The sequence below is a fragment of the Papio anubis genome, unplaced genomic scaffold, assembly GCF_008728515.1.
Source record: "Papio anubis isolate 15944 unplaced genomic scaffold, Panubis1.0 scaffold20, whole genome shotgun sequence".
Lineage (NCBI taxonomy): Eukaryota > Metazoa > Chordata > Mammalia > Primates > Cercopithecidae > Papio > Papio anubis.
The window spans coordinates 1-55,711 of record NW_022162022.1 but is presented as its reverse complement, the minus strand read 5'-3'; the positions used below and the strand labels follow the sequence as shown (position 1 = coordinate 55,711).

At 38.2% G+C, this 55,711-nt stretch overlaps 1 protein-coding gene across 1 annotated transcript; it reads right to left on the bottom strand.

Annotated features, from left to right (window-relative positions):
* Positions 1-10,754: 10,754 nt before the first annotated feature.
* Positions 10,755-55,504, bottom strand: LOC116272791 (selenocysteine insertion sequence-binding protein 2-like; the record flags this gene model as incomplete). Its single annotated transcript, XM_031661604.1, has 15 exons — positions 10,755-15,048; positions 18,490-18,709; positions 21,947-22,101; positions 22,987-23,207; positions 31,290-31,452; positions 33,797-33,929; positions 34,706-34,875; positions 38,765-38,906; positions 39,053-39,220; positions 39,783-39,863; positions 41,632-41,766; positions 49,837-49,952; positions 50,609-50,633; positions 50,913-51,142; positions 55,369-55,504. Coding segments are annotated over 15 exons (2,778 nt in total), but the record flags the coding sequence as incomplete, so codon positions are not given.
* Positions 55,505-55,711: the final 207 nt, after the last annotated feature.

Here is a 55,711-nt window from a genome sequence, read left to right as displayed (position 1 = left end):
CATCCAGTCCACCATTGATGGGCATTTAGGTTGATTCCATGACTTTGCTATTGAACACACAAACTTTGAACTCTTGATCTGAGTTTTGTTCTGACTTTACCACTTACTATGACTTTGGACAACTAACTTAACCTCATTCAATTGCGTTAGTTTGTGAAACAGGCATATGAAATCTGCTTTATAGAGTTGCTGTGACAATCAAAAGAGAAAGCATACGTGAACATTCCTAGCATGGTAGTAAGCTTTCAAACAAAGGTATCTATTTATTTGTTTTTCAGATAAAGATATCTTTTATTTGTTTTAAAATTTTTGATTATTCCTAATATTGTTCCAAATGGATTTGAGGCTACTTACACAAATACAGAGAGTACGATGATGTAATAAATGAATACTTTCAAGTTTTGTTCTGTATACTTCTGAGTTCTTTTCATTATTTACAACAAGAATGTGTTATTCATCCATTAACTTATGAAATAAATGAATGTAAGAAGCAACTGATGGGAAAAAACAAGAAGGAACTTAAGATGAAAGCAGTGGTGATAGTATATAAAGTGTTTCACAGAAGGGCAAGTAAACTTTCTAAAAGTTTAGACTGTCAATTTAATTCTGAGCTCCCAAGCAAACATGTCAAACAGGGGAACATGATCAATTTCATAATTCATGCTGTTCACTGATGAAACCAAACCTGTTTCTCAGGGTCATAAGCTATTTCTTTGGAAATCTCTCTTGAAAGTTTTTGTGAAAATAAACACTGCAAGAGAAATTAATTTAAGCAGTTAATTGAGGAGAACCCCAGAGAGAAAGTCTTGGGTAAAATACCTGTGCTCAATGCCTTTAGGTGAAGGTGGAGGGTGGAGATTTAGGACGTAGTAGCTCTATTCGTCTGCTCAGACTACCATGACAAAGTGACACAGACTGGGTGACTTTAACCACAGAAATTCATTTTCTCACTGTTCTGGAGGCTGGAGTCCAATATCAAGGTGCCAGGGTTGGTTCCTGGTGAGGCCTCTCTTCCTGGCTTGCAGATGCGCCTTCTGGCTGTGTCCTCATATGACCTTTCTTCTGAGCATGCTTAGAGAGAGAGAATTCTGGTGCCTCCCTCTCTTATAAGGACACTGGTCCTGTCATATTAGGGCCCCATCCTTATGACCTCATTTAATCTTAATTATCTCCTTGGGCCTATTTCCAAATGCAGTTACATTGGAGGTGGGACTTAAACATATGAACGGAGGCAGGGGACACAATTCAGTCCGTAACAGGAGCCAAAGTGGGTATAGGGGAGTGTCACTAGAACATAGGGAAGGAGAGAAGTCCACACCTGCCATGAGGACCTTATTTCCTCAGGACACAGCCTAATTCTACCTGGTAAAGAATGTGGAGAGCTAAGAGGCTCTTTGTCACAGGGTGAAACTTAGGCAGAGTCTGACAAGGGGCCAACATGTGGCATCACTGCATGTCAACGTGAGGACCCTTCTGACCAAATCCCTGGTTCGGAAGCAAATGACCTCTGTGACCTCGGGCCAGTCACTTAAATGCTCACGGCCTCAGTTTCCTTATCTGTAAAATGGGACTGATAATACCTACCTAGTTTACCTGAGAAGGTAGAAAATTGAGCTACAGTGAGGAGTAGCAGTAGTGAGAAGTAATTCCCAATCTCTCCTGGCCCACCCACCCCAATTGTACATAAATGTTGTATATAAATATCATGTACAACAAATAAAATGAAATGGTGGATGTCAAAAGTGCTGGGTAGACTAGAAGCTGCCATGTAAATTAGATGTAAAGAATATCTTCAACAGTGCCACCCATGACAGCAGTAGAAGCTACACGCTCAGCATCTTGTCAGTTCCACACCCTCCTTGTCTGTGGGTGTGAGAGGCGTTGCTTGGCCAAGGTCAGTGCTCATCACAGCTGTGGCAATGGGAGGCCCCCTGAGAGGACTGCCCTGTGATCTCTGGGTTGAAGAGAGACTTTCTTCCCCTCCATGCAATAACAAGCCCAACGACTTCTACCTCTGCTCATAGTCTCTTCCTCTCTACCCTCCAATCTCCCTCATAAACTGAGACGTTGGGAAGGCAAGAGCAGATGGAGGTGGAACCTCACATCTTCTTGAACCAGATCAGATCCGAAGCCAGGCACATTCCCTTCTGTCTATCATGGCTGTGAATGAATGATCAGATGTGTAGTGAGACTTTGAGGTCTGTCCAGCCACGGGGATAGAAGCTCCTCAAGGACCAGAGTTGCCGTCTCTGCTCTGGCCCGGGGTGTAGCATAGAGGCTCGGGCACAACAGGGCTCAGCATACATCTGAGGATGTGTGAGCAAGTGAGTGAATGTCACCTACGAAGTGCCCCAGGTCCTTGACGTCTTGGTTTTAGTGACTCTTCTCTGGAGAGCCAGGTGATAAAAGGAGAATGAGAAGGGAATTGCCATTTCTGCCTATGCCTTGGGAGAAGTTCTCTGAGCCTTGATTTTCTCTTCTGTGAAAAGGGGGTAACACAGTTCGCAGAGGGAGTTTGAGCATTCAGTGAGAGGATGCGTGTGAAACATCAACTACAGGGCCTGCTACATGGCCGTTCTCATGTCATCGCAAGGCTTGCCCTCTCCATGTGCCACCTTGGTGCCTTGTACATGTTTCTACAGTGGCATTTCTTCTATACAATTCTGAAAATCACCCTTTATTGAATGTCTATCACATGCCGGACACTGTTTTAAGTGCTGTGCATTCTTTCACTTGATCCTCACAACTCTATATTATGATGCCTATTTTACAGACAAGGAAGCTGATGCTCACGGCAAGTTGAATAACTCATTCAAGATGAGATTGCACCCCAAGAATGTTTTGCCTGCAGGTAAGAGTCTATGTATGCTCTTACCCTCTTTGTGAACGACTTCCCAACCATTCTGCCGTAATATATATAAAATATAAAATATTTAGTATAACATAAATATAAAAATAAATAAAGTAAATTTGTTTGTTTAGATCTCCTTCTCCAATCTTCAGTTGTAAGCATTTTAAGAGCCGACACCTCTTTTCTCCAGTACCCAGGAGACTATCTGGCACATCATAGGCATACAGTTAAGTAGCCACCATTTATTGGACACGCTATGTGCTAAACATGTCACAGACACTGTCTCACTTATGTATTAGAAATGGTTATGTCCATTTGTCAGATGAGAAAACTAAACCCAGAGAGGTTTTGTCACATGTACATGATCAGTGTTAAGTCTGTCCTAGATCTGCCTGACTGCAGAGTGCCTGTGCACTTAACTGTAAGATCCACTGCCCACCTTCCACCCAAATAAGCATTATTGATCCCTTTGGAATGTAACTCCACATGGGCTGAAGTGGAAAATACATGCACACATACAGATGTATTTCCATACACATATCTATTGTTGGGATGTGCCTAGATGGGCTCTGGAAGGCTGCAGCTCTAGCTGCCTTTGGGGAACGAAGTGGAGAAGCAGGAAAGGGACTTGCTTTTCACTGTACATCTTTTGGTATCTTTGGAATTATGAACCATGTGTAGATACTGTCTATTCAAGAACAATAAAAAATTTTCAAAAGACTGCTCTGTGTTTGTTGGAAAAGATACTGGATCCAAGAGACTCGGGTTCTGATCTTGCCTCTGCCACCGGATACATTTGAAGAATAATCAGATTTATTTTCAGTTTTTTTATCCATAAAATGGGTATAAGAATCACTTCTCTTACCTCCCTCACAGGGCCACCTGAGATCATTTACACAAAAGCATTTTTCAAGGTGTGAACAGCCTTGCACATGGAATACATTATTGTACTATAGTTGGATCATTATGGTCAACTCCTTGCTCCACCCACTCTGGCAGCCTGAGGACCTCGTAAAGAGCCGCATGGCTTTGAGCAAGATAATGGGCGTTTCCAGGTTAGAAAAGAGGTTTGGAGGCTTTTCAGACATCTACAGACAGAGGGCCGTGGAGCACCAGTGTTACATCTTTTGACAAAGTGTTTGTATTTCCTCTTCCATCACCATCACACACCTACAAAGAGCAGTCTCTCTCTTCTTGAGATTTAAGAACATTCTGGTCAGAAGATGGCCAGAGTGGGGGCAGCTCCTTTCCAACAATCGGAGATAAACATGGTGAGGATGGGAGACACGTGATGGTGGTTGGTGGTGCTGCCAATTGCTGATTTTTGCTTGGGAGAAGGAAGATTCTAGGTGCAGAGAAAGCGCAGCATCTGCAGTATCATGGGGTGGCAAAGTTTAGCAATATCTGCCTCAAGAGTTCTATGACCTCAACTCAGCAAGCACAGCTATTTTAGCCAGAAACAAAGCTTCTCTTAGAGAATGTGTTTTGCAAAAGTAGAACTGGGCCTTGGAAGGAGCCCGAGGGGAATTCTAGTTTCTGAGTCTCAGGATGGAGGGACAAGAGCACAGCCTGGGGATTGGTGGATCTGGAATCCCAGCCCTAATATGCCTCCACAAAGCTAAGTGGCCTTGGCCAGATTCTTTCACTTCCCTGGGCCTCAGTTTCCCCATCTGTAAATGAGGGGCTTGGACTGAATCATCTTTACGATTCCCTCCATATTAAAGATCCTCTAACCTGGGAACTCTGTGTTGGGGAAACACGCTGCCTGCCCTGTGTCTCTATTTGACAGACTTGGGGAGTGTGCTGTGTTTTCTTACCCCCGTCGTTGTATCCGGGGGCCATAGCCGGGAGAGTGGCTGTTCTGAGGCATCAACACCCCAGCAGGGGAAAGTGCTCCTGACCTGCCTTTGCACCGGGAAACCTTGGTCCTTGATTCTCACACTGCTCTACTGGAGTTTGGGTAACAGAAAGACCGTGTGTGTGTGTGTGTGTGTGTGTGTGTGTGTATTTATATGTGTGAGTAGGAGGGGCCAGGTAATTGGAAATGTGTACTTATTTTCCTGAATTATACACTTTTCTCCTAGAAACAAGGGGGATTCAATAACAGTTTCAATGTATGAAGCTGAAACGCATTTGTAGCAGCATAGTTTCCTCTAACTGTGGGTTTTCCCTATCGTTTCAGCTCCAACGTGAGTTATGGTTAAGGGTTTCTAGGACTTAGGTTGGGAATATAATGAGCACTTTAATATGGCTACTCTGGAATAACGTTCTATGTTTCAAGCAATTTAGGAACTCTCACTGCACAGTCATGTGTGAGATGGGGCAGCCTGCGTGTCTGTCAACTCTGCCAGGGCACCTAACTCAACCCTGGCCCAGAATCAGCATCAACCAACACTGATTCGATTAAAATGTAATAGAGCGTCCACGGATTGTGGCTTAGTAAGTCTCCCTATGTCTTTGAACAGTAGCGGGACCTTAAGAAGGGAGCTGCTTCTTTGTAGCCAGGGGCTTTGTGTTTCATGCTCTCCAGAATTACAGGAGCTGCTCAGGCATTTCCAAGCCCCTGTCCAGTGATTCTCCTGAGGAACTTGGTTCCAGGGCAGCCATTCGCTGAGAGATGGCTGGAGTATCCTGCAAAGGCTTTCTTGTGTCTGCTTCAGGGATGCTACTCAGCAGGGCAGGCAGCTGGACTCCATGTCACTGTGTCTTAGAAAACTCAGTCCCTGCCACCTTTGCTTGATTCAGTTGTGTGATGGGGCCAGACCAGCGAATTCCTTTGGCCTCGTGTTCACACTTGAGTTGTGCTTTTCTTGGAGTGTTCACTGAGCAGCCCTTGCCAGAGGTGCCTCCTTGCCCTTTTGCTCCTCACACGCCTGCCCACATGATGGGAGGAAACAAGTGGGAGACATGGGAGGAGGTACTGGCACGTCATCAGAAGCTCCAGGTCAAACTCTCTTCATTCTCTTCCCCAGGCGGTTGAAAAAAACACTTTTTTAAAATAAGGCCTATTGTATCAGGAAGACCTGGATGTCTCTGGCTAAGCCAACTCTGGAACATTAGAGAATGTATAAACATGTGCCAGAAACAGAAGTCAAGAGCATTTGATAACTCACCATATGAACACAGGCCCACCTAATTGGGGCCCTGAACCTATACGAGAGTAATGCAGTCTACCAGGGTTGAGTTAGTGCAGGGCCTCTCAACCTCTGCACTGTCGACATTTCAGGCCAGATACTTCTTTCTTGTGGGGTGGGGTCGCTCTCTTGTGTACTGTAAGGTGCTTAGCAGTATCTCTGGTCTTGACCTGCTAGATGACAGTAGCCCCTTCTTCAGTTGTGACAATCAAAACTGTTTCCAGACATTGCCAAATGTCCCCTGGGGGCGAAATCGCCCCTGGTTGAGAATCTCCGAGTTACAGCAGTCCAGGCATTCCTTATGTGTCTCATCCTCCTGGACCTTCAGAGTTCATGCAACATAGATTTTGTTGCACATTACATGAAAAACTAGTTCCCCAGGATGTTCATAGTTCCTGCACAGAAAAAGTGCTCTGTGACTAAATTTGGAGAACTCTGTGTGTCATGGTCCAACATGTTGAGGAAATGCAGCCTGATATATAATAAATCTTTCCTTCATGGAGAGTCAAAATACATTAGGATATTGGAGGCTGTAGAATGTCTGACAGTAAGGAAACCTGTTCAACACTGCCTAACCCAGATTTAGCTTTTTCTTGGCCAAAAATGACTTCAGAGATTCCTCTCTTAAAAGCCAGGCACCCCAAACCATTTGAGCCAAGCTCTCTCAATCCCAAGTCCAAAATTTCCAAGGATAAAACCCATTGGCACAGCATAGATCAACTGTTTCAGGTTTTCCAGACTAATCAATGGTTTCAGGGTCATTTAATTGCCTGCTCCTGTTGCAATTAAGAGATTATATCGCTGGTGGGTGTGTGAGGCATAAGTGTTGTTCCCCGAAGAATGGATGTACCAACCAGACAAAACAGCAGATGCCTAGTTGACAGTACTTTAGTACTGATTTCCTTTCAAAGTTCTTTTTTCTTTCTTTATGCTTTTTTTCTAAATGCCTGAGCAGCTTCATCATCTTGATTCGTGTTCGAATTTCTTGGAAGCTGGTGGCAACTAACCTAAATTGCTGCAAAAGTTACAAGGACATGGAAACATTTTTTAAATTCTGGAATTAAAAGAGACAGTTTGTTTTGTCAATATTTCCACAGACTAGGCCACTGCAGGGGCCACTGCAGCTGGCCAGGGTGAAGTTGGCTGTGGATACAGGTCCAGAGTTTTCACTACGTTGTATTCCAGGTAGTTGCCCCTTTGCTACCGTTTATAGGTTTGCTACCATGAACTGGCAGGTGAAAAATAGTGTTTGAAGAGGTGAAGCAGCCCTGAGCAGACCAGGAGCACCATGATCAGCTTACTCAATTTCTATTCCGAGCAAGGAATGTCATTACTTTAAATACTGTGTTCTGGTTGCTAAGGAAACCAAATAAGTGGGTTGCTAACACAATCTTAGAACTTTCTATGAAGATTAAAGCACTTTGCTCTAGCTAAAGAGCAGATGGGAGAGTCATAGATGGAACCCATATTTCTCACTACGTGGGGGAGGGTTAGGCCAGGGAAAAGATGAAGAGTTTTTCATTCGTGGGAAGAAGATAAAATTTGTAGCTCTTGGCTATTTAACAAATAGTCATTATTTGCTAAATCGATCAAGATAGGGGTTTAAATCTGGTTTCCAGTTCCATTTCCACTACTAATTTTTTTGTTGTCAATGTATTGAAGTCAGTGCAAAGTCTGGGAAGTCAGTTATGGGATAGAAAATAGTTGCGTTTTAGTTGGCCCATTCCTTTTGGTTATTCTTATAAAATATTTTAACTGCATAAAAAGCTCTACACAATTAAAGAAAAGTCATGTTGATTAAAGCACAGCATGGGCTAAAAAAATGCAAAGTGGTCAGTCTTGCTTTGTTACTTTCATAGCCTCTCTACTTTATGCATACCTGCATACCACGCACCTGCGCCACTCTGCTTTCTCCGGCTTCCAGTTCAAATTTTAGCAGGGGTTGGAGCGGTAAGAACTAAGGTGATCGGCTTAATTGCCATGACCCATTCTGGGGACAGGACCCTTCCAGGCCACCTTGAGGGTGCTGGCAGTCTTTGGCTATGGTAGCCTTAGGAAAGTGCCCAGCTCACATCCAACTCATGACCATCCTTGACCAAAAAATGGCCTCCATTTCTCTAAAGAGCCAAGTTATGATTCACCCAGTACATCCCCCGATAGAAGAGGAAATCAAGAACCAGAGATTCCAGGGGCTTGCCCAATATTAGAGAATAGAGAAACAAGAATTCAGGCCTTCCCAAACCCCAGTACTGTCAAAGCATCCAGGCTTGCTTCTGGTGGTGCTCCTCCTATGCATCTGCATGTCTTCTACCCCTGGGCAGAGCTTGGTATGTTTTTTAAAGTGTAAAACCACAATAAATGTATCATCTCTAGAGATAAAAGAACTGGGGGTGGGAATCACATGAGTGTAAAATGTTGGACATCATCTCAATTTTAGAGATTGGCAAACCATTTCTGTAAAGGGCCAGAGAATAAGTTATCTCAGGCTTTGCAGGCCGTATAAATCTCTCACCTCTGCATTGTAGCACTGAAGCAACCATGGACAATATGTAAATAATGTGTGGCTGTGTTCTAACAAAACTTTATTGACAAAAAGAGGCTGCTGGGCAGAGTTGGCCCACAGGCTATAAGGCAATAGTTTGCTTATCACCTTATCTAGAAGATTACATCATTTAATTGGTACACTTTATTAGGAAAAGAGAAAATTAAGAAAATAGTTTTATCTTTCTTGGTCATCATGGTGTTTTGAGTATTTGTAAAATAGGAACACAGTAATTTCTTACCTTTCTAATTACAGATGTTACAGGATTTGTTAGAAGTTCGCCATTTTCCTTACAATGTTGGCTTTAAGAAGGGGGAAGCAAGGAAAAGGAACAATGAGAGGGATGATGACTTCTAATATTTCTGTGATTGAGAAGCCAATATTTTAGAAGTTTTCTTTTTATCCAGAGCTAACAAACATTAACTGCTTTAATTTCAATTCATTACTCCATTCTCAAGCTGAGGGTTTACAAGGGAATGAAATTCTCTAACTCAGTTAAACAGAGAGAAGGCTGAGAAGTGAAGGGTGAAAACAATTACCTGGAGAAATCTGCACAAGGAAGTAGGAACCGCCTTACTCACATCACTCATCTCCTGGTAGATGAGGATGCAACTGACACTGCCTCCAGAGGCCTACCACGGGAATGCTGTGGCTATTATCTGCTCCCTCTGGGTAATTCAAAGCCATGGCTAGATGAAGCACTCATTCCTTCCACAGAAACCTATTACACCAGCCTCCAAAACCATAGCTCACCAGATCACAATTCCATTCTTTGGTTGGTTCCTCAGCAATTACATGAAGAACATCATGCTCAGCCAGAAGCTCCAAATTTCACGCAGCTCATTATCTTATTTGCTCCGATCCTCTGCTTCCAACTGAAACCTTAGATACAGGTACAGCCAGTTTATAGTCGCACAATTATCCAACCCATTTCTGCAAGAGTAAGGGTCACCTTGCTTGCCACATGGTTGCCAAATAATTACTCAAAGTGTCAAAATGGAAGGAGTGGGAAGGGAGAAATACAGAGATTGACACTGGGTCCAGAACTGAAACACCTCCCATTTCCCAAACCATATTTGGCTCTGCAACCACAAGGCTGCCACTGATGCCTAACACATAAGTCAAGTGTAATATTTCATGACAATAACATCAGAAGAACCCAAATTAAGCCAAAAGTACTGACTGAATTGCTAATCTAGAAATTTCACGTGACCTATTCACCATGTCTAAATGTTCTTTCTAAAATGAAATGACACGCATAGGCACGGTTCCCAGTTCTGAGCTTAGACTCAACTAAGCACCTTTAATGGCAAGGCCCATAGTTCACGTTACTTCTCCTTCGCCTTTTCCTGCTTTAAAAAAAGCATTAATATTACATGTAGCTTTTGACTGTTTTCAGGTGTGACGCACACCCTCTTCTGGTCAGTTAGGAGAAAAACTGATCACTATCGGGAAAAAATTAGGGAGTGGTACACGTACTGGTTAAAAAGGAAGTATCTGATAACAACTGATGAGGCATCCTCCTTTTCTTTGTGATCACCAAAAAATTCATTTATGAAAATTAGTATCATTACTATTTTCTGGCAGATTAATGTACTTTTTCAGATTCCCTACATGTCACTGTGACACAGTGACAAGGTCTGGGGCTACTTAGGGAAAGAGCGATGAGGTAAGGCCCAATAACTTCAGTCCCCAAGGCCATCTTCAGTCCTCCTGCTCCACATTCCTGAAGACACCTGAAGGTGAAGGAAGCATGCTTGCTTTGCACACCCTAGGCACTTTGCGCCAAGACATAACAAAGTACAGTGACTGGGGCATGGGCTTTCGCATGGGCTGGGTTAACATCTCCATGACTCTTCCATCATCTGAAAACTGAGAAACAGTAACCAGAATCTACTTCACAGGATTGTTGTAAGGATTAGATGAGTTAATACTGGGAAAAGACAGTGCCCAGCACAGGGGAACTAATATAAAAAGGTGAAGGAATCTACAGAAGCCTTCTCCTAACACCAGGATGGTTTCTGGCTAAATGCCTGGGCCCGTGCCACAGATCACACCGACCACCCCAGATGGAGATTTTTATTCTTAACTCCTTCGTGCCGATTTTAAAGCCTTTTCTGGCAACCCCATGTGACCACCAATCAATACTTGAGCTGGACTCTTTTTTCTGTCTTCCACATGTGGGGAAAGTCATGAACTCTTCAAGTATCTCTTCTGAAAGGACAGATTTCATTTCAATAATCATTTTATTAGTACAGAAGAATCCCCACTAGTATTTACATAGTGCAAAAAAGCTGTTATTACCCCCCAAATGTGATGTAACAATTATCCTTCATAGAGCAAAAGATGAAAATCCCTTCATGTTATAACTCACACTAATTTTGCTAGTTTTTTATTAGAGCATTACAATTAAGACATTAAATTATAAACTTATGTGGTATATTTAGAAATTAAATTATAAAATAATACAAATACTTTCAAGGTGTGATGTGCCAACAAAGTTTAAATTTTTCTCATTAGGATTCAGATTTCAGATTAGGCAAACAGTTTGGTTGATTCTGTGATGTATGTAAAGGTTGGAAGGGATGAGGGAGGAGGAAGATGTCTGTAAATAAATTATTTCACAGAATTTTTTTAAATCAAAAAAAGATAAACATTTTTAAATGGGTTAATGTTCTAACCTGTTGGCCCAACATACAGAAAATACATGACAAGGGTGTTTTTTTAAGCAAACAGCAGCTTTACAAACAGTAATACTTCTTTATACATATATTAAAGTAACAATGTGTTAAGATTGAACAGTTGTATGTTAAAGAGTTGAAAATGAATGTAGCATTCACTACTCATTTGCACATTTCAATTCCCACCCCTCCCTCCTCCCCCAGCTTATTTAGAAATCAGACAAGTACATATTTGGATATTAATTTCTCAGTATTTAAACTATGTAATTCCTTTTGACTAATTCTTTTCGAAATACTGGAATCATATAAAATACCATCTCTGCAAAAACAACCTCCAGTCAAAGCCAGTAAAAACTTCTCAATGTATAACACACATTACTTTTCCATGTTTAGTCAAAAGAAATATATTACATCATTTACAAACATATTTAAACCAAAAATTAAGCTAATATGAACATTTGTCTTTTGAGAAGTAATCTTCACAGCAAACAAACCTACTGAAGCAGAAATCTAACTTTGGAAGTGTAATTCATATTTTAGTTAATATACTTATATACGGAAATAGAAATCTATTATTAATTATTGCCAGTAAAACCACCTCTACACATTAAGAAAAAGAATCACTATGTTTTTTTATTTCTTGTGATGATGAACCTTTACTCTTTCCACTGGATCTCTTTATAGGTCTTCAAAGAGCCAAGCACGCCCACTTCAAAAAATACATAAAAACTTTCCTGATTTTCACAACTCCTCCAAAGTCTGTAATTCAATATTCCAAAATTTAAAGGAAACAAGTTACAAAGACGTGATTAATATTTATTTAAGCATGCTCTCAAAATGGTAACATTGCCTTTACTAATTCTTGGGTTGTCCTCTCGAGGTGACCTGTCTCATAAAAAGGCGATGGTGCCTTGGATTTGCTGGCAGAAGAGGTACTGCATATGCGAGAGCATTTACCGAACATAGAAATAAACACTTCTGAAGTCCATAGCAAAATTAAAAGTTACCAGTGTTCTGAAGATTTCCTCAACTTCTCTTTTGATACAAATGTCAAAAATCTAAAACGACAATTCATGTTCAGAAGAGATATAAAATATAAGAAACCTGTGAAAAGCCATCATCTCAAGGTCAAGAGTTATCTGAATCACTGACATCGAGCAAAGGAAATTTACACCATAAAAAGTATGAAAGTTTTGAAATTCACTTTTAAGACTGTCAGTAGTTCAAAACCTCTATCATTTCTTTAAATCAATGAACACTTCCAAATGTGTAGAGACAGTAAGATCTGCCACATATAAATCCATGAGTACTATTTCAGAGGCTTCATTCCTTACCTGCTGTGTTCCTTTAAGTATTGGATATTTAGTGCCTAGGAAGTCTATACTGGAGAACAGTTTAGACAGGACAGTATAATAATGTCCCCTTTTAGCACAATAATAAAGTTGATTGACTAACATTTTCTACACAGCAATGCTCCTAAACTTTCACAATTCACAAATACTAAATCACCAACCAAGAATCCAATCTCTCCAGTAATTAAATGCCAGCATTATAAAACATCAAAACTAGCACAGTAGTCCCAATGAGTTCAGTAAAGAATCTGCCCAATTCTTCTCTCCTGCCTCTGTGAGGCAAAGCCCTGCCCCAGATAATCAGGGCAGGGAAAATACCCCTTCCTTCTCAGTTGTGTGCCTGCTTATGGAAGCTTGTAAGTGGGAAACTGGCATACACACACACACACACGTGTGCATGTTGGGGGGGGGGGGGGGGGGGCAGTGGGGGGTGGTGGGGAGTTGGATGGAAGACACAAAAAATACAGTTTGTCATTCTTCCACCATTACATAAACTTGTAAAGTCACTAAAGTCCAGGTGGTGACTGACTAGCAAATAAAACATTTAGCTCATTTATTGTCTCCTAAGCAGGTATACAAACTCCTAGAGAAGGGCAGAGATAAATAATAGTGAATAGAGAATTAATACCTACATATCTGTATACTCTAAATCATCTAATAGTTTCAGCACAATTAGAACAACTTTCTCTTATCTTCTAAAACTTCCTCATCTAAGCCTTGATTATCAGGATACATGTCACAAGTTGTGCAAAGTTCCTTTCCCTGACCTCCTGACAGTAACTACGGTCATTGCTATGTGGAAGGTGCTCAAGGCTAGGTGCAAAATAGGTATCTTTTAAAAGGTGAAACGGTTTTGCACTCAGGACAAGTTTGGATACTCAATCAAATCCATATCTCAAATCAAGAGTCCTGAACCAGAAGCATGCAAGAGAACACACCAGTAGAAGACTTTGTTTCTGAAGAGTTTACATGTAAGTGCAGCAGTCATACAATCGGTTACAGTTATTCACCTGTCAAAATGTGCCTAACTTTTGTAAATAAGTCTATGTACAAGAGCATTCCTGAGGTAAGTAAGAAGCAAATATGAGAGAACCTGGAGGTCCTATCACGGGTGACTGTTCACTATTATAGACAGCATCTATCACTTTCCACAAATGAGGCTAGCTAGCTATAATCTAAGATGGTGGCTCCACTGCTAGCCGAAGTTTTGAAGACTCTGTTTTAGCCCATCCCAACATTAATTAATTACAATAATCAGTGACTTCTGACTAAACATTTGTGGACCACATAAAAGTTGCATCGATTTTTTAACATACAACACTGGTGGACTTAGTTACCCTCAGCCTTTTATTTAGTTTTCTGACTCCACCCCCAGTTCTTTTTTAAAGAAGCCCAAACAACTTTTTGGTCAAATTAGAGTAGAGGAGGTGGAATCCTGAAGCAAACACTGATAACTGCTTCTATCCTGAGAACCTTGTTCTTTAATTTTCAAAATAACTTTAAGTAAGCATTTGAAATTTATTTTCTTTAAGATCTGGTCTTCTTTTTATCATTATTTTTGATTACAAAATAAGCTGAAACAGATCTGAATTTTCCACACAGTTCTTAGAAAGAAAGACACCTGGATGCTAATCAAAAGCTAAGCTACAGATCACAACAAAACAAGTAAAAGCTACAAAAATATTTGTTGGGAATTAAATACGTATATTAAATACTGGACAGTGCAAAATGTTGAGATGAAGCATAAATGGTAATGGCTGCAACCCTTCCACAGCTGGAGATAGAGAGCCGACATTTCCTGAGAGTTACGTAGTTTGGGTTGTGTAATTAGAATCAGAGTGCTCTTTGTTGAGCAAGCTGCAGTTGCTGGACTTCTGCTGCCCAGGACTGGCCTGCTGGTCAGCAGTCCATGCCTCACTGTCCATCCCTGGCTCCAGCACCTCGGGCGTCTCTGCTTCCTCTTCTCCACTTTGCTCTACATTGTCTTCCTCAGAACCATTAAGGGTTTTTCCAAGCTGAAGGGTTTCCATAGTTCTCTGGGTCTCTGAGACCCAAGACTCAATTCGACTATTGAGCTGTACTTCTACAGATATGGGTTCATGAGTGTAATCTTCCTCCTCCTCCTCATCTTCATCATCTTCTTCTTCAAGCATGCCAGGTACAAGAGTGCTGGTGGTGCTGGTGATGGAGGAATTCAAAAGGTCTCGGCAACTGCCATCCAAAGAGCCAGTCTCTGTACTCTGCTGTGAGGCCCATTCCAGGTCATCTGGCTTCACTTCCTCTTTATCACTTGCTGTGGATTTCCCAGCACTTGTAGCTGAGGTAGTACTGCCTGTAGCCACTAATGATGGCTGCTTACCAATAGGGGGTGTGTCAAATGGAAGTTTACTGGGTTTTTCAGAAGTGCTGTGCTTACAGGATACCTCTTTCTCATTTTCTGATGTTTCCAGTCCATCTGAAGTTTCCACCATGTTTCTCCAATTTGTTTCTACAAATATCAAGCAGATTTTTTAAAACGTTCTGGAACACTGTTTCAAAATCATGCAACTCTTTAAAAACCCCCAAATAAGAAAGAACAACAAAATATATAAATTTGTTGGCTTAGAAACTGGAAAAACTACAAATTTAGTTTGTTTAGTACTAGTTTGAGAGAGAGAGAAAGTGTGTGCGCGCACGCTTGTGTGTGTGTGTGTATTTCAGATGGAGTCTTGCTCTTTTAGGCTGGAATGCAGCAGCATGATTTTGGCTCACTGCAGCCTTGACCTCCTAGGCTCAAGCTATCCTCCTATCCTGAGCTCCCCAAATGCTGGGATTACAGGTGAGCCACTGTGCCCAACCTAATTTAAATGTTATAAAGGGAAAATAATTCCCAAAAATGTACATTCAAGATAAAGAAACAGGGAGGTACAAATAAGTATATTAATGCTTCAGAATGCAAGAGCTCTTATACCAATGGGAGCTCACTGGCACTCATAAATAAAATCCATACACTCATGAAAATCAATGAACTGCCTAACTTTTTTGTGGCCTAGAGGTGTACTGGGCTCAAGGACCCACAACCCAAGAGATAGAAGAGCCAAGATGTCCAGCAACAATAGTTCTGATTTCATATGTTTGTACCATGCTCACTCAGCAAGTTATTTAAATTATCTTTTGGCCTGTAATGGGACATGTGTTTCCAATTATAAGCAAAGAATCCATCTATGCATTTCTAACATCTGTGAAAGGTTGTTTTATAACATATATATATAGCTTGGCTTACAAAGTGATTTTGGAAGACAAAAAAAGTATTATATACTAGAGTGGTGACAAACTAAATTATTTCTCATGATAGGAAATCAGTTGAAGGCAAAAAACATACCAATAATCAGTAAAGATCTCTCACCCTTCAATTTTTTCAGTTTTTTTTAAAAATAAAAATTCTATCATATTGACATTACAGCTACTATTTGCAGTTCATAGGTGTCAGTTGTAGCAAACCTATTCACACTAATATGTTCACTATGGTTACCATCTATGGACGATATATTGATACAGAGCGTATTTTGGGCACTTCAAGTCAGGATACATTGTCTGGGAAAAAATTTCTTTCCTGAAGCTTCTTTAGCATAGAATGAGTCCTTTCCACTCTAATTTCTACCTCATGAAAAAACAAAGAAAGAAAGAAACAAACAACACCTCCTTCTATATTCTCATTCTCAGCTAATGACATTATCATTTACACGATCTCAAAGCAGAAGAAACCTTATAGTAACCCTTGGTTCTACTTTTCTCTCCTATTAATATTATATCCCTTTAGTCCACTGAATTCACCACTATACCATGACACTGGTAGCTCAAAAACTACTAAATCTGTTTACTACTGCCTTAGCTCAGGCCTTCTTTTTCTTGCTGTTCATTTGTAGTATCTTCCTAACCAGTTTTGTGAATTGATTATATCATTGTCTAACTGGCTTTTTATCACCCTAGGATAGAATCCAAAATCCTTGGCGTGGCACAGCAAAGGCCTCCATGATCTGGCCCTTATCTATCATTCTGGTCCTATTTCATTCTGACCCTGAACCATGGGCCACACGCTCCCTGCTCAGTGTCATTTAAATTCTCACTGTTCCCTAAAGTTGCAACATAAGCTATACTCTTTCTGTAGATGTGTTTTCCTCCTTTCCCCTTCAGACTCCCATTCATCTTAAACTACTCTTAAATGTTAGTTCCTTCATGAAGTTTTTCCTGGCTCCTGAGACAGGCAATCGCTAACCTGAACTCCCACAGCACTTTTTACATATACAGTCAAAAGCTCTCGTTTTGTGTTTGCTGTTTCACCTTCCTCATCCCTCCTCACTTCCACTCCAGCTCATCTCTGTGTCCCTATGACTGGCATATAGTAAGTGCTAGAAAAAAAAAACAAAAAAACCAACCAAACAAAAAGTCTAGTAAGTGAAAATGTTCCTACATATATTTAATTACATATTAAAAAAAACTCCGAAAGGCATAAAATGTTTTAAAATTTTAGATGCACATTAACATTTCCTTTCAACAGTTTTTTTTCTAAAGAGAAATCCAAGACCCCGAGATTAACTGATAACACCTAAAACCTTTAGGCAGAATATAGAAAAACCAAGGCTTCAATCTTTGAACACTTTGAATCTGGTGCTTTCTGAAAACATCACCTCCATCTCTGAGACCTTCTTTTTATACTACCTGTGTTTATTTGTGCCCGTATGAATACCATTTGTTACTCTGTCATCTGTCCAAACCCACAGCTTTATAGGTTTCTCTTATGGCTTGCCTTTGAGATGTGGCATTTCACTATATAGAGAGGATCGCGCTCATTTACAATGTTAGCACTTTCCCTTTATCTTCTTAATTTTCAACTAGTATCACTCCTGCAAAAGAAACATGGCTGCCTCTAAACCAGTATCACCTGTCCCTGGCCAATAGTTTCCTAAGGGCCCACAACAACTTATAAATTGCCTCTGCTCTGAAGCTTTATTGAAAGCATTCCAAACATCTAACTACAATCACAGACAGGGAGGCCAGGAAGGGGAGTATGGGAAGAAAATGAGGACTCACTCTTTTTACATGTTAAATTTTAGGTGGCAACAAGCTATTTGATAACCTCCCAGAGAAAAGAAAAAAAGAACGAACAAAGAGTCAAATGAAAGAAGGTGGCTATACTATTTAAATTTTAAGAAAAGAAGAACAAAGAAAGTTACATAGGGAAAACAAATCATAAACTAAACCAAGAAAGAGAATTAAAGAGCTCAAAGTTTTATAGACTATAAGGCAAAGAAACGACTGAGATGTAGACTTCAATAAACAAATGTTAAACATTAAGTACTATTTTTTAGTCTGTATCTCTTTTTGATTACAATCAGACTTTACTTAAGGCAAATATCATGTCTAGGTTTTACAAGCTTAGAGTGAATAACATTCAGGTCTGTAGTTTACTTAGTAAATACAATATTAAAATTTTTTTTAAAATTTTTTTCTTTTTAAGATTAGTGCAGTAGTGAGAAGCGGGGAAAGAGCAGAACAAAGGAGATCAATCTATAACTGACTGTGAACAAATTAGATAATTCACTACCTTCAGACCAGCCCTTAGGAAATATAAAATTTTAGTAACTGAGCATAAAGTATTGGAATAAAACTTCCTAGTGTTTACTTAGTGACAGGTCACAAGTACGGTGTGTTTTGATTTTTAAAGCCCCCGAGGCTTTTTTAAAAATTTGGAACTGTGATTAAATTCCAGTGTCTCATAAGAAGTCTCAGTCCCAAATATTCTCCTGATTTTTAATGAACATGTTTAATGCAATGTTTTAAACCAAATTTCGAGCAACATTTGACTAGTCAAGAATAAAGATAGAAATAAAAGGCAGAATAGAAATCATCTCATAGTTTAGGTCATTTAAAATAGTATTCAACAACTTACCATATTCCTTTTCATTTACTTCAGAGATGGGTTCAGAAATGACACTGCAGAAAGAAATGGCACTTGCTGCAGAGGGGTTCCGAGAATGTCCCATGTGGTGTGGCACCTTCTTCACATTCTTCAAGGCTTCCTCAGCCTGCTCCTGTTCCATTGCTGCAACCATATCTTTATATGCTTTCCTGGCTTCCTCAGTGAGTTCTACTAACTTATTAAACAGGCTCTGAAAAGAAAGAGTATTTTGATTAATCCATTTTTGTTATACTTTTTATTCCTATTATGGATAATAAATATCTCTACTGTTTGTTTCAGGGTCAGACATACTTTCAATGGGGATAAAATCCAAATGGTATGCAAACCACAGAACCTTATGAAATTACTCTATAACTTACATTTACTGTTTAATTCTCACAAGTCTGAGGAAATTTCTTGATTCCAACACTAGCCACTAAATGTGATGTATTAAAATTCTTACAACATTCAACAAGTGCACTCTTCCTTTAGTGTCTGCCACTACAGAGGGTACAAAGATGACTGAACATCAACTCTACTCTCAAGGAACCTTCTATGTGGCTGGAAAAATATGGTAAGAGACACCTATAATCCAAGGCATAATACCTTAAATGCCTTGAGAGGTGTAAAGTGTTACAGCTTTTAGATGAGACATCAACTCTAAACTGCTGGGCATCACTGAGGAAGTCATGAAGGGAAGATGACATCAGCATTGGCCTGGAAAACGGTACAATTTTGAGGGGTGAAATCAGGGCCTTCAAAGCCAAATATGCAAAATCATTAATAAAGCTACAGACATAAGAAAAGTATAAGGCTTGTTAGGGGAGCAGTAAAGAATCTTATCTGGGTTACAATATAAGGGAATGAGTGTATTCTGAGTGATGTTCAGGAATGTAGAAGGAGATGGCAATCTCTATAGGAATTAAATTTTCCTGTATTGTTTATTTTTTGGAAGAACTAGATGACAAAAGTAAGCTGGTGATAATATGGATAGCTAGGACCTTGAAGATGATGAAAAGATAACACGAGATAGAAAAGCATGACTACTGGGCCAAATGCAAATTAGAATATAGAGCTTGGAAGTAGAATATGGAGCTAAAAAAACCAGAAGTTCTTTCATTGCTGAAACAAAAATAGGAACAAAATAAATAATTTCCGTGAAGTGGTAGGTACACTGAGCATACTCACATTTAATGAGATGGCAAAATTCAGCTGGGCATAGTGGCTCACGCCTGTAATCCCAGCACTTTGGAAGGCCGAGGTGGGTGGATCACCTGAAGATAGGAGTTCGAGACCAGCCCTGACCAACAAAGAGAAACCCTATCTCTACTAAAACTACAAAATTAGCCAGGCATGGTGGTGCATGCCTGTAATCCCAGCTACTCGGGAGGCTGAGGCAGGAGAATCACTTGAACCCAGGAGGCAGAGGTTGCGGTGAGCCGAGATCATGCCATTGCACTCCAGCCTGGGCAACAAGAGTGAAACTCCACCTCAAAAAAAATTAATAATAATAAGATGGCAAAATTCATATAGCATTAAAGTTGTACTTCAATAACTATGATACCTAATGATGTCCAAAGATTTAAGTTTCCACAGCCACCAGAAGGCCAATCTATATGACTTTTAGTTATGCCATAATTCTACAGCATCCCACTCCTGTTAAATGACCAATTTAGTATCACAATGCAACATACAACATTAAGTAAAGAATTTCAAATAATTAAACATAACCTGGACATTTTTGAGAATCTGTTTAATTTTATAGTAAGTATAAACCTTGAGATGAAAGCATGGCAAAAAGTGCTACATTGCTGTAGAATAATACGTCTCTGAAAATTCATCTCAAGACGGAAAAATATAAGTAGCCTCCTTTATCCAGCTCCACTTTAAACTGTTTAAAATAGCAGGTATAATATAGGATGCTGCTAATTGTATTAATTTTGAAGAGTGGTGGGTGTTACCTACTGGTAGTGTAAAAAAATATATTCAGGATTTATTATTTTTAAAAAGGAAGACAGATTCCGTTAAAAAAAAATGACAGCCCCTATGTGGTTACATGTAACAGGCTTGACAAATATTTGCAGTGTTTAATAAACCATGCATTGAAGTGAAAACAGTAAAAAGAAAACATGCAAATGGATATGTGAGTTTAACATTGGTTTTACAATATAAAAAAAGAAAGAAATTGTTAGGAATAAAGGAATATAAGGAAAGAGAAGAAAAACTGAAGAGAGATGCTAAGATCAAGGAATAAAAGCCTTGAATGTGAGGGTAAAGACTGGAAGCTTAATTCAAAGATTAGTTCTATAAGATGGTAAAAGTAACAGGTGCACTACCATTCACTGTGAATAGACATACTTGATAATATACCAAGCTGGTCTGGAACTCCTGGGGTCAAGCGCTCCTCCCACCTCAGCCTCCCAAGTGACTGGGCTAACAGGCAAGAAATTCTCACATATAGTCTAGCATAGTGGGCAGATATACATCTATCTCACAATTTCATTCAACAAACATTTATTGCCTGCTTATACTCAAGCAATGTGAAAGGTGTCAGGAATATAAAGACAAAGGAAGGGGGCTGTCACCAAGGAATTCACAGTTAAAGGGAAAGAAACATACATAACCTACAGCAAGGCAGTGTGTTATGCTAAACGTGACAAAAGCATGGGCTATTGTGGGAGCACAAATATTATTTATATGCTCATAGAGCAGGTGGGTAGAGAATTTCATGGGTGGTGGGAAAGAAACAGAATGGACAGGGGAATGTAGGATATGCAAACATGGTGACTGGATAGACACACAAAAATAGTGTGGTTGGCAAAAACAGTCTGTCAATGATATCACAAAGTACTTTAGAATCACCTTCGTAAAAAAACAGTCTTAAACACTACAGTTGATGAGCATTATGCTAAATTAATAACCATTATATTATCAGCTCCTATAGATAAAGATCAATATTAGCAGATTGCCAGAGAGATGATGGTTGATAGTATCACGGGTACAACTATTGTGACAATTGGTTTAGAAATTCCATTTTCTAAAGGAAAATCCCTTCCAATTAAAGGATTCTTTTGTCTCCTGATTCCTAGTAGCACAAAATATACCCATCTAGAGACTGAAGAAATTACATTACATAATATCAGATATCTTTAACCAGCAGTAAAATAAATTACCAAGTACTATGCAGTTGAGCCCGGAAGAAAAAACCACTTTGGCAGAAATAGGAACTAAAACCTTTTCAAAATGCTTTAGGATTCATCTACATAAATCTTTTCCACCACTAAAAAAGGAAATGTAATACTCAAAAAATTTCCACTCATTCTTTGAGGGTTGTCAACTCACTCCTTCAAATGCTTAAACATAACACTGGCATATGTCAATTGAAAAATGTGCTATCTGGGGGATGTATGTGCTGGAGAGCAAGAGTGTGTGTCTTCTAAATTCTTACCTCAGCACCAAAGTAGTTGAAGATTCCCACTACGCTAACAGGAACCAGCTTGTTCACACAGCGTCCTAGTGCTTTCCTTCCAAGGGCAAACACAAAAGGAATTTCTTGTTCCCGTGCCATGGCTATAACATTATAGAGGGCCTCATCAAGACCACCTGAGAAAATCAACACACAGAAAGGCTTTTAGTTGTTGCCTACATGGAGCTAATTGCACACCCGACAGCTAAAGCATAAAACATTGCAGCAAAGAATTCTATGAACGCTTGTAGCACTTACGCTGTTACACACATTATCCTATTTGATTTTATACTACATATGGAAGTATATATGTATTTTCTTTCTCCCCTATTAAATTCCAAATTCCCTCAAATCCAGTGTTTTTCTTTCTCCATAGGGATTAGCATAGCAGCAATCAAACTGCAATTCAGCAAATATTTATTATAAAGAAATTAATTCAAATTGTTAATGGCTGACTCGCAAATCTTTCAGTTCAAGAAAAGATCTCTCACAATGCAATGAGATCGATTATACATTACTGGTCTCACTGATATTCCTCGCCATGCATATGCCTACTACTTCTACCTGCTTTGTCTACTATGGTCACCTAAAGTTGCCCATCAAAAAGGACAAATAAGGATGCATGATGTAGTTCAAAGTACTTGTGTGCTGGTTTGCATAAGTGCCTCTAAATGAAACTGCTGCTGAGAGACAAATCACCACCATAAAATTTTAAAAGCAGAATATATTTGCCAAAGAAATGCATTCTGGATAGACCTCCATCTGATCACAACAGAAGGGACAGTTGGTGGGCCAAACTGAAATCTTCCACTGGTATTCATACATGAGGATTTTATTTACAATCCAGTCTCAATTCTACTACTTAATTTCAGGTATTGAAAGACTGCATTTTCTTTTCTCATGCTCCAATATTCTGCTTTATACCTAAACTCTGATGAGAAAGACATATGGCTTCCACTTTATATTCACTGAATATCCTACAGCTATACTATCAAAATACTTCAAAAGCAAAAAGCGCATACCTTTTGACTGGATTTTTTCACAGTTTGGAGAAATTATAACACACTTGATCTTGTTTAACTTCATATGTTTGGTAACTTCTCTTAGACCCATAACGAGTCGTCTCCTTGCTTTTGCTCTCACAGGATCTTTTTGGTAGATGCGTTCCTGGAAACTGACAAGCTCTTGGAGAAGAAGAGTCACACATTCATCAATCTCTTTACAAAGAACCTGATTACAATACCTGTAAAGAAAACCAAAATGGGTAACTCCATCCTAATTTTTCCCCTATAGTTATAAAACTACCTTAAGGAAATATCTCTAAGAGAAAATATATCTGGCAAGAAGTTTTCATGAAAAGTCTTTTAAAGAAGTGTTTAAAACTTCTTAAATTCTTCAGTCAATTACAAAAACAGAAGGGTGATACAGATATTCCTTGTTTCTGCATTTCAAATAGGCAGATTTGATTCCGAAATTTTTTTTAAGTATTCAATAAATGCTTGCTTTTATTATGACACTGGTTTTATTCATCACTTTATCCCCATCACCTAGAAAAAGGCACATACTAAGCACTTAAAAATATCTGATAAATCAACAAATATATTTGTTGTCTTCCATGTTGTATTCTTTTTTTTTTTTTTTTTAATTATCCTTTAAGTTCTGGGATACACGTGCAGAATATGCAGGTTTGTTACATAGGTATACACGTGTCATGGTGGTTTGCTGCATCCATCAACCTGTCATCTACATTAGGTATTTATCCTAATGCTATCCCTCTCCACCCCCCACCCCGACAGGCCCCAGTGTGTGATGTTCCCCTCCCCGTGTCCATGTGTTCTAATTGTTCAACTCCCACTTACGAGTGAAAACATGCAGTGTTTGGTTTTCTGTTCCTGTGTTAGTTTGCTGAGAATCATGGTTTCCAGCTTCATCCATGTCCCTGCAAAGAACATGAACTCATCCTTTTTTATGGCTGTATAGTATTCCATGGTGTGTATGTGCCACATTTTCTTTATCCAGTCTATCACTGATGGGCATTTGGGTTGGTTCCAAGTCTTTGCTATTGTGAATAGTGCTGCAATAAACATACGTGTGCATGTGTCTTTATAGCAGAGTGATTTAGAATCCTTTGGGTATAGACCCAGTAATGCGATTGCTGGGTCAAATGGTATTTCTGATTCTAGATCCTTGAGGAATCGACACAGTCTTCCACAATGGTTGAACTAATTTACACTCATACCAACTGTGTAAAAGCATTCCTATTTCTCTGCATCCTCTCTAGTGTCTGTTGTTTCCTGACTTTTTAATGACTGCCATTCTAACTGGCATGAGATGGTATCTCATGGTGGTTTTGACTTGCATTTCTCTAATGACCAATGATGATGAGTTTTCATGTTTCTTGGCCGCATAAATGTCTTCTTTTGAGAAGTGTCTGTTCATATCCTTTGCCCACTTTTTGATGGGGTTTTTTTTCTTGTAAATTTGTTTAAGTTCTTTGTAGATTCTAATATTAGCCCTTTGTCAGATGGATAGATTGCAAAAATTTTCTCCCATTCTGTAGGCTGCCTGTTCACTCTGATGGTAGTTTCTTTTGCTGTGCAGAAGCTCTTCAGTTTAACTAGATCCCATTTGTCAATTTTGGCTTTTGTTGCCATTACTTTTGGTGTTTTAGTCATGCAGTCTTTGCCCATGCCTATGTCCTGAATGCTACTGCCTAGGTTTTCTTCCAGGTTTTTTATGGTTTTAGGTTTTATGTTTAAGCCATTACTCCATTTTGAGTTAACTTTTGTATAAGGTGTAAGAAAGGGGTCCCGTTTTAGTTTTCTGCATATGGCTAGCCAGTTTTCCCAACAGCATTTATTAAATAGGGAATCCTTTCCCCATTGCTTGTTTTTGTCAGGTTTGTCAAAGATCAGAAGGTGGTAGATGTGTGGAGTTACTTCTGAGGCCTCTGTTCTGTTCCATTGGTCTATGTATCTGTTTTGGTACCAGTACCATGCTGTTTTGGTTACTGTAGCCTTGTAGTAAAGTTTGAAGTCAGGTAGTGTGATGCCTCCAGCTTCGTTCTTTTTGTTTAGGGTTGTCTTGGCTATATGGACTCTTTTTTGGTTCCATATGAAGTTTAAAGTAGTTTTTTCTAATTCTGTCAATAAAGTCTATGGTAGCTTGATGGGGGTAGCACTGAATCTATAAATTACTTTGGGCAGTATGGTCATTTTCACAATACTGATTCTTCCTATCCATGAGTATGGAATGTTTTTCCATTTGTTTGTGTCCTCTCATTTCCTTGAGCAGTGGTTTGTAGTTCTCCTTGAAGAGGTCCTTCACATCCCTTGTTAAGTTGGATTCCTAGGTATTTTATTCTCTTTGTAGCAACTGTGAATGGGAGTTTTCACTCATGATTTGGCTCTCCGTTTGTCTATTATTGGTGTATAGGAATGCTTGTGATTTTTGCACATTGATTTTGTATCCTGAGACTTTGCTGAAGTCGCTTATCAGCTTAAGGAGATTTGGGGCTGAGACGATGGGGTTTTCTAAATATACAATCATGTCATCTGCAAACAGGGACAATTCAACTTCCTCTCTTCCTATTTGAATACACTTTATTTCTTTCTCTTGCCTGATTGCCCTGGCCAGAACTTCCAACACTATGTTGAATAGGAGTGGTGAGAGAGAGGGCATCCTTGTCTTGTGTTGGTTTTCAAAGGGAATGCTTCCAGCTTTTGCCCATTCAGTATGATATTGGCTGTAGGTTTGTCACAAATAGCTCTTATTATTTTGAGATACATTCCATCAATACCTAGTTTTTTGAGAGTTTTTAGCATGAAGGGCTGTTGAATTTTATTGAGGGGCTTTTCTGCATCTATTGAGATAATCATGTGAGTTTTATCATTGGATCTCTTTATGTGATGGATTATGTTTATTGATTTGCATATGGTGGACCAGCCTTGCATTGAAGGGATGAAGCCGACTTGATCGTGGTGGATAAGCTTTTTGATGTGCTGCTGCATTTGTTTTGCCAGTATTTTATTGAGGATTTTTGCATCGATGTTCATCAGGGATATTGGCCTGAAATTTTCTTTTTCTGTTGTGTGTCTGCCAGGTCTTGGTATCAGGATGAAGTAGGCCTCATAAAATGAGTTAGGGAGGAGTTCCTCTTTTTCTATTGTTTGGAATAGTTTCAGAAGGAATGGTACCAGCTCCTCTTTGTAACTCTGGTAGAATTCAGCTGTGAATCTATCCAGTTCTGGGTTTTTGGCTGGTAGGCTATTAATTACTGCCTCAATTTCAGAACTTGTTATTGCTCTATTCAGGGATTCGACTTCTTCCTGGTTTAGTCTTGGGAGGGTGTATGTGTCCAGGAAATTATCCATTTCTTCTAGATTTTCTAGTTTATTTGCATAGAGGTGTTTATAGTATTCTCTGATGGTAGTTTGTATTTCTATGGAATCAGTGGTGATATCCCCTTTATCATTTTTTATTGTGTCTATTTGATTCTTCTCTCTTTTCTATTAGTCTGGCTAGTGGTCTATTTTGTTAACCTTTTCAAAAAACCAGCTCCTAGATTCACTGATTGTTTGAAGGGTTTTTTTGTGTCTCTGTCTCCTTTAGTTCTGCTCTGATCTCAGTTATTTCTTCTCTTCTGCTAGTTTTTCAATTTGTTTGCTCTTGCTTCTCTAGTTCTTTTAATTGTGACGTTAGGGTGTTGATCTGAGATCTTTCCCACTTTCTCCTGTGGGGATTTAGTGCTATAAATTTTCCTCTAAACACTGCTTTAGCTGTGTCCCAGAGATTCTAGTACATTGTGTCTTTGTTCTCATTGGTTTCAAAGAACTTATTTATCTCTGCCTTAATTTCGTTATTTACCCAGTAGTCATTCAGGAACATGTTGTTCAATTTCCATGTAGTTGTGCAGTTTTGAGTGAGTTTCTTAATCCTGAGTTCTAATTTGACTGCACTTGTTTTGAGAGACTGTTTTTTATGATTTCCATTCTTTTGCATTTGCTGAGGAAGGTTTTACATTCCAATTATGTGGTCAATTTTAGAATAAGTGCGATGTGGTGCTGAGAAGAATGTATAATTTGTGATTTGGGGTGGAGAGTTACGTAGACGTCTAATAGGTCCGCTTGGTCCAGAGCTGAGTTCAAGTCTTAAATATCCTTATTAATTTTCTGTCTTGTTGATCTGTCTAATATTGACAGTGGGGTATTAAAGTCTCCCACTATTGGCTGGGTGCAGTGGCTCACGCCTGTAATCCCAGCACTTTGGGAGACCAAGGTGGGTGGATCACCTGAGGTCAGAACACTAAGACCAGCCTGGCCAACATGGCGAAACCCTGTCTCTACTAAAAATACAAAAATTAGCCAGGCGTGGTGGCATGGGCCTGTAGTCCCAGCTATTCAGGAGGCTGAGGCAGGAGAATCGCTTGAACTCGGGAGGTGGAGGTTGCAATGAGCTGAGATAGTGCCACTGCACTCCAGCCTGGGTGACAGAGCAAGACTCCATCTCAAAAAAAAAAGTCTCCCACTATTGTTGTGTGGGAGTCTAAGTCTCTTTGTAGGTCTCTAAGAACTTGCTTTATGAATCTGGGTGCTCTTGTATTGGGTGCATATATATTTGGGATAGTTAGCTCATCTTGATGCACTGATCCTTTACCATTATGTAATGCCCTTCTTTGTCTCTTTTGATCTTATTTGTTTAAAGTCTGTTTTATCAGAGAGGAGGATTACAACCCTTGCTTTTTTTTTTTTTTTTTTTTTTGCTTTCCATTTGCTTGGTAAATATTCCTCCATCCTTTTATTTTGAGCCTATGTGTGTCTTTGCATGTGAGATGGGTCTCCTGAATACAGGACACTAATGGCTCTTGACTCTTTATCCAATTTGACAGTCCATGTCTTTTAATTGGGGCATTTAGCCCATTTACATTTACAGTTAATATTGTTATGTGTGAATCTGATCCTGTCATTATGATGCTAGCTGGTTATTTTGCCCCTTAGTTGATGCAGTTTCTTCATAGTGTCGATGGTCTACAATTTAGTATGTTTTTACAGTGGCTGGTACTGGTTTTTCCTTTCCATATTTAGTGCTTCCTTCAGCAGCTCTTGTAAGGGAGGCCTGGTGGTGACAAAATCTCTCAGCATTTACTTGTCTGTATAGGATTTTATTTCTCCTTTGTTTATGAAGCTCAGTTTGGCTGAATTTGAAATTCTGGGTTGAAAATTCTTTTCTTTTAAGAATGTTGAATATTGGTCCCACTCTGGCTTGTAGGGTTTCTGCAGAGAGATCTGCTGTTAGTCTGCTGGGTTTCCCTTTGTGGGTAACCCGGCCTTTCTCTCTGGCTGCCCTTAACATTTTTTCCTTCATTTCAACCTTGGTGAATCTGATGCTTTGTGTCTTGGGCTTATTATTCTCGAGGAGTATCTTTGTGGTGTTCTCTGTATTTCCTGAATTTGAATGTTGGCCTGTCATGCTAGGTTGGGGAAGTTCTGGATAATATCCTGAAGAGTGTTTTCCAACTTGGTTCCATTCTCCTCGTCACTTTCAAGTACACCAATCTAACGTAGGTTTGGCCTTTTCATATATTTCATATTTCTTGGAGGCTTTGTTCGTTCCTTTTCATTCTTTTTTCTCTAATCTTGTCTTTACAATTTATTTCATTAATTTCATCTTCAATCACTGATATCCTTTCTTCCGCTCGATTGATTCAGCTATTGATACTTGTGTATGCTTCACAAAGTTCTCGTGCTGTTTTTCAGCTCCATCAGGCAATTTATTATGTTCTCTAAACTAGTTATTCTAGTTAGCAATTCCTCTAACCTTTTTTCAAGGTTCTTAGCTTCCTTGCATTGAAGTAGAACATACTCCTTTAGCTTGGAGGAGTTTGTTATTACCCACCTTCTGAAGCCTACTTCTGTCAATTTGTCAAACTCATTCTTCGTCCAGTTTTGTTCCCTTGCTGGCGAGGAGTTGTGATCCTTTGGAGGAGAAGAGGCGTTCTGGTTTTTGGAATTTTCAGCCTTTTTGTGCTGGTTTTTCCTCATCTTTGTGGATTTATCTACCTTTGGTCTTTGATGTTGGTGACCTTCAGTGGGGTTTTTGTGTGGACATCCTTTTTGTTGATGTTGATGCTATTCCTTTCTGTTTGTTAGTTTTCCTTCTAACAGTCAGGCCCCTCTGCTGCAGGTCTGCTGGAGTTTGCTGGAGGTCCACTCCAGACCCTTTTTGCCTGGGTATCACCAGCAGAGGCTACAGAACAGCAAAGATTGCTGCCAGTTCCTTCCTCTGGAAGCTTCGTCCCAGAAGGGCACCCACCAGATGCCAGCCGGAGCTCTCCTGTTATGAGGTTTCTGTCAACCCCTGCTGGGAGGTGTTTCCCATTCAGAGGCTCGGGGGTCAGGGACCCACTTGAGGAGGCAGTCTGTCCCTTAGCAGAGCTCAAATGCTGTGCTGGGAGATCCGCTGCTCCTTTCAGAGCCAGCAGACAGGAACACTTAAGTCTGCTGAAGCTGCGTCCACAGCTGCCCCTTCCCCCAGGTGCTCTGATCCAGGCAGATGGGAGTTTTCTCTGTAAGCCCGTGACTGGGGCTGCTGCCTTTCTTTCAGAGATGCCATGCCCAGAGAGGAGGGATCTAGAGAGGCAGTCTGGCTACAGCGGCTTTGCCAAGCTTGATTCGGATAGATTTTATGTAAAGGATAAGTTAACCTAAGGACTATAAGAATTACTAATTATTAAATTCCTAAGGATATAAACCAAATGACAGCTGCTATTAGATAAAAACAAATGATTTTGGTAAAGAGTTACTAAAGATGCTTCTAGTAGGAAAGATACACGATTTCTAACTGAATGTCCTATTACCAACAATTCCTCCTCTGGGCTCGGATAGATTTCCGGGCATTGGCTTTCTCAGTCATAAAAATAAGGAGCTAGGTAAAATGGCCTCAAGGGTCCCTAGAGCTCCGAAAATTTATGGCTATGGAGGATGAATTCAATAATTAAACTGAAGCCAAAACCAAAGAGGTCATGAGGTAAAAATCACATGCCTCTACATCAGACAAAGCAAATGAATAGGGCTCTCTGTGAAATTATGTATGACTATAACATAAGAAACAGAAAGTCAGAAGTGTGAGGCCACTAAAGTACCTAATTTCTGGGATAAAGAAATCATCTAAGTATATACTTCTCCTGTATGCTCTTTCCATCTTTTCTAGTAATCGTCCCTCATGTCTACCATAAGCAGGTACTTAATAGGGAGAATTGGTGTTTCTTACCTATGAATAACCAAGGCAAGCAAATTTCTACTTTTAAATTATATTATATAGTGGGAAAATCTGTGCCTGTTCTTCTTTGGTGCAAAACAATTTGCAGTGGAATTTTTTGTATTTCTGTGAAAAATAATTAAATAAGTACAAGTATGACACTACTTCAGAAGAATATATATAAATGGAGAGACTGAGGAACATTTAACTGTCAAAGTATGCCAAATTCAAGAATGCAATCAGACTAGAACATCCCAAAATGCAATTTTCTTCATTCTTTTTTTCCTTTTTTCCTTCAAGCTGTTCATTTCATACATAACATTTTATCCCCCAAGTGTTTCATTTGCTCCATATCTGTGATTTGACATTTAATTAGCTTTCCAAAGTTAGGCAAGAAGTATTTGCTCAAAAACAATGGTATAAGGAAATGGAACAGAATAAACCAAAGTAATTTGGACTCAGATTATACTTTCACCCTGGGATTCTTTCATATGTCATTTCTAAAGGTAAAATTAATTCATCAACATAAATGTTAAAATCTTAAAAATCTTTCACAGCAATAACTGTTAAAGCTATCCACAGATGGGGTATCATATTCCGTGATCCCCCAGTTATCTCAATTTAAGAACTTAGAAATACTTGCACAAATAGTTTTATGTAATAGGTTCATTTCATATAACAGGGTCTTAGAAACCTATTATTAATTGATTAGAGTGATCTTTTGAAGGGACAATAATATAAACAAAAAAGCAAAAGCAGTTGTAGGAGGAAAACTGATAGTACAACATTTAATATATAAGATGTTAAGAGTCTAGATTTCTAAAATGGAAATACTATCTGATATAAAGAGAATATACTTACTGTCAAATCACTCTCACGTGAATACTAACAGCAGACAGAGGCAATGCTTTAAATAAATAAACTCAGCTGTTAAACAAAATCCGAAAGGACTTAAAGATCTCTAGTGTTTTGTCTGCTCGACTCACTGAGTAACAATGACAATACTAAATTCACAACTACAATCAAGATCCTTAAACTATTCAACCTCAATAATGAGTATAAAACTTACTCTCTAAATCTTTTGCTGTGGATTTTGGTTATTGTTGAAGATGCCATTGGACTGCCTATTCCAGAACTAGCTGGAGAGCCTTGTGACACAGGTGTCATACAGTACGGAGAGTTCTGACTTGCTGGAGAGAGTGAAGTATCACTGGGCATGCTCAGTCCAGTATCTGTGGAGATGTGGAGTGAAGGGAAAAAATTTAGAAACTTCAAATGCTGAAAAGCTCTACGTTGATCAATGTAATTTAGAATGGCCGTTGTCTTTTGGGTCATTTCCAGATTTTCCAGAAGCTAATAAAGTGGGCATTTTTCATATCATAAATAAACATGTTCCATACACTAAAAAAATTAAATTCTCCTATTGTCTGTTGAAGTATACTCTTAGCCAGGTGAGGTGGTGCATGCCTGTGGTCCCAGCTACTCGGGAGGGTGAGGTGAGAAAATCGCTTGAATCTGGAAGTTTCAGGTCAGCCTGAGAAACACTGTGAGACTTCCATCTCTTAAAAAAAAAAAATTTCTTCTCTCTCAAAAGTTAAGCATAGCCCAGAAGTCTCCACAGGGGCGAAGAAGAATATACATTATCTAAAACATGTATTCCTAGAGAATTTACATTAAAAAGCAAAAATCTGCACCTCTTAGGCCAGGCCTGGTGGCTCATGACTGTAATCCCAGCACTCTGGGAGGCCAAGGCAGAAGATTACTTGAGGTCCAGGGTTCAAGACCAGTCTGGCCAACATGGTGAAACCCCGTCTCTACTAAAAATGCAAATAAATTAGCTGGGCATGGTGGCACATGCCTGTAGTCCCAGCTACTCGGGAGGCTAAGGCAGAAGAATAGCTTGAACCCGGGAGGTGGAGGTTGCAGCGAGCCGAGATCGCGCCACTGCACTCCAGCCTGGGCAACAACAGAGATTCTATCACACGTACACACACAAAAAAATCTATACCTCTTTCCAGATCACATTACTCACTTCCTCATTTCTAGTTTTCCATCTATTTCTTAGAAATCTTTTTTTTTTTTTTATTTTTTTAAACTTCCCATTATTGCTGGCATTGACAAATTCTACCTCACCCTCTCCACACCACTCCTGATTCTCCAGGCACCACTCCGGTTTCTCTCTTATTTGGTCTTTGCTTCTGTGTTCAAGAAGCCACATTATTAAATGCCATTTCTTGACTCTACTGTCTCCTTCGTTTAGTTACTGCTTCTTTCCCAAACAGCCAAACTCAAGAAATTAGCTCGTATTTGTATATCTAGTCCATTAATTAGCAAAGTTACACATGGTTTTTTTTTTTCTTTCTTTCTTTTTGATACAGGGTCTCACTTTGTCATCCGGGCTGGAGTGCAGTGGCATGATCTCCACTCATTGCAGTCTCGACCTCCTGGGTTCAACCAATCCTCCCACTTTAGTGCCCCAAGTAGCTTGGACTGTAAGCGTAAGTCAACATGCCCAGCTAATTCTATTTTTTTTTGTAGAGACAGGGTTTCGCCTTGTTGCCCAGGCTGGTCTCGAACTCCTGAGCTCAAGAGATCTGCCCATCTTGGCTTCCCAAAGTGTTAGGATTATAGGTGTGAGCCACTGCGCCCAGCCCACATGTATCTTCTTACCTTCCTACTAGGCTGTAAGTTCTTCAACAGCAGGACCTGTCTACTATATATATATCTTTATTACATTCCCCAACGTCCTCTTGCTACTCTAGTTACTAAAATACATGGGGTAAGCATTCAGTAAACATTTGCTGAATGAATGGATGGATGATTACACCTAAAAACAGGGAATCATTAAACTGAGAATAAAAGCGAACCCTAAACAAACTTCTCTGGTGAACAATCCTTAGAAATCAACTCATTTTTCTAAAAACAATGAAACATTGTTGCTTAATCTACATGTAAACCAGATTTAAATGTGTTGCAAAAACTTGGGCAATAAAGATATACTAGCAGAAAAATATTTCTTCTGTGGTGGTATAAATATTAGAAGAAATCTGTGGTTTTGCTAAGTTACCAATTGGAATCATGTGTTGCTACTTAATGTATGACACTGAATCTTACTGACCAACTAGATTCTGCTTTGCAATTGCATTCATTGTGGCATTGTGGCATATGTATTAATTCCACAAAAGCAAGAAAATCAACAAAAATGACTCGATGAAAAATAGCCCCACAAAGAAAGATAGCCAACAGTGTTCTGGACGTAAAAGAAAACAAAATGAAAATACTTGTGACAATTCCAGAGATCTCGTGCATTCGTGAGATCTTAATTTTGAGGGTTCACTACAAATTCAGGATTTAAGCCTCAAAAATGTCATAGGCCTACTATATAACATCTGTCCCCTTCTCTTTAACCATCTCCCTACAAAAGCATCTTTAAAAGAAACCACTCTAAAAAATAAAGAGATTTATGTAAAATATGGAGCACATCTTTCAATCAGGAGCATAACTAGTGATAGCTTACATATCTATTAAAATATTTCAGACCATTCCATGAGAGGGGAGAAAGGGGGACCTCCTTACCTTCCTGGGAAACAATCTCCTGTGGCAAATCATCAATAAAATCTAAGTGCATTTCTGTTGGTTCCTCAGATCCCAAAAGATTATGGTCCACAGTTAAGCGCCCCTTCTTTTCCTCTCTTTCTTTTAAAATAACCTAAAAGTTATACCAGTCTTTAATTACTGATAACTCTTCAACTATGTACAAATGATGACAATATACATTAAACACAGGTATAGTAGTTCACTTAAACATGAACATGAGAAGTTTGGCTAACTGGCAAAAAGGCAAATGTTATTTCAGACACTGTAACTTGAAGGAAGTACTGCACACAAAATAAAGAAAAGCAATTATATTATAGAATATACAGCTATCAAACCATACCCATCTGATTCTTTAAATCCTGGGTGACAAACTAGTTTCCAAAAAAAAAAAAGGGTAAATTAAAAAGTTTAGAACCCAGGTCATACAGTTACACTTGATTGACATTCTACAGTTTTCAATTATCTGGAACCAAATTATCTCATTTTGAACCTCTTAACAATGGTGAGTTAAATAAAATATGATGCCCAATTTATAGATGAGAAGGATGAGAGTAAAATGGTTGCCTAAAATGACATATAGCACTGAACTTAGTACTGAAATCCAGGGCTTCTGATTCCTGGAGTCTAATGTTCCGGGATACTAAATATTTAACTTTTTTTTAACTTTATAGAAATAATTCATTTTCCAGGGTCCCGTTCTACACAGAAAGACAGTCATGATACTGATGATATCCTGAGCTTCTAATTAACACATTATCGTCAAGATTCATGTGTATGAATACTTCTCACAACAATCCGTTAGCTAAGACACCACAACCTACTTTTACAAAACAGATTAAAATCTTTATTCATCTTATAAAATAAATATCCCACCAGATTTTGGTTTACCTTTTTAAGTGCTGTGGGTCGTTTTAGTTTTGCTATTTCCTTCTCTTTTCCTTTTTTTGCTTTAGAAGAAGCAATGTCCACAGAATTAAAGGATGTCAAACAGGGCTGACTTTTGGTTAAAGGTTTTCTATTAGTAGAGTCTTTAGTGTGAAAAGAAGCTGCAGTAACCACTAAAAACAAAAAGGAACATTAGTTTCACCATTAGGGCCAATCCCACATACTTTCAAAATTTCCAATGATAACTACAAAAACAAGAACATCCTCCTCCCATGGAAAAAACGACATCATAACAGTAGGAGCACTACACATGGCTAGGCAGTGTCCCTCAGATACAGCTTTTACCTATCCTTTAGAGACTAAGCCAATGCAATGAACCAATTTAGAGGTCCATTAGAGGGATAAATAATTAGTTCTACTCTACTGTACAACCCTCAGACATGGCAATTCCTTGCAACTGGTCTTCAGTCAGAACCATTCTACCTTTGAAACTTCACAATGCTGCACTCGTTCTTATTCCTACTGAATCTGGTATTTGTCCTTATGTAAGATATCTTATCTATCACTTCTCTCCTTATTTCAGTTGGTCAGTAAAGAAAGATGATTTTACCCACTCAGCTGTACTCAGTCCCATTCAGTAATTATTTTTATTTATTTATTTATTTTTTGAGATGGAGTCTCACTCTGTCGCCCAGGCTGGAGTGCAGTGGCACGATCTCGGCTCACTGAAATCTCTGCCTCCTGGGTTCAAGCAATTCTCCTGCCTCAGCCTCCCGAGTAGCTGCGACTACAGGCACATACCACCATGCCCAGCTAATTTTCGTATTTTTAGTAGAAACAGGGTTTCACCATGTTGGCCAGGATGGTCTCAATCTCTTGACCTTGTGATCCACCTGCACCAGCCTCCCAAAGTGCTGGGATTACAGGCGTGAGCCGCTGCACCTGGCCTCAGTAATTCTTTCATGTCTGGCTGATACCCTCAGTTTACACGGGCTTTTTCCAATCCTTTACTATTCCTAAATCCCCAACCTCAATCCTCTCACTCTAGCAGAGCTTTCCTGCCACTTCCCTGAGAAGATGCTATCCAATACAAACTTACAAACCACCTGAAAGGGGGTGGCAGACATCCTTACTCGTGTCCAAGGCTCACTGACTGTCTCTATTCTTAATATCCTATCTCAGTTTCTCTAGGATCTAACTCTATTCCTATACCCTTGCATCTTTCAAGTTCCTCCCCGACCCTTGACTTTTTTCTTGATCCCCTAATAAGATGCTAAAATTTTTCTATCTAAAACTAAGAAAGGGTTTTTTAAAAAGACAAACCAACTAAACCCTTCCCTTGACTGACTTCCCTTCAAGCTAAAGTGCCATCATTCCCCTTTCCTTCCCTATTAAACTTCTAAACAGTTTTTCTCTCATTATCACTTTTCAAATTATTACAATTTGACCTCTGCCCAACCCATTCTCCTGAAACTTATTGTCAAGGTCACATATAATCTTGCAATTGCCAAATATAATTCTCTGACTCTTCACTCTAGTTTTCTTCAGCATTTGGTACCAAGGACTACATCCTTTTCCTCAAAATTCTATCCTTGCCTTCTGTAACATTACACTCCTTTATTTTTCTTATTCTTTCTCAAATCTATGTTTCTTGTTCTTCTTCCTCTCATCCTTTAAATGTGAGCATTCCACAAGGCTTTGTCTGTGAACATCTTTTTCCTAATTTTTCTTTCCCCCAACAATCTGATTTCCACAGCTTCAACAATCATCTGTATTTGAAACTCACTGACTTGTAACCTAAACTATACATTCATAACTATATGCTAAATAGGAACCACCAGAATCTCCCGTGCTAGCATTTAAAATACAATAGGCAGCATCTGCTCTTCCCAACAAAATTCTTCTATAATCCCTATCTTGTGTAGTAACATCGCAGCCCTTATCACCACCACAGTCATCCAAGACAGAGAGTTTGGAGTCATCATTGACCTGTTTCCAGATCCATCATATCCCTATAATCCTTCTTCATCATGATCAGTTTCATCCTTTTCTTGAACATGTGTATATATGGGTATACATATATTTAAAAAGATATATATAAAACAATATATAGTTATATAATTTCTAATAATTATATATTAACATTTAGCAACTGCTAAATATGTTTATATATGTATATTAACAGTATGTGTATATACAAACATATATTTAGCAGTATATACTGTATATATGTATATTACATATATAGTGTATTGTATATAGTATATATGCCATATATAATATAACATATACAGTATACTGCACATATAACATATATACATTATATACCATATATGTATATAATATATACGGTACATACACTGTATATATGCATATAATATATACGGTATATATACTGTATATCTGTACATATATAAACAAATACATTAACAGTTACTAAATAAATCGAAGTTGTAATAAGCCATCTGACGTATCACAGGTTAACAATCTCATCTCCATAATAATATTAAACATTTATTGAGTGATTATAACCCGGATACTCTAAGTACTTTACATATATCATCTCATCTAATTCTCAAGACAATCCTGAAGCAGGTACTCTCACATTAATGTGAGGAAACTGAAGCACAGGAAGGTTAAGTAACTTGCCAGTGAAACACATGGAAGAACAGGATTTAAACAAAGGCAACTGGATTCCAGAGCCCCTGCTTTTAGCTACTAGGCCACACCCCTCCAGAACACTGCTAACTCAGTTTTATTCCCTACTTTTCCTCTTCAGTGAGAGATTACTGCCACTCTCCCCAGCTCAACATGCAAGTCTAAAGCTTTATACACATTCAGTACTATTTGTAATAATAGTTACTCAAAGCAAAGGTTGACAGTGGACTGGTAACTAGATAGGTTTAAACATTTTGCACACAGGTTAAAATTATACATTGTAATTTATCTTTCTAATAAGTAATAGTCCCTTCACACAGGATCAGAAGAAACACAAAATTCAATTTTGCCTCTCAGCATCGGTGCTGGTACTGTACATTGGTACCTTTCCTGTTCCTTTGTTCTATTCCTCACCCTCTAAAAAGACAATGAAAAGAAATGAGGGAACATGGAAAAGCTGAGCTCTAAATCTGACAAGGTTTGTTAAAATAGAAATTACTGTTTCAGTAGAAAGCCAGATCATTTTCCCATATACACACACACAATCTGATAAAAACCCTTGTTTGCAAGTGAGTTTTAAACTGGATAACGTAAGAAAGCCAGATTACTTGTGATTTTTTAAATTTCAATTTTGAAAAAGAAAAAAATTTGGGTGAGTCAAAATGCATACCAACTGACATTTATGCAGAGATCTAAAGAACCTGAGGGAAGCAAACTATGCTGATACCTGGGGAAAGAGCGTCTGAGGTAAAGGGAATAGCAAGCCCACAGATACTGAGCTAGGATCAGGCTGGGTGTGTCTGAGGACTGCTAACATGGCTAGAGCAGAGTGTGTTAGGACAAAATGGTGACAAAGGCAAAAAGGTAATAGGGTCAGCTAAAATATGGCTTTAGTTAGGAGCCTGGCTTCATGCCAAGTGAAATGAAGCACTATTAGAGGATTCTGAGCAGTGAAGTGATATAATCCTGCTTACATTTTAAAAAGGTCACTTCTTTTAACACAGACTAGAGGTTGGGGGGAGGGAAAAACAAGTAGTAGTAAGGAGGCTACTCAGTATAGTATTATACAATAATGGGGGCTACTGTGGTGGCAGGAAATCTGGTGAGTAGTTAGAGTATGGATATGTTTTGCAGGCAGGACAGACAGGATATGTTAAAGGACTAGGTGTGGAAAGAAAAGGAGCATGGAGAATTTCAAGGTTTGTGGTTTAAGCTGACTTACTTAAAATACACACACACAAACACACATACATATACACACACACACACACACACACATATATACATACATATATACATACATATATAAAACTTTTAAAATTTCTAACATATATTACCAGAGACAAAACATCTAACATATATTACCAGAGACAAACAGCAAATTGCTCAGACTAATGACATCACCTGTATATGACAGAGGTCTGGTGTTAGTAATTTGCCGTGCTTTCATTGCTTGCTGTTGTTTTTCCAGAGCAGCTAACATGTCCCCCAAATCTAGCTGCACAGGTGTTTTATTCTTTTTTCCAGCTGCTTTTGATAAAGCTTCCTACAAAATAAATATAAAAAATTAATGCTTTTGTTACAGTATCAAAGTGTGGCATTTTAAGATGACTATATTTATCACTCCTTCTATTTATTCCATCGAACCTAGCAAGTAAAGTATCACATTTGTTCATAAAAAGGAATATGTACCTGTAATTTTTTTTGCTCCATACTTATTTCTGAATATTCTTGAGCTGTGGCAAGGGCTGCTGCTAAAGCTTTCTTCTTCTGACTTTTTGCACGTTTCGGAACTGAGGTGGTAATGGGAATTGGAGTCTGAACTATATTGATTGGTGAGTTTTCAGGTAAATCATCCAACTATGATAACCAGAAAAAAACATTTGTTAGTGACCCCATAAAAGTCAATCATAAGGAAAAAGGATCCAGAATGTGGGATGTTCTGCAGTATAACTGGACTAGACTCTTCAAAGAATTCAATGTCATTACAGAAAAAAAAAGAAAGAATTCAATGTCATAAAGAACAGGATTTGACAGTGGGACCATTTCAGACTGGGAAATAATAAAGGGACAAAACAGCTTAATGCAGAGGGTGATGGTTGCCTGGATCCTTGAATGAAATAAAACAAAATATCTCCAAAGTAAAATTTTGAAACAACTGGGAAAATTTCAGTACAGACTGTATGTTGCATGATGATATCATTTAATTAATGGTGCTTTAGTAACAGAACTGTGGATTTCATAGGGAATTATCTTTGTGCAGGCTATGCTGGAAAGAAATACTAAAGATAGGTACTAAACACCATCTCCTGCACACTCTGCTGCTCCATGTGCCTTTACACTTATCTTTAATATTTCCCTTCAACATAGCCATTGTTCAAAAGATGTTATATTTTGCTTTTCTTTTTAAAGAGTCACTTACAACTTTAGAAGAAAGTTTTTGTTGAATATTCTCATCCTTAGCATTTCCATTCTCATTTAGTTCTTGAAACCCATCTTCATCCTGAAATATTTCACATTTTAAGTAAAAAGAGTTCAAGGCAAACTCCTAAAAAAAACTTTTTCTAATGCTTAGAAGTATTGAAAAATGAGGAAGTTATTTCTTGTATTCTACTACTGAATTATTCAAAGTCAGTCTTAAAGAGGAAATGTCATTTCTCACATGCTAAAACATAAACAATTTAATTATTCAAGGATGGCGGCATATCCACACATCTCCATTTTTTGGATTTCTGCACCTACTATTTCATTTTTATTAATAGTTCTACCTTCAGATGGGTGGGTAATTGAAAAGAAATTCAAACTGGATTTTATCACATTCAGATAATTTGAAAAAGTGTTTAATAGACAGCTTCATGTAAACTTTATTAATATATTCCTTGTTCTGCATTACTCCACATGATTGTCAATAAGGTTTAAAAAATTTTCCATTGAAATTAAGTTCTTAATATCTTCCTTTATCCTGAAAATTATATCTAGTATCTTTAAATATAAGTATAGAACCAATAGTACAGGTGAATACATGTACTACTATTGCCAGATCTGGATATGTTGAAACTATTCTTGATAGAGTAATTGAGATACTCTCAAGTCCTCTGACTCAATTACTAAACTTATCTAACATATTATTGATTTTTTTTTTTTTTTTTGAGACGGAGTTTTGCTATTGTTGCCCAGGCTGGAGAGCAATGGCACAATCTCAGCTCACTGCAACCTCTGCCTCCTGAATTCAAGTGATTCTCCTGCCTCAGCCTCCCAAGTAGCTGGAATTACAGGCACCTGCCACCATGTCCAGTTAACTTTTTGTATTTTTAGTAGAGATGGGGTTTCACCACGTTGGCCAGGTCTCAAACTCCTGACCTCAAGTGATCCGCCCCACCTTTGGCCTCCGAAAGCGCTGGGATTACAGGCATTAGCCATCACACCCGGCATATTATTCATTTCTATCCTCTGACCTCAAGTAAGTTTTCCAGTTTAATCTCCATCTATTAACTCATTTAATAGAATTTATGATCCAACCAAAATGAGCTACTCAAATGAGTTTCCAGAGATATGTGGTGAAAAACATCTTGACACATACAAATTCTACTTGTTCTTTAAATTCATTTCAAATGTTACCTACCCTGCCACAAACCCAAAGTGACCTGTCTCTGCGCTCAACTCTAACCACACTCAACTAAGTATTACGTGTGTATATGCCTACGTTCTCCTACTACACAGCAACGCTCCCGAAGATAGCAGGTCTGTTCACCTTTATGTATCATTCAGAGCACCTTACTGCACACATATAGACCACCAATAAGAATCTGTTCGATGAATAACAGTGCAATTAGGATATGAGCTGTCTATCAGAGAAAGTAAAACATCTTTCCTCCTCCTCTAAAACTCTCCTGGCTGACAGCACAACTTAACTAGATTGAACTACTCAAATCTGAAAAGCCTTTCAAATGAATTGAGTAACAACAAAAATTAAGTGAAAAAGCTCCATACTAAATAAAGTCCACATGAAATCAAGTTCTACCTCTACACATTACCTCAAAATGGTGAACACACAGGACAAAAATTTATAAAAATAAACATCAGTAAAATTAATGTTAGATTAAATATATATAACTAAGACAAAAATGAGTTAATACTTCTGAGTAATTTATAATTTAATACTAGAATCACTAAGACATAAAAAGTATTCATAATGTTCACAATGTAACACATTAATTTCTTAATGGGAACATTTCCTATAACAGCTTACAAATAGAGTTTGAAAAAAATACCTCAAAATATAAAGACTCAGAATTAGGATCGCTTCTATGGGATTGACTAGAGCTTAAATGCTTATTATCTGGTCTCTTTTGCAAATTCTGTCTTCTTTCTGAGGAAGTACTGTGTCCTCGGCATCTGAATCCAACCTAAGTAAACCCCAGAGGGGGAAAAAAATCTAATTATTTTTAAATAAATGTTTCACTCAAGTATATAACATACCGGCAGAAAAGTACGCACAAGTGTACAACTCAATAAATTTTCACGAAGTGCATCACTTATTTTAAAGATCAAGTTTCTGACAAATAAGGTACTTATAAGTAAAACAGAAAAATGAGACGATTAATGCACATTACTTTTTTCCCCTCGACATGAATATTTATTAGCAGCTTTATTCACAAAAGTGAAAACAGGAAACAAACCAGATGTTCTACAGTGGGTGAACAGTTAAACTAACTGCGGCAGATCCAGATCATAGTATAGAAGTCTGTATCAACCACAAAAGGGAATAAACTACAGTATTGATAAACTCAACAACCAGAGAACCATGGAAGTGAAAAAGGCCAATCCCAAAGACTGTACAAAGGCATACAAAATTATTGAAACAGCAGAATTAGAAAGGGAGAACAGGTCAGTGAACTCTAGGGCATAAGGAGCAGTTGGTGTGGCTATGAAAGCCAATAGGAGGGTCCTTGTGATGATGAATCTGTTCTGTGTCTTGACTGTATCAAGGCCAATATCTGGGTGTGATATTGCACTTTAGTTTTGCAAGATATTACCACTGGGGGGGAACTGCATATTACTTACTTTTTTTTTTTAGAGACGTGATCTTGCTCTGTTGCCCAGGCTGGAGTGCAGTGGCTTGATCATAGCTCACTACAGCCTGAACACCTAGGCTCAAGTGATTCTCTTGCCTCAGCCTCCCAAGCAACTGGGACTACAAACACATGCCACTATACCTAGCTAATTGTTTTATCTGTAGTTTTGTAGAGACAGGGGTCTCACTATGTTCCCAGGCTGGTCTTGAACTGCTGACTTCAAGCAATCTTCCCACCTTGGCCTCTCAAAGTACTGAGATTAAGGCATGAGTCACATGCCTGGCCTTTTATATTACTTTTTAAGTTAGGATCTTACTCTGTCACCCAGGCAGGAGTGCAGTAGTGCCAACAAGGCTCACTGTAGCCTCAACCTCCTGGACACAAGTGATTCTTTCACCTCAGCCCCCCAAATACCTAGGACCACAGGTGTGCACCACCACACCCAGCTAATTTTTTTATTTTCTGTAGAAGCAGGGTCTGCCTATATTGTCCAGGCTGGTCTAGAATTCCTGCGCTCAAGGGATCCTCCTGCCTCGCCTCCCAAAGTGCTGTGATTACATGCATGAGTGACCGTGCCCAGTTACTCTTTAACTACTGTAAGTTTTCTCATACTTGCAGTTTATTTTTTTATAAAATAGATAAAACAATTAGGAAAATTATTTAATAAAAATCTTGTTTCCAAGATTTAAGAGAATAAGCTTTTCATTCAATCACATAAATTAGTATTATTATTGTATGTTAGGAACTAAAATGTTTCTATGTCCCAAAATTGATGTATTAAAATCCTAACACTCCCTCTGCCCATGAGATGGTATTTGAAAGTGCGGCCTTTGGAAGGTGATTAGGTTATGAGGGCAGAGCCATCATAAATGGGATTAGTGACCTCATATAAGGAACCCCAGAGACCTCCTTCACCCCTTCCACCACGTAAGGACAAAGCTAGAAGACAGTCACCTAGGAACCAGGAAGCAGGCCCTCACCAGACATCGAATTTGCCAGGGCCTTGGACTTCCCACCCTCCAGAACTGAGAGAAATAAACTTCTGTTGTTTATAAGCCACTGAGTCTACAGCATTATTTTATAGCAGCCAAAACAGACCAAAAAATCCCATTAACAAATCTGCAAAATGTTCAATTTTCATGTGGGCAAGAAAAAAAACATTACGCATTCTAAGACTCTTAAGACATTTCAAGTTCCCTCTCTTAAGTACCAAATGCAGCTAACAGAAAATGCCTCTCTTAACCAGGACACTTAAAAGATATGAAAAATACGATCTTCAGTAACAGCTACTCCAAAATTCTAACAACTGCAAATTGGAAGCAGACCTGGAGAGAAGGTGCTGGTATGCAGGCCTTGGGTTCTGAAATCAAACAGATGCACACAAAGACCTGGAACCACCTGAATTCTTACGCTTGCTGTTGTAAACCAGAATTAGTATATATGCATTAATGGTGTTACAAATAGTAAAACTATTTCCTTTAAAAACAAATGCAATCTGATTCTTACACTTTGAGACATAAAGCACCAGGATTAAATTAAAACCCCCAAACTAATGGTCCCAACAAAGTTCATGTGAGCCAAATGTGCAAGTATTCCAATAAACTCATTAATGAATCAATAACCTCATGACATCTAAATATTTTGTCAGCTCTTCTAAAAAAGAGTTTTGTTGATAGAAAGAGGGTATACTGAACAAAACAAAGCAGAAGCTACAGCTCTGAATATATATTAAGATTCTTAAATGAGTAGCACAAAATTAAAAATTTTAAAGTTTTCATACCCCATTTACAATAATAAAAAGGAAAAAAATATTAGAAATTACCACTATGTACAAACTTATTTAAGGAAAACTTTGCAACACTTCCATTTGTTGACTGACTGATTGATTGACTGCTTAACTGAGACGGGGTCTCTCTGCTGCCCAGGCTGCAGTGCCATGGCGCCATTATAGCTCACTGTAACCTGAAACTCCTGGGCTCAAGCGTTCCTCCCACCTCACTCTCCCAAGTAGACAGGACTATGGGTGCATGCCACCATGCCTGCCTTACACCACTTTTCTAAAGAACACCAAAAAATGATTCAAGCCAGGTGCGGTGGCTCACGCCTGTAATCCCAGCACTTTGGGAGGCTGAGGCAGGTGGATCACTTGAGGTCAGAAGTTCAAGGCCAGTCTGGCCAACATGGTGAAATCTGGTCTCTACTGAAATACAAAAATTAGCCACGCGTGGTAGCAGGCACCTGTAATCTCAGCTACTCAGGAGGCTGAGGCAGGAGAATCACTTGAACCCAGGAGGTGGAGATTGCAGTGAGCTGAGATTGTGCCACTGTACTCCAGCCTAGGCAACAAAGACTTCATTTCAAAAAAAAAAAAAAGATTCAAAAATAGGAAGACATACTGTGTTTGCATAGAAAGATGACATATCATAAAAGGTAGCTGATTCTAAGTTTATAGATTAATTTAAACACCAATGGAACAGAATAGAAAGTCTAGAAATGGATTCCAATATATTTGGGAACTTATTAAGTGATAAAGGTAATTAAAGTCAGTGAAGAAGGGACAAACTTTTCAACAAATGGTGCTGGAAGATTTTAAAGTCACTTCGAAAATACAAAGTAGGATAATATCTCACATCATATACCAAGAAAAACTCCAAATGGAATAAATATTTAAATGTAAAGAAACAAGGCCATGAATACACTAGAGGAAGAAACAAGCAAATTCCTTTACAGCCTTGGAGTAGGGGCTAAGCTTTTCCAACTATGATTTAAAACACTTTAGAAGCCATCAAAAAAAAAGGACCAATAGAGTCAATTTATAAATACAAACTTCTTAACGTTTTTTTTTTTTTTTTGAGACAGAGTTTCACTCTTGTTGTCCAGGCTGGAGTGTAATGGCACAATCTCGGCTCACCGCAACCTCCGCCTCCCAGGTTCAAGCAATGCTCCTGCCTCAGCCTCCCTGGTAGCTGGGATTACAGGCATGTGCCACAACGCCCAGCTAATTTTGTATTTTTAGTAGAGACGGGGTTTCTCCATGTTGGTCAGGCTGGTCTCGAACTCCCAAACTCAGGTGATCCACCCACCTCGGCCTCCCAAAGTGCTGGGATTACAGGCGTGAGCCACCGCGCCCGGCCTTAATGTTATTTTAAAAATAAACTCTGCACGGCAATAATCATGATAATAATGAGCAAAGTAAAAAATAAAAAGGAAAACCTAGCAAAATATTTGCAACTTGCGTTACATATTAAAGACTCCAAGTAACTTCAGGAACTTGATAAAAACTTGATCAAACTGATTTTAAAATGTACCTCAAAAAAGAAAGAAATAGATCAAGATTCAAAAAATGAGCAAAGTATAGGATCAGGTAAGTTCACAGGAAAAGAAGTAAATACAAATGCTCCTTAAACACATGGAAGAATGATCAACTACATTAAGACATAATTTTTATCTAACTGGCATACACCCCAAATCCTGAAAACACACTGTATCTGAAGCCGTATGATACTAGGCACTTTCCACATTGTTGTTGAGGATGCAGACTGATACAATCTGGTGATATTTACCAAAACAACACATGAATTTACCTTTTGACTCAGCAGTCCCTTATCTAGAAATTGATTCTATACATACACATTTCTAAATGACACAGCAGCATGTTTACAACAGCAACAGTTTGCAAACAACTCAAGTATCCATTGATAAGGCTACAGAAATCAACAAGGGTATATCCACACAATATTACGAGTTGTCTAAAAGGAAAAAGTGTGGAAGCCCTTTACGTGGTAATATGGAAATTATGAAAATGTCTCCAAGATGCACTGTAAGTGAGCAAAGGAGAGAACACAGTAGATATGCTCTTTTTTTGTAAAGAAAGAACAAAAATAAGATATATACATCTATTTACTTATAATGAAGTGAAAAAACTCTGGAAGACTACAAGAATTTACTCAAAGTGGGAGAGGTATAGGGGGAGAGGGGAAGTCAAGGAGAAGCAGGGGTGAAATGAGACTTTTACATTGTATATAATCTTTTTTTTTAAAATCTCGTTTACTTTTCAACCTATTCTATAAAATAAAGCCGTTTTAAAAGATTTCAAGTTTTTGGATTCTTTCCATCATTTAAAATTAGACGTATACCAGACTAAAGAAATGATCTATGTTACTCAATGTTAAAACACTGGTAAGGATGTTTAAAACTCCTGTAATTAAACAGCATGGTACAGGTGCAAAAATCTCATAAACTGAACAAAACAAATAGCCCCAAAACAGCATATAAGAAATCAGTAGGCCGGTCGCGGTGGCTCACCCCTGTAATCCCAAAACTTTGGGAGGCCGAGGTGGGTAGATCACAAAGTCAAGAGTTTGAGACCAGTCTGGGCAACATCGTGAAACCCCGTTTCTACTAAAAACACAAAAATTACCCAGACGTGGTGTTGGGCACCTGTAATCCCAGCTACTAAGGAGGCTGAGGCAGAAGAATCACTTGAACCTGAGAGGCGGAGGTTGCAGTGAGCTAAGATCGTGCCACTGCATTCCAGCCTGGGCAACAAGAGCGAGACTCTGTCACAAAAAAAAAAAAAAGAAAGAATAAAAGAAAAAAAGAAATCAGCAAATCACTAAAATGGAAACAAAAACCAGGGAAAGAATGTTAGGACAACTGGTTAACTACTTTGAAAATCCACTCCATTTTGTTTTACCATGGAACAAAATAAATCTCAGATAAAAATGCCCTGAAATATTATATTACAAAAAGTAACAGAACATACAGGTCAATATTTATTTGATTTCTAAAAGATGTCTAGAGTCTAAAAACAATCAGAAATTGCAAAAAGGGAAAACATTTTGACTTAAAAAGATTCTGCATCTCAAAAATCAAACAAATACACTTAAGTAAAGTACAAGGATAACAGCATCAGAAGTAGAAAGCAAATACATTGTCAAACATCTGGCTCCAGTTCTTTGGTGCCATATATATTTGCAAAGTTTTCTTTTTTGTTCTTTTAACATTCCTCATCAGTTTTGAGAAAGAGATAAAATGTTTTTCATCTGAGTATTATTTCCTCTCTAGTGAGCTACCGATAGCAAAACCAATAGTACTGAAACTGTAAACACAGGTAGGACTAGCGATTACAGTCTCAGCAGAAAATTTCAGCCCATATGTAAATATTACGTAGAATTTGTTTATCCAATCTGTATAAATGATTCCTCTTTTAGCTCTTTTGTTTTTAATCAAATAAAGTTAGACTGCCTCACCAGCTTGCCACAAATGATTTATTTTTGCAATAACCACAGGGAAGAGTGAATTTTGTTTTTTTGACAGCCTAATTAATGTTAAGGTACATATGAAGTACAGGTTGAGTTATTCCTTATCTGAAATGCTTGGGACCAGAAGTGTTTTGAATTTCAGATTTTTTCAGATTCTAGAGTATCTGCATATACATACTGAGGTATCTTGGGGATGGGATCCAAGACTCAACACTGAAATTCACTTGTGTTTCATATACACCTCATACACATAGCCTGAAGGTAATTTCATACAGTATTTTAAATAACTGTGTGCATTACACGAAGTTGTGTTAAGTACTTATGTACAGAATTTTCTAGCTGCGGTGTCATGGCACTAAAAAAGTTTCATATTTTTCAATTAAAAAATGGGCAAATGATCTGAAGAGTCATTTCTCAAAGGAAAGCATACATGAAAAAATGCTCAGCATCACTAATCATTAGGGAAATGTGTATCAAAACCATAAGGAGGTATTTTCTCGTCTCAGAATGCCTATTCTATTCTCGAAAAAAATGCTGGTATGCTGGTGAGGATGCAGAGAAAAGGAAACTCGTATACACACTGATCTTGGGAATGTAAATTAGTATGACCACTACAGAAAATAGTATAAAGTTTCCTCAAAAACTAAAAAAAGAACTACCACATGATCCAGCAATCCCACTACTAGAGCCAAAGAAAAAGCCATCAGTATGTTAAAGAGATATCTGCCTCTCTTGTTTATTGCAGCATTATTCACATTAGCCAAGATATGAAATCAACTTAAGTGTCCATCAGATGAATGGATGAAGAAAATGTGGTGTATATATATAGAATGGAATACTGTTCAGCCATAAAAAGAACAAAATCCTGTCATTCACAGCAACATGGATGAGCCTAGAGGACAATATGTTTAGTGAAATAAGCAAGGCACAGAAAGATAAAGAACACACGTTGTCACTCACACGTGGAAGTTAAAAAAGTTGATCTTACAGAAGTAGAGCGTAGAATAGTGGTTACCAGAGGCTAGGAAGGATTGAGGGAGAGGGATAGGGAGAGGTTGGTCAATGAATGCAAAATTACAGCTACAAAGAGGGAATAAATTCTAGTGTTCTATAGCACTGGTAGGGTGACTACAGTTAACAATAATTTATTGTATATTTTCAAATAGGGGACAGGATTCTGAATGTTCCCAAAACAAAGAAATGATCTATGTTTGAGATGATGGATATGTTAATCACCCTGATTTGATCATTATACTTTACAACTATGTACAGTTATTACGTGTCAACTAAAAAGAAAAAAGTTTCAGATTTTAGATTTGGATTAGGGATCCCAATCCCAAATCCAAATGCTCTAAAATCTGAAACTTTTTCTTGAATGCTCAACCTATATTCCATTCCAGGGAGGCAAAGGAACAGGCAAATAGTTGGCATATTTAACCCATTAGTAACTTGCTCCTATTTAAGTTTATTCACAGATGAATATATCCATATAGTCATATGATAGTTTTAATTCCTTAATAGAGTTAAGGAATCCAAGAAGGCCATCTAAAAAAATGAAAAGGAAAAATAATGACCATTAAACAACTCCCTGATTTTACAGCCAATCAAAGCAGGAAGTTACAGTTATTTGTAGTTCATGGCAGTGCACAGCTCCCTCTCCTGTACTGCAGTTACACCTTGTTCCTCTGGGCCTCAGGAATCTGCCCTGACTACCTCATGGCAAGCCATCACTATGGCACTGCCATTAGCACAAAAGGGTATTTACAGTCAGGTAAAGACACGTGGACAAGGCTACCATCCCTAAGATCAAAGAATCAATATTTAAAGCACAAAATGCTTTTGAATTTTTATGTGGGAAAAAGACATGGCAAATGAAACAGGATTAAAGGGCATCCTTTTTTAACATTATAAAATATTTAAATATATAGAAATGTAGAAAAATGGTACCATATATACCCACTCAACACTTTGCCATTTTGTTTCATTATTTAAGTTTATTAGCTAAGCCATTTTAAAGTTACACGATAGTTCACTTTCAAATCACTCAATGTGCATATCCACTACACCACTGTAACTAACAAATCTAAAATGACTCATCTCATACCTAATTAATTTTCTCCACCGTAATTCGAATTACCTGTGAATTATTTCTTTGTTCAGTTTGCCTTCCACCTCTAGAAAATGTCTGATTTTTTTCCATCCAAGGTTTTTTCTGAGTTGCCTGGCAAGTTACATTGGACCAATTTACACCACCTATAACAAATACAATTTTAAATTATAATTTACTTATAAAAGACAGGAAAACCTAAATTGACCTGACTTCATATACTGAAATTCAGTCACTAGAAATGCGATACTGAAAATTTTTCTATACACCTTTTTTTTTTTTTTGAGACGGAGTTTCGCTCTTCTTTACCAGGCTGGAGTGCAGTGGCGAGATCTTAGCTCACTGCAACCTCCGCCTCCTGGGTTCAAGCAATTCTCCAGCCTTAGCCTCCCAAGTAGCTGGGATTACAGCCGCTCACCAAGTCCAGCTAATTTTTTTGTATTTTTAGTAGAGATGGGGTTTCATCATGTTGGCCAGACTGGTCTCGAACTCCTGACCTTAGGTGATCCACCTGCCTCTGCCTCCCAAAGTGCTGTGATTACAGGCGTGAGCCACCTTACCCAGCCCTATAAACTTGTAAGTAGTACTACAGTTCTTAGTAATACAAGTGTCCTCTTACAGAATATCTCCAGTTGGCATTTTCTCAAGCTGATCAGCAAAACTGTACTTCCAAATTACCTTGAATCTCTGCAAGATTTCTAAGTTTTGTTTGCAATATCGGCACGCCTCATGCTTAAAAGGAAAACTTTGATAATGTACAAAGTAGAAAGTATAGCAAAAACACAATGCAGAAAATAAGTACCTGCACACATAGATGATTCCACATGCTAAAAAAAGAAACAAAAAGACAATTATACTCTACTTGAGAACCAACATTATGTACTTTGCTAAATGTTTTATAATTTAGTGTGAAGCATGCATATCACAATATTATCATACTTATTCATAAATGAACATTTTTATTAATAAAATACAAAATACATTTGTAACTATCCTATTACTGTAGTAATTGTTAATGAAAACAGATACTTAAGCTTTAGCAGAGGATGCAAAATAATAATACTGATATCAATGACCAATAAAGAAATCAAGACGATGCCACATACATTCATGGTCCCAGAATCAGGATTTCTCACAGCCCCTGCTGCAGGCTGGTTGTTGCTGTGTTTGGGACTGCAGTAACCACTGTCACTGTCAATGTCAGCTTCACTAGCCCCCTGCTCACTAGAAGATTCAGCAGTGGGGTGGGATGCTCTTCTTCTCCTGCCCTTGGACTTCCAGAGCATTGTGGCAGTGGTCTCTGAGAGAGACTTGTTAGCGATATCTGATGGGAAATCTACAAAGGCAAGGAAAGTGTGACAATTCTTTGTGATGAGCAAATTGATAAATTCTCATTAAATCATCATTAAGATTATAAGAAAATAGATACCAAACTTCATAAATGAAGAAATAGGTGACAACTTTTTGAAAACTTCATTAAAAGGTAAGATGTTCCTGGTAAGTTGGTTAATGTTTTTTGTTTTTCTTGAGGCAGGGTCTCAGTCTGTTTCCCAGGCTGAAGGGCAGTGGCACAATTTTGGCTCACTGCAACCTCTGCCTCCCAGGCTCAAGCAATCCTTCGATCTCAGCCTCCCAAGTAGCTGGGACTACAGGCATGCACCACCACCACACCGGGGTTATTTTTTGTAGAGACAGGGTTTTGCAGGGTTTCGCCATGTTGCCCAGGTTGGTCTCAAACTCCTGAGCTCAAGCGATCCACCCGACGTGACCTCCCAAAATGCTGGGATTACAGGCATGAGCTACCTCACCCAGCCTGTATGTTTTTATTATGAAGACAGACTAAAATATATCACTAAAATACTAAAATCGCCATCAACCATTTAGGAAAGAGAACGTCATCAATCTTTTGAAGGTTGCTGTGTGTTCCCCTCCACTACTATACCATTTTCTTAGCCCAGAGCTTACCATCTATTCTGAATTCTGTGCATATCATTCCTTCACTTTTCTTTATAGATTTACCATGGATTTCTGTATTTCTAAAACCTAAATCATATAATTTTCCAGTTTTCAACTTTATTTTAAAACACCACTTTGCCCATGTGACTTCTCACCCCTGCCACACCTCAACACTGGCTTTGAGATTGTGGTGCATATGTTATAATTCATTAATGCCACTGGAATCTAGAATGCCTTCACATGAATATACCTCAGTGTACTTATCCTTTGTACCACTGATGAGACACCTCAGTTGTTTCGGAGTTTTGCTACTAAGAACACTATTACTGTTGACACTGATACACAGACACATGAATGTGCATACATGCATATGTAAGTTTCTCTACGGTAAATACTGCCAGAACTTAGGGGATGCACATATCCAACTTTACTTGATGCCCAATCATTTTCAAAGGTACTTAATAGACAGTTATACTCCAACAATAGTATATTCACCCAATGATCCATATATTCATTAAATACTTTACATTATCATCCAGACTGTACCTAATCTGTTGGGTATAAAATGGTGGCTCATTGTGGATTTTAATTAGTATGTTCCTGCTTAATAATGAGGCTGATCTTTTTTTTTTCTTTTTTTGCTTTTAGCCACAAGTGTTTTCCCTTCTGTGAAGTTTTTATTAATATTACTTTTGAATTATCTGACTTCTGCCATTTTTCTGAGTTATATTTCTTATTTCACAAATTATAATTGCAGCAAGACATTCCAAAAAACAAAAAACCAGACTTTCTTTGAACAAATTACAAGTTTTCCTTTTTCCACATTTCTGCCCATTCATAATTTTTATACAACACTGATTTAATTTTGAGTTGTACTCTGCTTAATATGACGTCATGTTATGACAAGTCTTCATAATTATAAGATGACTCCTTATTATTCCACTGAGAGGGTGTCCTGTACTTAGAGTAGTGTCCAAGCAGGACTTGTTACCTGCTACTAGTGGACACTATGAAAGCTTCAGCACTTTTGCTGCACTGCAGCAATATGCACCTTTAATCAAATAGCCCCCTCTCTTTCTAGGGGGAGGCTCCATTTGGACACATTCATAGGAATGAGATGGCTGGGTCCAAAGAAAAATTCCTATATTCCTGCAAAATTGTTTAGCCTACCAGCACAGTGTTCCATGGGCCCCAAGGACAGGGTGGGATCATTCTCTTATCGATTCATGTTAATTCTTTACACATCTCATGCTAATCCTTTGTCAGTTATATACATGGTAAAAGTCTTTTCCAAGTTGGGGCCTATTCTTTCACTTACTTTTAATAAACAGAAATTCTTAATTTTAGAAACAGTTCCCTCCCTGCAGTCATAAAGTTATCTGCCTATATTTTCTTCTATCATTGGGCTTCCCTACGTCCTTAATCAATCTGAAATAGATTTGCATGGGGCACAAATCGGCAACGCTCTTTCTGTCATCTTCCATATACACGTGTTTTCATACACATGTGGGGTCTGTTTCTAGGCTCTCTGTTCTGTTTGACTTTTGTATACTGCATCGACAAAATAAACCTATAGGAATTAAGACGGCTTTATAAGTTTCCATATCTAGAGGAAAAGTTCTTTTCCAGGGATGTCTTGGGTCTTCTGAGACCACTGTTCCTTTATTTTAGAATTAGTTTATCAAGCTTCCCCAAAATTACTTTGAACATGATATTTAGGTTTTTCTTAATGTCCCATAATAAAGACTTATAACTTTCTTTTTTATTTTTCTTTCAAGACAGTCTTGCTTGGTTGCCAGGCTGGAATGCAGTGATGCAATCTCAGCTCACTGCAACGTCCGCCTCCCAGGTTCAAGTGATTCTCCTACCTCAGCCTCCCAAGTAGCTGGACTACAGGCACCTGCCACCACACAGAGCTGATTTTTGTATTTTTTAGTAGAGATGGGGTTTCACCATATTGGCCAGGGTGGTCTTGAACTCCTGGCTTCAAGTGATCTGTCTGCCTTGGCCTTCCAAAATGCTGGGATTACAGGTGTGAGCCACCACACCCAGCCTAGTCTTACTATTTTCTGCCTACACATCCCATACGTCTTCTCTAAGATTTCCAGAAACTCTCTTTTTCAGTGTTATTGTTAATGACATCTTTTTTTCAAATTTTGTGGGTGGCAAACTGAAATGCAATTAACTTTTGTATATTATATTAGATCCAGCCATCTTATTATAAACTCTTTTTAAATAATGAGCTTGTGTTCAAATGTAAAAATCTGTTACAAATGGAAAGACATTCCTAATAAACTATAATATTTAATTTGATCTCTGCTTGATACCAATTAATCCTCAGAAATTAAAAACTTAACTGAAGAATAAAAATACTAATAGGATGTACAATATGTAATATTCTATCCAAATTCACCTTTATCTTTTCATTTTCTAATTACTATGCCTCAGAGTGTCTTTGTGGTTAAAATAACAAGCAACATAAAGAAGTAAGGATATTTTAAAGCCTTCCCAGGGTTAAAAGCACATAGCAATGGGTCACTATGACTAAAGACAACCAAACCAGAAAACTTTGTAATATATTACATTGTGATTCTTTTCCATAGCCACTCCAAGTATTTGTCAGTCTGTTAATCTCAAAGATGCATGCCTTTATGCTTTAACCACACAATAACTGTACTATCAGCAAGACTTTTTAAACTGATTTTCAGATCCTTTCTCTGCTCCTAATAGATCTAAGCAACCGTAAAAAGATAAATAGATCTCCAAAAGAAAAGGTATAACCTAAAAAAGCATAAGCCATCTTATTCATTTCAACTCAGACCTCATTTGAATGGAGGCTGTACAGAGATAGAAAAGCTAATTATGACTTTGAATGGATCTTGGTCTTGGATCATGAACAAAGACTGTTTACTAGTGTCACTGACTATGGATGAGAGGAGATAAACATCTACTCTACAGATAATAAACTGAGATCAAGGATACAAAGTGAAATTTCATAATATAAACTGCAAAAAATAGCACATTGTAAGAATATTAATTCTTGTCTATTACCAGGTGAAAGCTTTTTTATTTAATGCCTGTACAGTCCTCTAAAAATGTTTGACAAAATGATATTTGACTAGTTCAAAATTTGTACTTAACAGGATATAGATGACATACATAGGTTTGGTTCAGATCTATGCCAAAATATGCCATAGAAAATTTGCTAAGTTCTTTCTATGAAGATGTATAGGATATTAGGATGTTTTATAAAGGGTTTTAATCTAGTTATAAAAACATGTACAATTTTAATTTCAACCAAAATGAGCTCCTCAAATTTCTATAGTATCTGCAAAATTCCATCTCTGGTTTCTGAACTACTCCATTATTACAAAAGGAAAAGGACACCTTAAACCCGCCCAAAATTGTACACAAGGCCAGCAAGCAAATTGAAAGAACATTAAGGATACAGATTGCTTTATCCTTCCTAGAGAATTTCACAAAGTGGCAGGACAAAAGAAAGGATGAAAGTCTACAATTCTGACAAGTGGTACAGACCACAATTATAAAGTGACAAATGAAAAAAGATCAAAATCAGTGATGCACATGTAAGAACCCTTGCCTTACCAGTTTGCTGTGAAGCATCTACCAGAAGCACAATTTTTGATCGACTATCGGGACCTGCTGCACTGGTTTCTTTCTGAGTAGCTACATTTTTCACCAGCGGCCTTTTGCTTTTTATATGCTGTTGTAAAAGTTGTTGCTGATTTAAAAAAAACAAAAAACACACAACTATTCAATGTACTAAACATTATAAAATACACATCTATTACAAAATACAGCTAAGTATATGTTCAAAATTCTTGGCTTCCATGGGGCAATAGTATTAGGGTTTCATGAAATACCTGCAGCAAAGCATAATAGGCTAAACAATGTATTATACACACATTTCACTTTTTCAAATAACAGC